Source organism: Budorcas taxicolor, chromosome 2 (assembly GCF_023091745.1).
Source record: "Budorcas taxicolor isolate Tak-1 chromosome 2, Takin1.1, whole genome shotgun sequence".
Classification (NCBI taxonomy): domain Eukaryota; kingdom Metazoa; phylum Chordata; class Mammalia; order Artiodactyla; family Bovidae; genus Budorcas; species Budorcas taxicolor.
In genome coordinates, this window is record NC_068911.1 from 45,486,798 (window position 1) to 45,558,886 (window position 72,089).

Consider the following 72,089-nt stretch of genomic DNA (forward strand, 5'->3'; position numbering starts at 1 on the left):
CCATCAAATTCCACATATAGGAGCAGGTAGTTTAATGTACATGAAAGCATTAACTTTCCCACACAACTCAAGAATCACCAGATGAGTGTAGCTGATGCACTGATGCACTTCCAGCAGACAGCTTCAGTGTTGCTCCTTGGGTAGCCTCAGCTGCAGAGATCATGCTTGCCCTAGGGTCACACAACAAATGACTGATGGAGATGGGGAACAGAAGCCAATTATCTCAGCCCAACATGGGACAACCAGCTGGGACAGCTTTTCTCTCTGGCCAGTCCATCTCCCTTTCCCTTTTCACTGGGTACTCTGTATTTTGGAGGCTACTTCCCAAAGAAATTGGTGACAGTTTGTAAAGTCTATCCTTCCCTCAATTTAAACTTTGCTAATCTTTCCGTGGAAACTCTAAAGTCAGGAGAAAAGAACAAATATAGTATAAAACCAGTCTGTGGCAACAAAAATTCTAAATACTCATTTTTTAAAGTGAAAACATTTCCTAAGTATCCTATAAATAAATGTATCTTCTATTCCAGGTTTAGTGACACAGACAATAAATCTAAGTCAGTTTATGAAAGAAGTTATGTTTTGGTATGTCTGATATGATTTTTGCTATGCATGAAGAACTTTACCAAAACAGCCAGGCCATCATTGTTTGGACCCTGACTCCATCATAACTGCTTTATATGGGCATGTGGTTCCATCAGTTTCCAGTTTTTACTTGCAGGATCAGATTAAGAAATACTTCTCACATTTTACAATTGTTAGGCTATACTGCAGTCTTTTCTTGAGACCTGAAAGTAATAACTTATTCATTGGTGGTATTTGAAGGCCTCCTCAGCAAACTGTTTCCAAGACTTCAGAGTAAAGTCTGAGACCTGGGCTGGTTTCCAGGAGGTCTGGTTAGCTGACTTTGCCACCTGCATGCTGTAAAACGATTGAAATTGTGTACAGGGTAGGGGCCCCTGATGCTCAGCTCAGAGGCTATTTGGACTTCAGTTCAGTTCAGTCGCTCAGTCGTGTCCGACTCTTTGCGACCCCATGAACTGCAGCACACCAGGCCACCCTGTCCATCACCAACTCCTGGAGTTTACTCAAATGCATGTCCATTGAGTTAGTGATGCCATCCAGCCATCTCATCCTGTCGTCCTCTTCTCCTCCTGCCCCCAACCCCCACCCCCCCAGCATCAGAGTCTTTTCCAATGAGTCAACTCTTCGCATGAGGTGGCCAAAGTATTGGCGTTTCAGCTTCAGCATCAGTCCTTCCAAAGAACACCCAGGACTGATCTCCTTTAGAATGGACTGTTTGGATGTCCATGCAGTCCAAGGGACTCTCAAAAGTCTTTTCCAACACCACAGTTGAAAAGCATCAATTCTTTGGTGCTCCGCTTTCTTCACAGTCCAGCTCTCACATCCATACATGACTGGTGGAAAAACCATAGCCTTGACTAGATGGACCTTTGTTGGCAAAGTAATGTCTCTGCTTTTGAATATGCCATCTAGGTTGGTCAAAACTTTCCTTCCAAGAAGTAAGCGTCTTTTAATTTCATGGCTGCAATCACCATCTGCAGTGATTTTGCAGCCCCCAAAATAGCTGTTTTCAAAAAATAAGTAGTAAATATAGTGCTGAGTCATAACTGCTAGAGAAATACAACTGTGCAAAGAAAATGTGGGAACACTGAACAGTAAATATAGTTTTAATCAATTATGGTTAGCTCACGAAAGCCATATAATAGGATTTTGTACCACAGCTGGCTTTTACATTTATTGACATTGGCTGAAGCTGTTTTCTATCTTGGAACTTTCTAAGCATATAAAAATAACATTTTTCAGACCACCAAATCTAAGACAACCTTTAGGGAAGATAGTATGTAAAACTATAAAAAACTTCTGTGACTAAGCAAAAGGGGAATAAAGTGCTGTATTTTTAATATTAACCACATTTTCAAAAATGATATATTTTACATTTAAAGGTACCAATATCATAAAGCTATTGCTTACAGTAGGAAATATAAGTGTAAACAGACTGTATTCACTTTGCACTGATAAAGTTTTATACACATAACTCGATATACCAACCAATAATCCCAAGAGAATACACATAAAACCCACTTGTTTAGACAGTAGACAACAGTTTAAAAATAAACCAAAATAAGAGTCCCATTTCTTAGCTCCATATGGTGGAAATGTATATGTATAAAGATTAAATCTGAGGTATTTACTATACTGAAGATATTTAACTTTGTTCCATGCCAGCCATGAGTGATAGTGCCAGAGATTCCACTGTAGGAAGAACAAAAATAGGTTAACAAGATAGATTTAAATGACAATGGCTGAATAAGCTTTAACCAATGTCCCAAAAAGTATTAGATATTTTCTATTTTTAATGAAAATACTAATTATCTTTAACATATACTAAAGACAATAATCTTCATTTATTAAATGCAAATTGAAAAACTATGATTTACTTCTATTTCATAACATTTTAGTTTTGAAAACAAACAAAAAAAACTCTGGGTTTTACACTAAACAAATCACATTTTTTGAAATATCATAAAACCTGGACTCATTTCATAACATAACACCATGTTCTAAGCTATGAATGGAATCTGTTTCAACACATTTTTAACACAGTACTTTTTTGGGGTTAATGGTATAAATGGGGGAGGCTGAGAGGTGTCAGTAGGGGTTTACAACATTAGTTTCTATATACCTGCATAACAGATGAAAGCCTCTTCATTGTAGAAGAGTCAACTCAACACAGGAAATTAGGGATCTGTGAGATTAGAATTGTCTTCCAGCCCTGCTGGCCCTCAGCTTCCACATCACTACTTATAGGGTAAGCTGTGAGTGGGGAAGACTGGCCCTCTGTGGGGGCATCTAGGATTCCAGTCTGCTACACCAACAATGGGTTTCTCTATTCCGTCAAAGTCTATGTGCCTCTAGTCAGTCACTGCCCCACCTACCTGCTCTGTGGGTATAGCAGATTAGCACTGAAAGGCTCATCTCACACCAGAACTTAATTTACTTAGATGTCCTTGCATTAACAACTTTTTGATGATATATTTTTGTTTATTGCCAGTGTTCTGTCTTGTTACTCTAATAGTGTTTTTAAAAATGTTCACCTACTCTTAATGAGCATATCACAATCTGAATATACAGAAATAGGAAAAAATTAGCCCAGCATACTTTTTCCAAAAAAGCTGTGTAAGAAATACCACTTTGTCCTTTGTGTCTATAAACACACAGCTCTTTTCTCCCTGTGACTCGCCACACAGACCTCTGTTTGCTTCACGCTGTTTTGAACTGTCAGGCTTGCATTTCTTTGTGTAAGAGGCAGCCTTGGGAGTTTTAAAATTGCTTAAAAAAACAAACAAACAAAAAAAAAACAAAGCAAACCGACCTCCAAGCCTATTTTTTGAAAGGAATACTTACAAAAGCTATGCATGATAGTGAAATGTGACTGAAACCTATTTTGCCATCTGCTTTACTTATGGTTTTAGAAATCTATTGGTGTTACACATGATATATTGGAAAGCAGTATCTTCAGTCTCAATATTTTACATTTGATTCACTCACCCCACTTACTTGGGAATCAACTGCTGAGGGCTTTCCAGGTTTGAAGAAGTGAAAAATTCTAAATCTTCATGAGATCAGTAACAAAACAGTAACAGACTGAGTTACCGGAAAATATAAAAGCAATATTTTAACGTAATACTCACAATGGGGAAAGGATCCTCTACAGACAGCTTTGTTTAAAATGGTTACAAGGAACATATGGCAGTTTTTAAAATCAGACTCCATTTTCTCTATAGATTCCATCCTAGGAAAGAGTAAATTTCAATTTAAGTAAGCATATAAGGAGTTACTAAGCAGGCTATAAAATACCTTTGGAGTAATTACAAATGTGCTTCAGCTTAATTTATTTAGATTCCTAAGTCTAAAGATTCTAAAATAAAATGTAAAATCTGCCAAACTTTCAAAGAGTCTGAAGGACAGTGTCATTAGGACACAAAACTGCTGCTTCAGCATGCTGCTGAGTTCCAAAGTGAGGGTCACTGGGGATAGTCCCCTTTTTTTGGTCACATGGCTTAGAAGATCTTAGTTCCCTGACACAGGATTGAACCTGGGCCCCCTGTAGTGGAGTTTTAACTACTGGACTCCCATGGAAGTCCCTCCCTTTTCTACTGCACAATTCTATATTTTTACTTTTCAAAAGCACACCTTCTTTTGAAATAAATAGCACATTAAAGATATAAAAATTTTATGTTTAAAAATTACTAAAAACTTGTTAATATGGGCAATAGCAAACACCCACATCCAGCTTCAGCAGTCACCCCTCAGTATTGATACACCCAGCCCCACATCTTCAGAAGCAAAGTTGACATCACAACATTTCAGGCATAAATATTTCAGTATCACACTAAACACAAAGACTCCTTTAAATCCATAGCCACAATACCACGTGTTTAAAAATTCTTAATGATTTAAAAAATATCATGAAATAATACTGTTCAAATTATACCGATCTTTAAAATTTTTTCACTTTTTTGCTCTAAATTTGACTCAGGATCAATTAGTTTCCACAAACTGTGATAGTTAATATGCTTAAGTCCTCCTCACATCCTGTTTTTTCTTACAATTTACTTGTTGAAGTTCTATTTTAGCCATGTGTGCACAGCAGTATTATTACCTTCTCCTCCATCTGACAGTGACATGGAGGGAGAAGCCTGCTTCACACACTGGAAACAGCAACAATAAAGCAAGTAAGACTCCTATTTTCACCCCTGCAATTAGGGATTTCACCTACCATCGGAGTTTCTTCATTGAAAGCACTTTGATAAAGCCCTATAGGTTAGGATTTTCAGTTCAGTTCAGTCACTCAGTCATGTCCGACTCTTTGTGACCCCATGAACTGCAGCACACCACAGGCCTCCCTGTCCATCACCAACTCCTGGAGTCCACCCAACCCCATGTCCACTGAGTAGGTGATGCCATCCAACCATCTCATCCTCTGTCGTCCCCTTCTCCTTCTGCCCTCAGTCTTTCCCAGCATCAGGGTCTTTTCAAATGAGTCAAGTCTTCACATCAGGTGGCCCAAAGTATTGGAATTTCAGCTTCAACATCAGTCCTTCCAATGGATATTCAGGACTGATTTCCTTTAGAATTGGACTAAGAGCCCTTGGACTGGTTGGATCCCCTTGCAGTCCAAGGGACTCTGAAGAGTCTTCTCCAACACCACAGTTCAAAAGCATCAATTCTTTGGTGCTCAGCTTTCTTTATATTCCAACTCTCACATTCACACATGACTACTCGGAAAACCATAGCCTTGACTAGACGGACTTTTGTTGGCAAAGGAATGTTTCTGCTTTTTAATATGCTGTGTAGGTTGGTCATAACTACAATTTTAGATTAGTGCTATAATGAACTTTCAGTTCCTTACTAATACCAATTAACTATAAACTATTAACTCTTATCTCAACAGTCTAGTCAACCAGACTTAACACTTTTATTTCAGGCTAGTAATACCAGCAGCATAACATTAATTTTATAAACAAGACAAGGACAAGCTGTTGAGCTACACTTTCAAGGTAACTGTAGAAGATGGTATTCTGGATAGTAAGAAAGAGCTCCTGGGTTTTCAAGTGTCCTCTGACTTTCTATGTGATAGGTGTGAACAATAAACACCCTAACAGTAAAATATACAATCATTCTTTTAGAGCTCTCTAAAATATGATTTTGGACTACAATCTAGCATAATGTCCCAAATTTGGTTTAAAATAACTGAGTGTGTGGGAGTGAGCAGTGAACACAAAGCAAAACTGGGTGTCACTGTCATCTGCTGAAGCGGAATAATGGACTCCAGGGTCTGTTATGCTTCCCCTCCACCACCCCCCTACCCACTTCTGAGTATATCTGGAGGCAACTGTAACAAAAACTTAGCAAACATATACAACAGGATGGAGAAGGAAATGACAACCCGCTCCAGTGTTCTTGCCTGGAGAATCCCATGGACAGAAGAGCCTGGCGGGCTCCAGCCCATGGGGTCGCAAAGAGTCAGACACAACTGAGCAACTAACACTGCTATACAACATGAATGTAATTTAAAGATATTTGCTTCTGCTAATTAAGACTTCAGATTTTTCTTACTGTTTCACCAGCAAGAAATTAACTGCATGATTTTTGATGCTGTCTATTCTTTAGACTAGACAATTTTTAGTTCTTTCCATAATTATAAGTGTATGTGATATGTTGTCATGATGAAAAAACAAGACTGCCAGATGAAGCCAGCTAAAAGCAAAACTGAAATGGTCACAGCATAGAGCTCCACAAGCTGCATACTTACTGCCATGCCCCCAGGCCAGCCTGCCACCCCTCTGCAAACATGAGAGCCAAGTTCAACACCTTCATGATGGCTTCCTTCACAAAGCTGACCTGGAGAGAAAGCCATGGAAGAACACAAACCTTGTGACCATGTTTGAACACAGACACCAACACTTTTACCTAATTTAAATGTCACAGAAAAAGTTCATTAATGCAATAACTGCCTTCCAGGTCTAAGGAGAAGGGAACAGCAGAGGACAAGATGGTTAGACAGCATCACTGACTGAACAGACACAAATTTGAGCACACTCTGGGAGACACTGGAGGACAGAGGAGCCTGGCATGCTACAGTCTGTAGGGTTGCAAAGAGTCAGACACAGCTTAACGACTGAACAACAACAACAACAAAGTATAAGGAAGGGTGCTAGGCTCTGAACACAATACAGGTGGAATTGGGCCCATGTCCACTGCACCCATGTAAAGGTGCATCAGCAGTGCAATCTGACCAGCAGAGCCAGTAAGCTACCATTTCCTGAGACAGGAGTTTAAATTCACCAGTGAATGGGGCAAGTCATTCCAGTGGCTGTATGATGACCTAATCCCATATATTCACATCAAACTGGATACACTTCTAAACAAAGTACTACTATTCCATAACAGCAGATAAAATTTTCTAATTGAATTCAAACACAGTGGTGAGTGAGTATAGACTGTCACAATAAAAATGTGAACTGTTTCTTTTAGACCTAATTTCTGGTAATATGGCACACACTTATAATCTCACTGGATCTGGTGCTTCCTTAAAAGAATATTCTGCATATCAGAAGCTTACTAAGCTTAAAACTCCAAAGGACACAGACAGTTCCCTTGGCTGGCTTCATTCCTGCCTCAACGGCCAAGTTCATGTACCTTTTCTCTCAGCAGACATCGATCATGGATGGTTGATAAGTATCTATAGTGAATTTTAATCAACTGATCTAAATCCTTGGCTTCTTCGACTTGATGTTGAAACTCCAGCCCTGTACTGTGAAGAATCTTCAAAGAGAAAGATGATAAATTTAATCAGCATATCTCTTCTGTGAGAATTTGTATATAATACACAAAACTTTTTTACCAACTTCTACATTCACTTGCACAGGGAGGGAATGCCTCACTCTGGACTAACAGATTGCTCCTGCACAGAGGGACAAGTATAGGAAACTGTATAGAAAACGCACTGATTTTTTAAAAGTCATCAGGTAAACTGAACTTCTACGTTTCAATAAATTGCACTACTTACATAATGGTCCTTCTTTAAAAGGAGCATAACTGTACTTTAAGTAGAAAACAAAACAAAAACAATCTCTTACCATTTACCCTCAACAATTAAGGGCTTAAAAAAAAGACGGCATATATATGTAGAACTGAGTCACTCTGGGGTACAGCAGAGATTGGCACAACACTTTGAATCATCTAAACTTCAAAAAAATAAATTGAGAAAAAAGACTGAACAATTAAGAGATTAAGGTTGCCCTCTGAAGGTCACTAGTGTACAGGAAACAGAGGGCACCTCTGCCATGTGGACCATGTCTAAAACAAAGGCTTCAAAGGCGCACTTCATCCACACACAAGTGGGCTCTAGAACCTATCTACCAGAGTGACTACAAATTTTTTTTAGCAACCATTTTAAACCCCAAGTGAATATTATCCTCTAATAACACTGCCACTGTTCAAACATCTGATTTTTCTCTTCAGAACTTCCTCTAGAACTGGTTTTAATATGTGTGAGAAAAGCAATTTTATTTACTCCGAGTTACTTCTTATATTTAAGAAAAAATTACATAATCTGGCTGCATTTTCCCTCTTACACTCCATACTAGCCTGACAAACTTTGTCTTAGGCTTCCATTACTAAAAATTGAAGCCATTTTCCAGGGATAGCCCTGTTACCACTGGTGAAATTTAAAGGAATACATGGCAAGTTCTGATGGCAATTCCAAAAGAGGAGCTCTGGGTGTGTCGTTCCAAGGGGTCACTAGACAAGAGAAAGAGCAGTCTCTGGATATACGTGCTCTGGCATGTTTATAAAAAAGAAAGAAAAGCAAACACTTAACCTGCTGCCATGTTATTTTATGATCAAGTTTTTAGTATCTGATATCTTCACATTTACAGCCTCTAAGTATTCTGCATGCTTCTTTGTATTTATAAATATATTATAATTCTCCATAAACATATGTATATACGGTGATAAAACTGAACGGACTGACAGACACAAACCCTGGTCATGATGTAGTTGTGTAAGCTGTTCACAAAGTGCATGAGCTTCACTCTTAAGAGGAACATACGATGAACCTGCAGTCTTACTGGCTCCTTCTGTGGGCCAAAATGAGCAGCTGTGTCTGGGTTACCTAAAAGTCCTTCTTTACGTTGTGATTTGTCAGCAGGATTAGCTAGTTCTGTAAAGGAACAAAGAGGAGAGGAGGTGGGAAAAGCATCTGCTCAGACCTCACCTACACTACTGCCCTAGGGCTTGTGATGGTGTGATCACTGGCCCTGTAAAGAGCACTTGTCTGGATGCACAGCAGGGACACTACCTTCCCCATCTGGAAGGTGAAGCAATAAAAGCTGTCATATCACTCTGATTATCAATGTCATCAAAAATGTAAAAACAAAGTCCCATTAACTTGTCATTAAAATTTTTTCATATGACCCCAAAATTTCATTTCTGGTTAAATTCTGGTTAATTTCCTAATTTAGTTATTGTATTTCAGATTAACTGTACTGATTCAAGGAAGTTAATTCTGATTATCTGTAAAACTATTATGCAATGCCATAAATTTATGTCATTCTGGTACCTGTGTATACATAAAAAATGACTTAAGACCACCAACCTCTCTGGAAAGAGAGCTAAAATTAAAGTATAATTTATCTGCTGAAAACAAATCTTACCACCAAATAATAAAACATCCAGGCTATATTTTGCCCATTTTATTTGCAGTAAGAGAAGGAACACCTGATTATAAATTTTTTGACATTCCAAACTTATAACAATGTCCACAGGCCATGGGACCTATGAAAGCAAAAACAGAATTTTCACCGTTTAGACTCAGAACAGAAAGTAACTTGTTACTTGTATGACTTAATTTTAACAGAAAATGTTATTACAAAGAATATCAGCACATACCTTATAGCTCAGGGTCAGACCATCTAAGATATGAACAGGGAGTTTCTTCTTAGCTGTGTCAACATTCTCAAAAGATATAGACAGACTAGATAAAGAGATATCAGTTTTAGCTATTTAGCATTTTAATTTAATTTATACATTACAAAAAGATATTTCATAAAAGGAACACAAATATTCCAATAACAGTATATTTTCTAAGCATATGTTGCCGAATAGAAATCAGGTTTTAGAATTAGGGAAAGGGGGCAAAATTTTAAAATAATGTGTTTAACTATAAAAAACGAGATAGAGTAAACCTACTTAGGAAAAAAGATGAAGTCAGGGAAGGTTAACCTGCCATGTGCTTAAACCTGGCAGAGTTCAGCAACAGGCTCAGGAGACAGACCCTCTGCTGAGGGTGGTGTGAGTGTGTGTGTGTCTTGGGGAGGGGCACTGTTCTCCTTACCCTGGAGAGCACACAGGCAATGTGTGAGCAAGCATGGAGGCTGCCTCTAAAGCAAAGGTGTCACAGACTGCTTTATCCACTTTCCTAATAAGCCTGAGTGTAACTCTCAATAAAATGCAGTAGGGCATGGAAACGTCCCTGAGCCAGGCACTTGTCCTCAGAACAGTTCTGTCAGTGGAGTGAGCAATGACAGGACTCTCTCATGATTACAAAGCACCTCTGACAATGCTCATATGCAGCCCACAAAAGATTAACTGTAAGGCCTTACAACCAGAAATATAAAGGGCAGTGTGTGCTTTATGAGTTTAGCCAATTCATTCCATGTCACAAGCTAGTTAGAACTTTTTAGTACACATGTGCATCCACTGAGTACTTAGTAGTCACCTACTGAATACCTTATTTGTCAAGTGCTGTACAAGCAGGTGATAAAGAAATCAATCCCTCCCCCTCTTCGAGAGGTTCATAGCCTAGAGCAAAGCTCAGTCACCCTCTTGTCACCAAGCAGGCACAGGGTGCTGCACCAAGCCAGATGGGCAGATCACTGCTGGCCATGCCCACGGGAAAGCAGGTAACTTAAGTAACTGGGGAGTACAGAAAAATGTGAAGGCTCCTGGGAGAGAGCGTATAGTTCTCAAGGAAACCAGAATATTCCTGAAATGGAAATCTCTGAATTTCCAAATCTCAGAAATGGAGGGTATGGTGGAGAAAGTACACAATATGTCTGTACCTTTGTGTGTATAAGAAACAAGGTGGGGAGCCAAACAGTGAAAAGTTTTCTCCCTCATGAAAAGCTCAGCCTATCTGCTCTGAGGCACAAAGGAGCCTGAGCATGAGTGGTAGTGGGGTGACTCACGTTCTGAGTGGCCCTACAGGGCCAAGTGGAAGGGAGAGACTCTGAGAGAGCTGGTTAGGAGGTGGCAGGGAGTACTGGAGTGAGCACTGAGATGGGGAATATTATCCAGGAGGCAGAACTGAGGAACTAGGGGTGTGTGAAGGCTGGCAGAGAGGAAGGAATCTAAGGTGAGCTTCACTGGGCACTGGGATGAACAGCAGTGTCCATCAAGGAGAAACAAAGGGCTCAGAAAACGATGAGCTCAATGATGCAAACATGACATTCGAGTGAAGTCACCTGGGCCAAAAATATAGATTTGCAGGTCATTAGGGGCTGCTGAAGCCATAAACATGGAATGAAGATGCCCAAGGCAGGAGAGCAGAAAGCTACACCAAGGGTGGGTGGAGGCCAAAGGATCCGCAGGGAAGTTGTAGGTGGAGCGCCAATGACATGGGAGAGCTGTGAGCAGGGCAGGGGAGCCTGGAACCAAGGGAACTCATGGGTTCAGACTCAGGAAGCTTGAGGGCACAGACAGGCACCTAGAACACACGGAAGCCACAGGAGAAGGGTCCCAAAGTGATGGCTCATCTGTCTTGAGTTAAATCTATGAAAGAGAAACTCAATAAAAATACCACCAAGGGTTTTGCTTTCATTTTTTCTGGGTAGAACTAGACAAAAAGATAAAATACATTTGGAAAAATAAATAAGCAAGAATAGCCAAGAAAACCTTATTGCTAAAACAGAATGCTACTAGCAATATGAATAAAAGAACAGTGAAACAGGACGAAAAATCTAGAGACCACAATGCATATAATGAGTGCATATGAAAATTTAATGACAAAGGGGTAATCAAATAAACAGGGAAAAGAAATTTTTTAAAAAAGAAATAAGCAATGGCAACCAGTCAGCCATCTGGAAAAAAATAAAACTGGATCTATTTCTCATGTTTTTTAGCTGAGTAAACGCTAAATGGATCAACATCTGAATGTTAAAAAAAATCCATTAAATCATTAAAAGAAAGCCTGGGTGGAATTTCTTTGTAACTAGGAAAGAGTAAAACTTTCTTAATTATGCTTCAAAGTCCAAAAGTAGTAAGAGAAAAGACTGATACATGGTAAATACACTATGATACGTGATAAAAACACTGAAAAATGACTGCACGACAAAATAAGAAACTGTTATACCATAAGCAGAACAAAAGGACAAATGTCAAACTGGGAAACCTACAGAAAGAGCTACTAAGGAACTCCCTGGTGGTCTTGTAGTAGTTGGGACTCTGTGCGTTCCATTGCAGGAGGCATGAGCTCAACAATCCCTGGTCAGGGAACTAAGATCCCACAAGCCTGACAGCATAGCCAAACAAAAAGAAAGAGAGAGCTTCTAAAAACAAAGAGGATAAAGACCAATAAATAACTTGATACTGACAGAAATAGTGGCAAAAAATATGGATAGTTCACTTTAAAACAAAGGCAAAAATAAACATATGAGAAGATGACTAAGAAAAATGTAAATTAAAACTATATTGAGACATCGTTTTTCATCATCAGACAAGCAAAAATCTGAAAGTCTGACAACATATTCTGTTAGTGAGGTTGTGGCGAAAGCTATGTTGGTGGGAGTCGGAGAAAAATACAGGCTTTCTAGGGACTTCCCTGGTGGTTTGGTGGCTGAGACTGAGTGCACTAGCAGCCAGACTAGAAGTGCCTTTGCATTAATGATCTTAACTTAAAAAATAGAGCTGTTTTATAAAATTAAATCAAGAAAAACAAAAACAAGGCAATTCCTAAAAGTAAAAGATAGAACAAATGAACCCAACCTTGTATCAGCGCTATAATCACATGGAGAATTAGTCCAAGTGACCTTGAAAGACAGGATTCTGATGACTTGAAAGTACAAAGAAGAGAATAAAGTCACAAGCATGTTCTAACTTCTCAGCGGGTTTGTTGCTGCTACTGTTAACTTTGGAACTATTATGATTTATTATAAAATAAATCCAGTAAATATTTATATTAATGTGTTGGTAATCACTCAAGGGGAAAGATACAAAAGAAAATCAAAGAGGTGAAATCTTGTAATCTTTAATAAATATAGGAGTTATCAATATGAGCATATGATTCATTTTCCTTTTTCTACATATTTCCTAGCTCCAACCACTGAGTAAGTCCAGAGTATTGATAATCCAGAACAGATGAACACTCTGGGACACTGAGCAAGGGCCTTTAAAGTCTCAGAAGAGACGGGACCGGTGCTCCTCGGGAGGTGTACTGCCTGGGCGGGAAGTGCACAGGACAAGCCCAGATATCCAGTCCTAAAAGCAAGGATGCTCTCCAAGATTACTAAGGTCAAGTGAAGGAGTTCCCTTTGAGTGAAAATGGGACAGTCAAAGCAAGAAAAAGGAATAACTGTAATAGATTGAAGCATTCTAAAAATAACAAAATTCACAAGTTTCTATTGGTAGTGGAAAATATAATAACCTTAACTTTCCCTGGCCCCCTCTGGGGACTACTAGGCATTAATTTTTTACTATGAAAACAATCTAGCAGTTACCCTGCTTATACTAAGCAAAGTTTTTGATGAAAATTCTGCTTTTGTACAAAAATCAAAGGTAATACATCACATAAAAATAAAAGAAATTCTTTTATGTACTACTAAGAAGTAGAATCTGGCATGGCTGTGGGGAAAACAATGTTCTAAGTGGCATGAAACAAATGTTAATTATTATCATTATAACTTTTCAAGGGCCAGTGAGGGTGCCAAGAAACGCAGCCAAGTAAGGACACAGAATGGGAAAAAGGACTACCAAATAGGAGGGAAGATGAGCCTCTGCCATTTAAGTATTTACTGGCACCACCCTGGCCAAGTTGCTTAGCAGGCAGGAGGAGGGACAAGGAGGAGGGACAAGGAGGAGGGAAGGTGAGCTCCCCGACTAAGGGAAAGCCAGTACAACACTCTGAAAACAGGCAACCCTGCCCATGAAGAGTGGTGAAATCTCTCTTCCTCTCCTAACTGGGCTGGACTCTGACTTGGTCTGTGGTGGAAGTGAGGGTCTGTGAGGCCTGGAGTTCAGGCCCTGGCAGTGCCAAAGGCCCTGCTCTCACTCTCTCAGAAAACTCCCTGTGACACCACCATGAATGCTGGAACAGCTGGCTGGAGAGGAAGAACCATGGGGCAGGAAGGCGGCCAGCGTGGACCCCAGCCACGTGAGCAAGGCCATCAGATCCTGAGAGGCCACACGCTCCCATCTCACATCTCCTCTCACTCAGCTGGCAAGTGGCTGCTGCCTTGGTTTTCTAATGTGCAAAATAACATTAATAAAACTCACAGGGATCAGTATGAGGATAAAATAAGATAGCATAAAGAAGTCATAGAAGAGTTTGGGGCATATGGGTTATTTTGTAACATTTAAAAGGTGCCTCCCATATTTTACCGTGAACTGTCTTCAGGATAACGTTGTCCTACTGCTTCTTGGAGCTGGACATTAAGAAAAGACACATTCTGCCAGGTTTCCTTTTCCCTTATTTTATCAAAAATTGATGTGTAGAAGTCATACATGGTATCTCCCCCTTCCATTAAGAAGAAATTCCTCATGGCCTGCAAGTATTCAACCAGCCTGAAAGAAGAGAAAAGTCACAGAAAGATCTCAGGCTCATAAAATAGGATTCTAGACCAGTACCAGGTTTTGTACATCATTTTTACTGAAACAGGTTTACATACTACATTTACTAAAATCAGAAATACTAAAACATTTTAAATACTTTCAAAAATAATAAAACAGCATATAGCTTACTTTTAATAATCAGAGAGGTATGTTACTTTCCTGTAACTGAAAAAATCTGGCGAACTTACTAAACTGTTACAAAAAAGGTTAATCCAAAATCATGATGAATTTCCACTGTTAATATTCAGGGCATTTTTTCCCCCCAGTCTTTTTAATCTATGCATTAAAAAAAAAAAGGTTCTTACCATTTTATACATCCTGGATTTTTTTTACAACTTAAGAAACTTTACATTATTTAAAACTCTATATAAATGTAATTCACATGAACTTTACAAAATTCATACATGGAGATGAATATGCCATATTTTAATATGGATATGCCATAATTTAAAATACAAGTTATCCATTATTAAGCAATTTCATGTTTTTCCCTCTGATAGCAAACATTGTGACAAGCCATTTTGTGTAACAAGCTTTTTCTGTGTTCATTTGGGATAAATTCTCAGAAACAAATTTCACATAAAGTTAAGAAAACACTGATGATTAATTGATCCTCTCAAAAGAAAAGTGTTCATTGCATATCCATTCCCTACTCTAACAAAGATCAGTTCGAAATCTAGGTTTAAAAATAATTTCAACTATTTTTCAAGTATAAAAAACTACCAACTACTTCCCAAACTTAACCATTCCTCATACCTATAATCTTTTTTTAGAGTTCGCATGAGGTTTCCACAGCAATCTAGATATTGTTTGTCAATATGGGGATAGAGGCAAGATCTCAGCGTTAATTCAAAAGTCTGGCAAGTCACAGATTCTGATGATCTATCCACACATACGTCTCCACCAGCAAACATCTCATGAAAGTCACTCTGTTCCAAATACAACCTTTAATATAAAAACATGAGTCTTCTTTTTAAGAGCTGCTGTCAACAGAATTCTCTCTTTAAAAAAAAAAACAAAACACTCAGTTCCTTTTTTCCTTTCAATGGAGGTATAGTTGATTTAGAATATTTTATTAATATAAGTTTCAGGTGTACAACACAGTGATTCACAATTTTTAAAGGTGATATTCCATTTATAGCTATTATAAAATATCAACATATTGTCTGAGCTGTACACTTATCTTTGTAGCTTATTTATGTTATAGATAGTAGTTTGTGCCTCTTAATTCCCTGCTCCTAAGTAGCACCTCCCCCACCCCGCTTTCCACTGGTAACCAATATTTTGTTCTTTATGAGTCTGTTTCTTATTATTTCATCAGTTTGTTGTATTTTTCAGATTTCCCATATAAGTGATATCATATATTATCTGTCTTTCCCTGACTTATTTCACTAAAGTATAATACCCTCTAACTCTGTCTATTCTGCTGCAAAATGAAAATTTTCATTCTTTTTAATACACCACACCTCGTCTATACATTCACCAGAATTCTCTTTAATCAAAACTCCAGAGTTTCATTTTTATCTTTAGTCTTAAAAATGCCAATTATTATAGAAATAGAAATCTTTCTCCTCAAAATATTCTTTGTGTGAAATAGTCCTTCACACGTTGCTTTTGCCCTAGAAGATCAAGTACAGAGGAGGCCTTTCTAGCCATTAGGCTGAAGACAGTGAATGATGGCCACTAGACAATAAACAGGGTATTTATTGTGTGGATATTAACAACTTACTGCCTCAGGCTAAGTACCTAAAAACACTTTCTAAAAAGCCAAGATACACAGGGAGGGTCTGACTCAGCATGTCCCAGGACTGCAACTTCTACGAGCCTCTTCTGTATGAGTGGCAGTGCTGCCCATGGGCTCAAGGCACAGGACAGGCTATGGACTTTCACAAATAACAAGGATGCCAAATTATGTATTTGAAACAAGTAAACACAATACATTCTCATATTTCATTCATCAAAAAGGAGAGAATAAAGGTTTCTACTTTAAAGGCTGGAAAACCCTACCTGGCAGAAATAAACAGATTCTGCCATTTTAAATATCAAAAATCCAGCAGGTATGTATCACACCTTGCAAAATTAATTGCCAGCAGTGGATCGTGAACATCATCCAATTCAAGATGCCTCTCGGCGATGGACTGCATCTTTATCAGGGTCTCTCTGGTGGCCTGCTGCTCAGTAAGGGCCTGTGCAGTGAAGTCTTCTCCGCGTCGAAGACGAGACTGTACAGACTCCAAAAAGAGGGTATACAGACTTTTCCTTTCTGCATCTGAAACAAAAATGTGTAGGGTGAACTATGTTTTAGTAAATAAGGAACTGTAAGAATTATTAAGTAAACTTTATATAAATATAGCCTGGTAGTTTTCCTTCAGCCTGTGAAGGTCTATCCCTGTTTTGTTATGTTAGCCTTACAGTATAGTACCTTTAGTACAACTAAACATTTTTATACCCTCTGTTAGACAACTGCAAAGTTCACGGTCAAACATTCAAAATACAAACTTGCTTTTTTCTGAACAGAGTAACAGACCAAACAGGATGCCTGAAAGTTAAGTTGCCACCGTACTAGACAGCACTATGATAACACTAACAGGAGTCATAATTCACTGGGAAAAACACTTCCAACAGTGGCCCTGTAAAGTTCTTTACATTTTATTACTCAGTAAGAAAGGAAATAGTCCACAAACTGAGAAAATATTAAAGCAGACATAAAATAATTCAAAATAATTAACACAGTATTAAGGTGATTTACAAACAAGTAAGGTCACACCTATACCTCTCAAGAGCCTTTTTAGTCAGATGATAAAACCTTCAGTATATTGCTTAAATTATATTGCTGAAAAAAGACCATATATAATATAAATTTTATATAATATAAAAAAGTATATCAAGATTTCCTCAAAATCTATGGTCAAGTCTGAACTGCTTACCAACAAATTCCTATCTGCCAGAGTTCATGTCCTCAGATGCCAAATGCTGCACTACATTAAGAAATGCCAGAGAATTACTATAAAGGACCAGTCCTGAAGCAACAAGAATAAGGAAGACGCACGTGGAACACATCATCACTGCCTTTCAAACACCATGCTCAAACGCTCCAATGAGGACAATCTGTTTTTAGCCAAGAGCAGCATGATCTATTAATTTGATCATGGTGATGATTTTCAAGAAAATAAAAGGCTTTGAGCATTTCCAAAGTGCAAAATAATGACGTATCTCAGGATGGCAAGTATGAAGAGGGAACTGCTGCCCCACCACTAAGGGGGTACCTCTGGCTGTGGCCTGGCACGTGGTGCTCTCTGTGCACTGCAGGTTCTTCAGCAGCTGCATTGACTTGCCAGCCATTATGATCTGCTTGAGGACAGGTTTCAGGAAGGACACCATGGTGTGCTGCCTGCTGGAGAGCCCTTGATCACTGCCAGAACTGGCACTAGCATTATCACTCATCTTTTCTTCATTTTCTGTCTTTTCAGATACACTGTATAGTGTATAGGTTGCATACCAGAAGTCTCTGTGATTTACTGGAACATTTTTGTTTCTACAGGGATTCAAAAGAATTTTAAACTTTAACCTTTCTTTCTTAAAAACAATGTATCTGCTCTAACTTATGCATGTTTTCCAGACATTCCAAAATACAGTAATATCAACTATTAGTAAAATGATGCAATCTTTAGGTAAAATGGGACTTACCTGACTTCAGTTTAACATAGAAAAATGGATTAATATTCTGAATGGCATTGGTAAAATCTAATAAGCAGAAAGTTTCCTGAATTGGAATTAAACAAAATTTGATTAATTTGGTTTTCTTTAAAGGTAGAATAAGTTACCTATTTTGCTATCTCCTATGAAAGTAAACTCCAGACTTCGACATCTTTTTTTCCACATAGTTTCCTAGCTGGACTGTTTTAACAATGAAACAAGGGTTACTCATTCCCCTCTAAGGAGATTAAGAATCCTGATTTTACAGTAATCCTCATGTGCAATAGAAGGAGCAGGACATTACGAGAGACTGAAGATTCAGATAAAAGAAACGCCAGTTCATTTGATATAATCACTGTGTAAACAGGGCTACCTTTCTGTAACTCTAAGAAAGCTATTCTCCCTGATGAGTTAAGTGGATAGCCATCAATTAAAACATCTGCTTCTACACAGTGCAGAATTTAAGACTGAGATAAGAGAGTGCAAACAGTTCTACATTGCAGCTTCTATGATTCTGTTCAGAAAAATCAATTAAGTGAAGGGGAATCATCACAAGTGGATTCGTGATGATTAAGATTTTCCTTAACTGTTTTATTAAATAATATACTAAAAAGGTTAAAAAAAAAGAGTAGCTAACTAGGAGAAATAAGTATATTAGAGGTATATTTGGTAATATTTTCACATTTTTTATCTCATCATTAATTTATTCTCCTTGATACCCATTAATGAAGCCATTTGACATCACCTAATTCACCATTTCATGGCAAATAGAAAGGGAAAAATTGAAAGCAGTGACAGGTTTTCTTCTTGTGGGCTCCAATATCACTGTGGATGGTGACTGCAGTCATGAAATTAAACGACATTGTGGATGGTGATTGCACTCATGAAATTAAAAGATGCTTGCTCCGTGGAAGAAAAGCTAGGGCCAAACTAGACAGCGTATTTAAAAGCAAAGACATCAAAAATAAAATAAAATAAAATAAAAGCAAAGACATCACTTTGCCTACAAAGGTCCATCTAGTCAAAGCTATGGTTTTTCCAGTAGTCATGTACAGATGTGAGAGTTGGACCATAAAGCAGGCTGAGTACCGAAAAATCGATGCTTTCTAACTGTGGTGCTGGAAAAGACTCTTGAGATTCCCTTAGACTGCAAGGAGATCAAACCAATAATTCTAAAGGAAATCAACCCTAAATTTTCACCAGATGGACTGATGCTGAAGCTGAAGCTCCAATACTCTGTTCACCTGATGTGAATAGCCAACTCATTGGAAAAGACTGATGCTGGGAAACATTGAAGGCAAAAGAAGAGGACGGCAGAGGATGAAATGGTTAGCTAGCATTACTGACTCAGTGGACATGAATTTGACCTAAGTCTCAGAGATAGTGAAGGACAAGGAGGCCTGGCGTTCTGCAGTCTATGGGGTGCAAAGTCACAACTTAGTGACTGAACAACAATTCATTTCAAAGGACTCGGTCTGCCTTTCACCATACCAACCATCCATAAACATATTATAATCCAAAAAATGCAATTTGCTAATACGGAAAGTTGTGAATTGACAAAACCTTGGAAAAAAATTTTTTGGCGGGTGGTACTTGATGTCTTCTATTTATATAAAAATGCAAGAGAACTTGCCTATGGTGACAACACAGCTCTATTACTGGAACTGTCCCCCACCCCCAGTACCATCTGAAGCTAATGGAAATATGGGGGAGAAGAGCCAATGTCTGGTGCACCTCCCTCACCTCTGGATGATGAACTCCCTGGCAGAGTCGCACAGGTGCCCATGCACGATCCACTCATCCACAGTCTGCAGGTAGGGCCGCACGGTCTCCACCCAGAGGGAGAACAGCAAAGAGACCTGAAGAGAGGCACATCCATTCTTAGAACTCCCTCATCCTTGGATAAGATGAGGCTCAAGCATTTCTGAAGCGCCTTTTAAAAAGTGATTCCTGTTTTTTTTTTTTTTTGCAACACTGGCCACGTGGGATCTTAGTTCCTCAACCTCGGATCAAACCACATCCCCTAAAGTGGAAGCACAGAGTCTTAACCACTGGATCACCAGGGAAATCCATCTACGTTTTTTGAAACAAAGTAAGAAATTAAAAACCCAAGATACATGCTATAAAATCCTTATGAAAAACCTCACCTAAATATAAGAAACCATATTGTTCATAACAGCACTTTCTTAGTAGTGAAAGTTACACAGGCACAACAGTTCTAAACTGGACAATCCAAACTCCATCCAAATAGTGCTATTAGCAAAATGTCCATTAACAACAAGGAAGTGATTTCATTCTACTATATATAGTTATTAATAAAAAAGAAAGTACAGAGATGAAAGAAATCAACTTCCTTTTAACTGAAATGCAGTACCAAAATGCTAAGGAAAAAAGGATCACATCAACAAACTAAAACACCTAAGTTATGTGCTGAAACAAACCTGGAGCTATCTACATCAAAGTCTCCAGTTAGATTTGCATTTTTAAATTATAGTAAAAAAAATATACTATCTTAACCAAAGTGCACAGATTGGCAGTTTTAAGTATACTCACACTGCTGTGAAATAGGCCTTTCTAATCTCTTGCATGACACCAAACTGAAACTATGTACCCATTAACTATCCTCTTTTCTCCTCTTCCCCAGCTCCTAGTAACCAACACTCTCATCCTCCTCTCTGTTTCTATGAGTTTGGCTGCTCTAGATACATCACATAATAAATTTGTATTTGTATTTAACAAAGGGTATGGTGAGTATCTATATCGAAGTCAGCTAGGTATTTTTCCCATCTTGCTTTTATGTTTTGCTCTATTTTTGCCACATTCATCTGGTGAGCTTGGCAATTATAGCTGAAAAGCTTGTTTTATGCAGCCTCAAATTTAGAAGCTAATTTAAAAACTCACAACTGTCTGACACACCAGTTTTACAAAGATCTACAACAGGCTATCCACCACTCTTATGCTGAGCAGAATGAGTCACACACAGTGGACTAGACGTGGGTCCCACTTACAGTTTGCTCAGAGGCTTCTCCAACATTGTCGTATTCAAGGATGGCTTTGTACAGGGTGTTGAGCAGATGAGATGCTCGGACAACATTTCGAGTGTCAGGTGGAACTTCTGCTACTCCAGTACTAAACACTTTGTGCAGAACTTTGAGTTGAGCCAATCGAGGTGACAACTTGTCCACCACTATTGCAAGAGTTACTGTAGTATCTGCAAATATCAAGAAATCAAACTCCTTAGCAAGGAAAAATATCTGCATCTGAAATGTGATATAAATGTTAAGCCACTTATGGAAAAGCATGGCACACTGGAGGATTTTTTTTTTTTAATTTACTTTTGGCTGCACTGGGTCTTTATTGCTGAATGCAACCTTCGTCTAGTTGCGCTAAACAAGGGGCTACTCTAGTTGTGGCTTCTCATTGGGTGTCTTCCCTTGTTGCAGAGCAATGGCTCTAGTGAGCACGAGCTTAGCTGCCCCACAGCGTGTGGGATCTTCCCAGACCAGCAACTGAACCTGTGTACACTGCACTGGCAAGCAGACTCTTAACCACTGGACCACGAGGTGAGTCCACGATGGTGGGTTTTAATCTCATGTTAGAAGGAGCTAATTTCCCCAAGAAAGAACTCCCTAAAAGAAGGAAAAGACAACTCAGCTGAAAAATAATTAAAGGAACCGACAATTCACAGAAGAGGAAATTCAAGCGATTCTCAAACATACAGAAAGATGTTCAACCTCACGAAAAAAAGACTGCAAAATAAAACTATACTGGGCAAATAAAACAGAGTATAGTGGGCTCCTGTTTCATTGAGGGGAGGCAGAAAAGGGTGATTAATAAGGGCAGCAAGAGCGAGTTCCCTGGTCAGGAACAGCTCTGAATCCTAAATATGGAGGTGGTAACACAAATCTACACATGTGGTAAAATACCAAAGAACTGAAGAAAGATTTACTTACCTCCTTGAAAAGCAAGCACCTGCAAAACTGGTGAAACCCATGTCAGGCCTGCAGACTAGTGATGGTACTGTGTCAACGTCAACTTCCTAGCTTTGATTACTCTATTTAAGTGTCAACACGAACGATGCTGGGTGAAGTGAACATGGAACCTCGATGTACTGTTTTTTACAATAGTCGCATATAAATATTAAGGGAGAAAAACTTGCACTGGGCTACCATTTTCACCTAACATACTGGTGAAGATCCAAAAGTTTGATAACACACTGCTGACAAGACTGAACAAATGCATACTCATATATATTGCCAGCAAGGGTGTAAAGTTATTTATCTACACTGCCACGGAGGACAATGTGACAGTAACTACTAAAGTCACATAAGCCATCACATACCTTCTGACTCAGCAATTTCACTCTAAGAATTTGTGCTATAGATAACTTGCTATACATGTGCACAATCACTGATATGTAAGTGGTTATCACTGAAGCTGGCAACAGGAAAGGATCAGACACAGCCCAGATGTCCGTGAAAAGGGTACTGGTCTATGATACATCCATACGACAAAATGCTCAGTTGGTTAAAAAAAAAAAAAAGGAATGAGGAGGCTCTTTAATTAAATACTTGTATGATTTAATTCTCAAAATTTAAATTGAAAACAATCTGAAGACAGTAGTGAAAAGACTACTAGGCCTGTGGATATGAATATGTATTGCTTTTATATGTTTAAATTATACCTGGAAGGATGCTCAAGAAATGGATCACTTGGTTGCCTCTGGACTGGGGAACCAGTATAGGAGGAAAAATTTTTGCTGTAAATCTTTCTATACTGTTTGGATTTTTAGAGATATGAATGGCTTAAAAATACAAATTTAAAATAATTTAAAAAAATGAGTGTATTCAGGACAATTACTTATTTGCCATGTAAATTTCAAATCTTCTATCAATTATTAAAGGAGGAATATTTAAATACCATTATTGATGATGCACTTCTCAATTTCTGCAAGTTCCTCTTTGAAATTAATGAAGTATTTGTATAGGGCCCACATGAAAGCCTGGTATGTTCTAAAAGGTGCTTCTGTTGACTTCTTAGGAACAGAACCATTTCCAGGTAACATGCTTTCAGAACTATGCCCCATGACTTCATCAATGAATTCCTGGAGTCGAAACACAACCTGGCCATATGCTGCGATTTGTTCTAGCACTGACCGTAAACAGCTCTACAACAGAAGCAAACCACAATGATTTATAGTCAGACTTCTACAGGAATTCTAATGAGTATTTTCCTCACTATAAAATATTTCTTTTGTGACTGCTTGAAACCGTATGCTTATCAAAAGACAAAGTAATAGAGTAAATATTTAGTTTTATATTCAGAGGAAACAGCATAAGTATTAAATTGTATATGATATAGAACTGTGGCTTACACTGTTTCAAAACACACAAACAAAAGGTATATGTACTACAGGCAAAAAGTTACAGTAGATAGCTTTCCCAATACGAAATGACAGAAAATACAAAGCTACATATGAATACCACAAACAATATTAAAGAATTCTCCAAGCATTCTAAAGATACAAACAATTTTGCCTTCTGAAACTCAAATACATTTAGTAGTTAATTTCAATATTGGAAAATGTTATAAAATTACATTACCATGGTTTATATAAATCTTAATTACAACAAGCACAAATAACTTACATGTGTCAAATGAGTTACTATAATATTGTTCCTCACAGTTACTTTTCCATCAGTCAACTGAAATATAAAGAGCTTTTTTACCCCTGAAAGTAACCTGAAATGAAATAAAAAGATGAATATAAGTCTAAAAAAATATTCACTACAGTAATGTCTAGGAAATTTAAATAAAGATTCTGAAGAGAAAGGTGAGGGAGGGCAAAGAGGTAAGATAATTAGAAAATAAAAGACACCAGTCTTTTTATCTATTTTAAGACTCAACATATTCCAATTTCGTCTTTAAAAAAGTCCAAAACAGTGTTGTTAAAACATTTCCTCACACAGGTGATGGTCAAAACACATCTTCCCACTTTTGAGAACCAGAATCTAGAAATCTCAGCAGGTAACAGCACTAGATTAGGTGCCTGAGGACCTGTTTTGGGTTCAAATCTAATGGCCTGTTTTTAATATGCATGTGAAATACCCTCAAACATCTTTCTTTGAAAAACCAAAATTCTGCTTCTTATTAATAAAGTCTTTAGACTATGAATTAGGTTAATGGATCTTACCATAGGGTTTCCCGAATAACCTGTGTTTCAGTAACAAAAACTCTGTCATCTGGAACATATAACGGGTCACTGCTGTACAAATGTTGGTCCCTATTAGATAACAAACATCAAATGCCAATGAAAAGATGTCTTATTAAGTAAAGTTAGAAGTCTCAAAGAATATAAGTAATTTATTAGCAATTTAACAAGTATTTGATAAGCTAATAAACATAACACGCTTTAATTTTCCTCCCATATTCATTTTCACAAGTTAACTGAAATACTCTCAGAGAAGCACTTTCAGAGTATTTCTGTTCTGTTTATTGCTGACTTAAGCAAATATTTAAAATTATGTATTGTTGTTTTGGGAAAAATTATTAACTATTTTTACAGTAAGTGCATGAAAATAGAAATCAAATAATATATACCAATCAATCCACTTTGAAAATAAGCAAATCAAAGACTATAGTTAAATAATAACTTCATTATGAAATTAAATTAAATAATAAAGTAATTACTTAAAAGCTAAATTTATCAATTCAATTAAAACTGACAAAAATTTCAAGAAAATTTGAGATCTGTTTTCCCTTCTCACTTGGCTGCCTTGGGAACAAACCCTTTTCTGCTGCAACCTTGGTGTTTCAGAATTTGGCATGCTGCTTGTTAAGCGAATAGACCTAGTCAGTCGAGGAAATGACCACAGGATAAGCGGCAAGTGTAAAGTGTTATGAAGAGTAAGTGACTCAGGAGAGTGGCCAAGATGGCAGAGTAGGACCTTAAGCTAATAATATCCTCTCATAAGCACATCAAAATGACACCTACTGCAGAAAGAAAGCCTGATGAAAAGCACTGGAACATACCAGTATTAAATAAATATTAAGTAAATATTACTTAACATTAAGTAAATATTAAATAAAGAACCACAAGACAGGTAGGAAAGGTAGATCTGCAGTATGATCAAATCCATTTAACCCCTAGGTAGGTGACCCACAAACTGGAGAATTATTACAGAGGTTCTCCCACACATGAGCCTTTGCTGGATGCCTGGCACCAGAAAGAAGAGAACATTTAGCTTCAAAGGCTAGTGGCTTCAAAGGCTACACGATCTCTGTAACCTTGAGGGAAACAGAGACTTCATTCTTAAAGACACACACAAAATCTCAAGCAGACCAAGACTGGGAACAAAAGTAGCAATATGATAGGAACCTGGGCCAGACCTACTTGCTGGTCGTGGAGGCGGGAGATGGTTGGTGGCTCACACTGGGGACAGACACTGGTGGTGGATATATAAGGGAGCATTCACCTGCATAAGCTCTCGTGGAGGCTGACATTTTGGCACCAGGACCTGGCCCTAGCCAACAGCCTATAGACTCCAGGGAGTGCAGGGACACCTCAAGCAAAATAACAAACAGAGCAGGGATACAGTCTCACCCACCAGGAGACAGGCTACCCAAAGACTTCCACTTCCTGAGCCCATAGCCACTTCTATACATGCTCTAAGATATGACCCTGCCAACAAGAGGGACAAGACCCAGTTCTACTCACCAGGGGGCAGGCACCAGCCCATCCTGCAGGAAGCTTGCACAAGCCTCTAGACCAGCCTCACCCACCAGGGGACAGACATCACAAGCAAGAAAACCACAGTCCTGCAGCCTGTAGACTGAGTCCACAAATGCAAGCCAGACAACACCCTGGGACCAGCTGGCCCCTGGCCCTTGTATGCTAAGAGGGGAGTGCACTATTGGGGCACACAGGACATTTCCTACACAGGGCCACTTCTACAAGGCTGAGAAATGTAACCAAGGTACCACATTCATAAAAATATAAATACCAATGTAAACAAAATGAGGTGACAGAGGGAATATGTTTCAGATGAAGGAATAAGATAAAACCCCATAAGAGTAAGTGACATAGAGATAGAAAATTCATCCTAGAAAGAGTTAAAAGTAATGACTGTAAAGATGATCAAAGGATGTGAAAGGAGAATGGATGTACAGAGAAAGAAATTAGAAGTTTTTAGGAAAAAAGTGAGAAAATATAAGGAACAACCAAAGAGAACTGAGAAATACAGTAACTGAAAACTACGCTAGAAGAAATCAACAGCAGACTATATGAGGCAGAAAAACAGATCAGTGAGCTGGAAGACAGAGTAGTAGAAATCACTGCTGCTGAACAGAAAAAAGAATAAAATGATAGGAGATCCGTTTTTAAGAGACCTTTGGGACAACATCAAGTGTGCTAATATTTACAGGATAGAGGCCCCAAAAAGAGATGAGAGTAAAGGGCTTGAAAAAAATATTTGAAAACTTTCCTACTTGGGAACGGAAACAGTCACCCAAGTCCAAGAAGCACAGTTTCCTATGGGATTAACTCACAGAGGAACACACCAAGATATATTATAATCAAAATGACAAAAAGTTAAAGATAGAGTATGAAAAGGAACACTCGAAAAGCAACAACAACATACAGGGAACTCCTATATGCTATCAGCTGATTTTTCAACAGAAAATCTGCAAGGCAGAAGGGAAGAGAATACAAAGGCACGGTATCTAAAATGCATTTGAAATTAACAGATTTTAAAACAAGCATGTATGTATACAGACTGCTATACAAAAACCTCATGGTAACTGCAAAACAAAAATCTATAATAGGCATACACAAAAAAAGGAAAAAGATATCCACACATAACATTAAAGACAGTCATCAAATCATAAGAGAACAAAAGAAAGGGGGAAAAAAAGACCTACAGAAACAAATCCAAAACAGTTAATAAACTGGCAATAGAAACATATATATTGATAATTACCTTAAACGTAAGCAGACTAAATGCTCCAACCAAAACACACAGTCTGAATGAACAGGTACAAAAACAGGACCTATATACATTCTGCCTACAAGAGACTTGCTTCAGATCTAGAGACACATACTAAAAGTGATGGGATGCAAAAAAGTATTCCATGAAAATGGAAATCAACACAAAGTTGATGTAGCAATACTTATATGAAACAAAACAGACTTTAAAATAAAGAGTTACAAGAGTCAAAATAGGACACTACACAATGACCAAAAGATCTATCCAATAAGATATAATGGCTGCGTAAACATATACGCAACCAACATAAAAGTATCTGAATGTACAACTAAAATGTTAACAAATCTAAAAGGAGAACTGGTAGCAACCCAATAATAATGGGAGCTATTAATACCCACTTATATTAATGGACAGAGCATCCTTACAGAAAATAAATAGGGAAACATAGGCCTTAAGTTACACATTACAGTAGATCACCTTACTGATATTTATAGAACATTCCATTTGAAAGCAGGAGAACACACATTCTTTTCAACTGCAAATGGAACATTCTCCAGGACAGATCACATGCTGGGCCACAAAGCAAGACTCGGTAAATTAAATCAAAATCATACCAAGCATTTTTTTCAACCACAATGCTATGAGGAAAAAAAAGCTGCAAAAAAAAAAAAAAAAAAAAAGTGGATCATGGGTCATTGATGAAATCAATGAGGAAATAAAAAAATACCTGGAGACAAATGAAAACACAAATATATTAATCCAAAGTCTATTTACTGGACATAGCAGTTCTAAGACAAATGTTTACAGTGATACAAACCTAACTCAGGAAGAAAGAAAAGTCTTGAACAACCTAACCTTGCACCCAAAGGAACTAGATTAAAAAGACAAGCAAATAAAACACAAAGTTAGTAGAAGGAAAGAAACCATAAAATAAATGTTAACAGATCTAAAAGAAGATACTGACAGTAACACAATAATGATGGGAGACTTTAAATAAATGAAATAGAGACAAAGAAATAAAAAAGACCAATGAAACTAAGAGCTAGTTCCTTGAAAAGATAAACAAATTTGACACGCCTCTATTTAATCACTCAGTGGAGGAAAAACACACACACACACAACCACAACAAAACAGAGAGAAGGCCCAAATCAATAAAGTCAGAAATGAAAAAGGAGAAGTTAAAACTGACACCATAGAAATATGAAGGGTAATGAGAAAATACTATGAGCAACTATATGCCAACAAAACAAACAGCCTAGCAGGAATGGACAAGTTCCTGGGAATGTACGATCTCCCAAGACTGAATCACGAAGAAACAGAAAGCATGAACGAACAAACATCCAGTAATTAAGCTGAATCAGTACTCAGAAAAAGTCCCAACAAACAAAAGACCAGGACCAGATGGCTTCACAGGTGCGTTCCATCAAACACTTAGAGAAGAGTTAACATCTATCCTTCCGAAACTATACCAACAAAATTGCAGAGGAAGCAACGTTTCTGACCTCACTCTATGAAGCCACCATCACCCTAATACGACAAAGATATCACACAAAAAAAGAAAATTACAGGCTATCATCTGATGAACACAGCTTATTAATACAAAAGTCCTCAACAAAATACTAGCAAACCGACTTGAACAATGCATTTAAAGGATCATATATCATGATTAAGTAGTATTTATTCCAGGGATACAAGAGATTTCTCAGTATCTGCAGATCAGTCAATGTGATACACCACATTAAAAAACTGAAAAATAAAAACCATATGATCATCTCAATAGATGAAGAAAAAATCTTTGATAAAGTTCAACATCAAAATATGATAAAAACTCTTCAGAAAGTGGGCATAAAAGGAACACACCTTAACATAATAAAAGTCATATTATAACATCATACTCAAAGATGAAAAATTGAAAGCATTCCTCTAGGATAAGGAAAAAGACAAGGATGTTCACTCTTGCCACTTTTATTCAACATAGTTTTGAAGTCCTAGCTATGGCATTCAGAGAAGAAAAAAATAAAAGGAATCAAAATTGGAGAAGAAGTAAAACTGTCACTGTTTGCAGATGACATGATGCTATATATAGAAACTCCAAAAGATGCCCCCAGAAAACTACTAGAGCTTATCAATAAATTCAGTAAAGTTGCTGGATACAAAATTAATATACAGAAATATGTTGCATTTCTATACACTAGCAACAAAATGTCAGAAAGAGAAAGTAAGGCAACAATCCCATTTACCATTGCATCAAAAAGACTAAAATATTTAGGAATAAACCCAGTTAAGGAGGCAAAAGATCCGTACTCTGAAAACTATAAAGATGTTGATGAAAGAAATTTAAAACAACTCAAACAGCTGGAAAGATATACAGTGTTCTTGGATTGGAAGAATCAATATTGTTAAAATGACCATACTACCCAAAGCAATCTACAGGTTCTATGCAATCCCTATCAAATCACCCATGGCATTTTTCACAGAACAAAAGTCTTAAAATTTGTATGGGAAGACAAAAAGACCCAAAATAGCCAAAACAATCTTGAGAAAGAAAAATGGAGCTGGAGGACTTCAGACTATACTACAAAGCTACAGTAATCAAAACAGTATGATACTGACATAAAAATGTACATACAGATCAATGGAACAGGATAGAAAGCCAAGAAATATAACCACACATTCATGGTCAATTAATCTACAACAAAGGAGATAAGAATAAACAATGCAGAAAACCAGTCTTTTCAATAAGTGGTGCTTGGAAAACTGGATAGCTGATGTAAAAAAATGAAATTAGAACATTCTGTAACACCATATACACAAAGAAACTTAAAATGGATAAAAGACCTGAGTATAAGATATGACATCATAAACTCATAGAAGACAACATATTGAAATATTCTCAGACATAAATCCCAGCAATATTTTGTTGTATCTGTCTCCTACAGTAAAATAAAAACAGAAACCAACAAATGATACATAATTAAATTTAAAACCTTTTGCACAGCAAAGGAATGCATAAACAAAACTAAAAGACAACTGAGCAAATGGGAGGAAACATTTGCAAATAAAGCAATTGACTGGGGGTTGATTTCCAAAATCTATAATCAGCTCCTACAGCTTAGTATAAAAAAATGAACAAAACATCAAAAAATGGGAAGAAAACCTAAACAGATATTTCTCCAAAGAAGATACATGGTTGGGCAACAGACATATGAAAAGATGCCCAATACTACTAATTATTAGAGAAATGCAAAACAAAACTACAATGAGGCATCAGATCATACCATTTAGAATGGCCATCATTAAAAATTCTACAAATAATAAATGTTGGAGAGGGTGCAGAGAAAAAGAACCCTCTTCCACTGGTGGTGGGAATGCAAACTGCTGCAGCCACTAAAGAGAGCTGTATAGAGGTTCCTTATAAATTAACAACAGAGTTACCATATGATCCTGCATTCCACTCCTGGGCATATATCCACAGAAAACTCTAATTTGAAAAGATACATGTACTCCAATGTTCATAGCAGTAGACTATTTACAATAGTACAAGACATGGAATAGTCTAAGACATGGAATCAACCTACATATCCATTGACAAATGAATGGATAGAGATGTGGTACACACATACACACTAACTGGAATATTATTCGACCATAAAAAAAAAATCATCATCTGCAGCAGCATGGATAGACCTAGAGATTAACATACTAAGTGAAGTAAGTAAGAAAGCCAAATGCAAATATCATATGATATCACTTATATATGGAATATAAACAAAAAAAGATGCAAATGAACTTATTTATAAAACAGAAATGTACTCATAAGCATAGAAAACAAACTTACAGTAACCAAAGGGGATAGCAGGGGGGAGGGCGGAGATACATCAGGAATTTAGGATTAATATATATACAGGTAAACAAGAACCTACTATATAGGACAGGGAACTATATTCAACATCTTGTAACAACTCAGTGGAAAAGACTCTGAAAAAAATATATACATACACACATGTAATGTCTGTATGAATAACTGTATACCTGAAACTAATACAACACTGTAAATTAAGTATACTTCAATTTTTAAAAAGTTTAAGGAACTACTTGATTTAAATCACAACTCAAAACCAAATTTAAAACATAAAGTTTCTTCTATCAACACATGAAATGAAAACTAACTTCTTACCAGACAGTAGCTAGATTGGAATGCAAATGTAAACTATGAGGAAATCTTGAGGACCTGACTGTCCAATACTGATGGACTACATGCTGTTCCAACCAGCTTCGGACATCTGGCTCATCTAGTGGAAAGAAATTTAGTTACATTTAAGTTATAAGAGTTAAGAAAAGAATACTCGATCAACTTTGCTATGATAGCCAGACTTAGGATTCCATTCAAATATTCAATTGAAAAAAGCTCTTTAAAATAACAGATATCTGACATTTATATATATATATATATATAAAAGCAGTTAAAACTATAAAGAGACATATATATAATTTAATTAATGTCATTGCTACAAATTAAAAAAGTTACTCAATCTTAAAATGACCCCATGAATAAAAAAACACAAACAGTATATTTGAATAGTTTAATAATCATGAAAGACATTGAAATGGTAACTAAAGATATTTCCAAGCACCCCCAAAGCCTCAGGACTAGTACTAAGCTTTGAAGGATTAGCCATCTTATACAGATTGGTGCAGAAAACAGAAAAAGGAAAAGCTACCTAACATTATGAGGCTAATATAACCTTGCTTCTAAAACCAAATGAAAACATAATATGAGAAAGTAACTCATCAAAGAATAAAGATTAAAAATTTCCATTTAAAAAAAGCTAACAAATAAAATAAATAAATAAATTAAAAAAGCTAACAACCCAATCCCACGACGTAGTCAAAAGAAGTTTAGCTTAGGAATACAATAATGATTCACTATCAAAAAAATCTATCAGTAAAGTAGTAGAGGAAAATAGATGAATTATAGAATTACCTCACAGATAAAGAACTGCATTTGATAAAGTTTAATATTTATTGATGATTAAAGACTCCCAGAAAAACGGGAATAATAGTCTTAATTTTGCAAAGGCCACATATCCAGAACCTATGCCAAAACCATCACACTTAACTACAGAATTTCATGGGCAACCTTCTTGGGATAAAAACCACGCCAGGAAATCCAGGCCCATTGCTACTGCTTCCTCTGCAGACTAGAGGGCTGGCCAGAAAAGAGACATGGTTAACATTTCATTAATAGGAATATTAAGAACTAGTAGTGGATAAAACTGTCAATATTTGCAAAGAATACGGATCATCTATTAAAAAAACAATATTTTGTGAATTAACAATATATAATTAATACAAGAGTTCAGCAAGAATGCTGGGAAAAAAAACAATTTACAAAAACCAAGTGTCCCCTTATGTCAGCAATAAATAAAACAAAAAAAGACACTATTAACCATAACAACTATTAACACACATAGAAATCAACAAATAACTTAAGATATTGACAAAGAAAATTTCTAAAATCTAGTAAGACATAAAAGAATTAGAATACAGATATTTCCACAGAAAAGATGTCAAATCTCCCCAAGCTAAAATACATAAATTCAATGCAATCCCAATAAAAATCACAGGTGGATTTTTTTTTCCAGCTGGATTTTTATAAAAGAACTTACCAAACTGCTCCCAAAATGTCTACAGAAGAATGACGTCTACAAATAGCTAAGCCAATTTTGAAAAAGAGTAAAGGAGGTGAAGGGAAAACCTGCCTTCTGTGTGCTGAAACACATTATAAAGACATAAACAGTCTGTGCTTCCACAACTCACACTCAGGACAAAGAACTGAATGTTCAGAAATAAGTGTATCAATATACAATAATTTTAGAACCACAAAGCAATGTGGAAAGAATGGACTCTTCACTAGACACTGCTGAGAAATTTGCTCCTGACAGTGGAGAAAAGTAAGCTGTTCTTCATTTCATATATAAGAGAAGATCTGGTGGTCACTGAAGAGCTACACAAAAGCTATAAAAAAGCAAAGAGAAGGAAAATACAGGGGAATGTTTTCATAAAGAAAAATATCAAGGTCTAAATTCTAACCATATCATGAAAAATTCACAGATTTAAGTACAATAAAATATTTTAAAAAATCAGATTCTGTTTGAAGGATACCATGAAAATGTTAACAGGTGACTAAGGGAAGAAAATAGCAATGTATAAAACCTTGGAATTACTATCTGTATATAAAGAACTCTGATTGGAGGGGATGGGCAGGAAGGACATGAAACTCCAAAGAAAAGCAAGGAAAGGACATCAATGGACACATCATATAAGGGGCAAGCCTGAGGGAACAAGGGATCCAAAGTACTTATCCTGAGTAGTTAGACAAACACAAATGAAAACAGCAAACTAAATCAAAGTGGGTGATCTAATCAAGTAGGGATGAAACTGTGGGCCATGGCCATAAAATGGGCATGGCACCAGGAAGAAGGGGAGAAGGTAGCTCAGGCCTATCAACAAGAGAAGCAGTAATACAAGTGTGGTGTTGCAAACTGCAGTATCCTATGTAGCCATTAGAGCAACAGAAAAAATGTTCACAGAGCAACGTGGACAGATTAAAACAGTTAAATTTAAAAAAAAAAAAAAAAAAAAAAGATTCTACAAATTGGAAAAAAAAAAAAATAAAAAAAATAAAACAGTTAAATGGAGTGAAAGAACAGAGGCTACACACAGCGCATTATCAGCATGTAATTTAAAAATAAAATACAACCAATCGACACAATGTACTTTAGAAGACCTCAACATGTTTGAGAACAGATATCAAATACATTAGAAGAGGTTGTCACTAGGCTGGCAGAGAAAGCGGAGTGAGAATCAGAAAGAGCAGATGAGCAGAAATAAGCTAAACCAAAAGGCCCTGCACAGGCTGCTTGTTCATGACACTGAGCTGATTAATCCACATTCTGCCCTAAAGGTCCAATTCAATAATGAAAAAGAAAGGTAAGAGAAAAGAAACCAGAAAATTGTTAGCATGCTAAACCAGTTTTAACTACTTTATGTGCATTTGGCAAGATTCAGGTACAATGAACAGGGCCAGGTCAGAGGTCCCAGCTTCTGGAGTTAGCTTCACAGCTGTGTACACGAGAAAACCATTATAATCACATCTTTGTTTTTTATCTATAAAATGAGAAGTAGGAGTAGTTGTTCTAATCTCTAAGGTTGTTTCTAGCTCTTTCTAGATTCTACCAAATCAAACTTTTTCACTAAAAACTGAAAAAGCATTAAAATTTAAATTGTGTAAGATATTTTTCTTTTATTTAGTCACTAACTTTAGAACCTTTTGATGAAGGTGAAAGACAGTGAAAAAGCTGGCTTAAAACTCAATGTTCAAAAAACTAGGATCATGGCATCTGGCCCCATCACTTCATGGCAAATAGGTGGGGAAACAATGGAAACAGTGACAGACTTTATTTTCTGGGGCTCCAAAATCACTGCTGGAGGGTGACTGCAGCCATGAAATTAAAAGACGCTTGCTCCTTGGAAGAAAAGCTATGACCAACCTAGACAGCATATTAAAAAGCAGAGACATCATCTGTCTAGTTAAAGCTATGGTTTTTCCAATAGTCATGTATGGATGTGAGAGTTGGATCATAAAGAAGGCTGAGAGCTGAAGAATTGATGCTTTCAAACTGTAGTCCTGGAGAAGACTCTTGAGAGTTCCTTGGACTGCAAGGTGATCAGACCAGTCAATCATAAAGGAAATCAATCCTGAAAATTCATTGGAAGGACTGATGCTGAAGCTGAAGCTCCAATACTCTGGCTACCTGATGCGAAGAGCAAACTCACTGGAAAAGACCCTGATGTTGGGAAAGAGTGTAGGCAAGAGGAGAATGGGATGATAGAGGATGAGATGGTTAGATGGCATGACTGACTCAATGGACATGAGTTTGAGCAAACTCCGGGAGACAGTGAAGGACAGGGAAGCCTGGCGTGCTGCAGTCCATGGAGTCGCAAAGAGTTGGACACGACTGAGCAACTGAATAACAACTTTATCAAAGCCAATCTTTCTTCAGTATAAATATAAACAAACCATTTAAGACTAACAAAGTTCTCAGACCTATTAAAAAAAGACCAAAACTGCACTGTAAATGCCTTTTCAACATTAATTCTATAGAGCTATAATACTTATAATGCATTACAGAAGATCTGCCAATGGTTTAAAAAGGTTTGTTTTATTAGGAAGGCAGAGCTTACCAATGTTATAAATCACATGGGACTGATTCTCAAAGCCTGCCTTTCCTTTCAGAGAATTCTATTAGAGAGATGCCAGCATTCGAGAACACAGAGTACCTTTCCAGATGACTCGAGGTCCCAGTTTTCTGTTTTGATCTTGTTCTTCTAAGGGTGTCCTGTCCACCTGAATCCCAGAGTCCTCTCGGCTTAAGGACTGTTGATCATTTTCATCTTCACTTTCTTCAGACCAATTCTGATTAAAAGAAGGAAATAAACCTTAACCTTAGAGCACCTAACAAATGGACCTATTCAGATTATGAAAATTTCAGAAAGAAAAGCAAAAACTGTATCAAGTGAAACTTTTAATACATGTTGAAAGTTACTATTACAGGATGGAATTATTTCTGGTGGCAAAAATCCCTAGATTTACAGCTGCTTCAGGGATACATATATTCATTCTGATCAACTTTCCAGTCCCAGTTTTTTGGTGCAAAATCTTAATAAAAATTCCATAATAAACTACTCTAATTTAGTGGAGTGTTCCTAGTTTAGATATGTTACTATAAGGCAGAAGGACCCATAAAAATAATCTAAATAACCTGGGATGTATTTATACAGCAAAACTACTGCCACTCACCGGTGTGTTTACATTTGGGCCAAGGTCAATCTCTTCACCTTCCATCAAGTATTTTCCCCAGTCAAAATCATCCTTCTTTTCTAAAATATAACAGAAGAATCTCATCAGTTTTATCAGAAATATATGGCAAAGAAACTCCAAATTATAGTAAAAAGTTTAGTAAACTCAAAATAAAACACACTTGAGAAATTAAAGTTCAAAAATACTGACAATAAATTGACATTCTAATATATTTAAAATTTTAATTTTTTATCTTCAGTTCTGATTTTTCTCTTTATATAACTGAAAGTAGTTTAACTTACAAAGTCATAGTTTATATTTTATATGAAAATTTACAATTACAATTGCACTTAAAGACAATAGAAATATTTATTTCATACATTTATTGACAGCTTTTTATAAACTCTCAATGTCTAGTAATTATATCATAAAACAATATCTCTCTTATTTGGTAACATACCCATTTCTTTATCTCTTGGTGTTTCCACATAATTGCTGTTCGAAGGAGAATCAGACAGACAGAGAAGAAGTGACAGTATGGAATAATGTACATCTGTCTTTAAAACAAGAAATGAAAAATATGAATCACTGAGGTTGGTAAGAGCTTTCTAAACCAGTTTGAGTAAGTAAAACTTCACCCTGGGACTTCCCTGGACATCCAGTAGTTAAGACTTGGAACTTCCACTGCTGGGGGAATGGGTTTGATCCCTGGGTGAGGAACTAAGATCCTGTATGCCAATTTGGTGCAGGCCCCTCCCTCAAAAAAAGAACAGATTACCTCATGACAGTTCTGTCCTCAATTTTTTTGTGTGCATCAAGAAAACAATCATACCTAAATAAATCTCAATCTCTAAACTTGCTTTTATAGTTCAAACATGTACAGATAGAGGAACCTGTGAAATAATGCACTACGTGAATCATAATGAGGAACTGTCAGACAAACCTAAACTGAAGGACAAGCTACCGAATAATTAGCCTGCTCTCTTCAATAATGTCAAGGTCAGAAAAAAAATGGTGAGGAATGTTCTGGATCAAAGGATACCAACTGGTGAACCTGAACAAAAAGTAGACAGATGTTCCTTTTACTATTTTTCAACTTCTATACTTTTTTAAAATTTAAATTGTATTTATAAAAATCACATTTAAAAAGGTGTCAAAGTTAAAAACACTCCAAATAAGCAAACTATGCATGGAAACTATGCACTATAAACTATGCATGGAAAGGAGAGAGGAAATGAATTAAATTCAAGGAATGGAAGGGAAGTTTCAGGTGACCTCTCCCTATTATATAATGTGTGGTACTTCATGTATATCTTCATAGGGTTTACCATAATTATAACTAAATAGCTATTCAATAACTACTTGAGTAGTGATGATCATGCATTGCTTATTCTGTATTCCTACAACCCAGTGACACCAGGGACACAGAAGGCACTTGGTAAACTTCCCTAGGTATAAGGCAATGTATGGCTAATAAGACTACAAGAGCTGCCTCTTTTTAGATAATTTCTCTGCTTGGAAATGCCTTAACTTCCTTTAACCAAAAAAAGAAAAACAAAAAATGAAACTTTAATTCCGTAGAGAAAAGTGGTCTAAAATGTAAATACTTGAAGAAAATAACTCCCAATATATAAATCTATTATTTTGTGGTAATCACTTACGTCAGATTGCTTATTCTGAAAGAACTCTGTACACCTGAAACTACAGTTTCATGTATTAGTAATAACATACTGATGATATTAAGGAAAAAAGAATGCTGCTAAGTTAGGACTCTGGAAGTTAACATTTAGATGACACAGGAGACTGTCTAAGATGGTGGATCGGGAAGCTCATCTCCTACAGGCACACCAAAATTGCACCTATTTACAGAGCAACTTATAGTGAGAATGATGGCTCAGTGGTGAAGAATCTGCCTACCAACACAGGAGATGCAGGTTCAATCCCCGGGTCAGGATGATCCCCTGGAGAAGAAAATGGCAACCCACTCCAGTATACTTGCCTGGGAGATTCCACGGACAGAAGAGCCTGGTGGGCTACAGTCCATGGGGTTGCAGAAGAGTCAGACATGACTTAGCAACTAAACAACAACAATTGGTGAGAATGTCCCTGCAGGCTAGCAGAAAAGATCTTCTACAACTAAAAAAACAAAGAAGGAATCACAATGAGATGGGTAAGAGAGGTGGGGACATGGCATAGTCAAGATCCATGCACCCAGTTAAAATTATCCTCCCACGAATGGGAGTTCTCCCCAAGGAGTGAGGGGTCTGAGCCACACATCTGGCTCTACAGCCTTGGAGCTCTGCACCGGGAAGATGAGCCTCTAGAACTTTTGGCTTTGAAGGTCAGTAAAGCTTATATTCACGGGCAGCTGTGACGGTGCACAAGTGCAGCCGAGAGGAGTAACCCCATGTCCGAGGCCAGGGGCAGAAGCCGGGAGGACCCCATGCCCAAGGGGTGGTGGCCAAGAGGAGCTACCCCACGTCCGAAGTCAGGGGCCATGGCCCAGAGTGCCAGGCTACGACGGCGCAGGAATGGCTGAGGGGAGCTATCCCATGTCTGAGGTCGGGGCGGCTATTGAGAGGAGCTACCCCCCGCCCCTGGGCGGTGGCCAGGAGGAGCTACCTCACACCTAAGGAGCAGTGGCTGCACGGGCGCAGGAGGGCCTAGAGGAGCTACTCCATGTTCAAGGTCAGGAGGGGTGGCTGTGAGGAGATACCCCTCCTCCAAGGTAAGGAGCAGTGGCTGTGCTTTGCTGGAGCAGCCGTGAAGAGACACCCCATGCCCAAGGTAAGAGAAACCCAAGTAAGAAGGTAGGTGTTGCAAGAGGGCATCCGAGGGCAGACACACTGAAACCATACTCACAGAAAACTAGTCAAGTCAATCTAATCACACTAGGACCACAGCCTCCTCTAACTCAATGAAACTAAGCCATGCCCTGGGGCGTCACCCAAGACAGGCGGGTCATGGTGGAGAGGTCTGACAGAATGTGGTCCACTGGAGAAGGGAATGGCAAACCACTTCAGTATTCTTGCCTTGAGAACCCCATGAACAGTATGAAAAGGCAAAATGATAGGATACCAAAAGAGGAACTCCCCAGGTCAGTAGGTGCCCAATATGCTACTGGAGATCAGTGGAGAAATCAGTGGAGAAACTCCAGAAAGAATGAAGGGATGGAGCCAAAGCAAAAACACCACCCAGTTGTGGATGTGACTGGTGATAGAAGCCAGGTCCGATGCTGTAAAGAGCAATATTGCATAGGGACCTGGAATGTTAGGTCCATGAATCAAGGCAAATTGGAAGTGGTCAAACAGGAGATGGCAAGAGTGAACATCAACATTCTAGGAATCAGCAAACTAAAATGGACTGGAATGGGTGAATTTAACTCAGATGACCATTGTATCTACTACTGCGGGCAGGAATCCCTTAGAAGAAATGGAGTAGCCATCATGGTCAACAAGAGTCTGAAATGCAGTACTTGGATGCAATCTCAAAAATGACAAAATGATCTCTGTTCGTTTTCAAGGCAAAACATTCAATATCACAGTAATTCAAGTCTATGACCCAACCAGTAATGCTGAAGTAGCTGAAGTTGAACGGTTCTATGAAGACCTACAAGACCTTTTAGAACTAACACCCAAAAAAGATGTCCTTTTCATTATAGGGGACTGGAATGCAAAACTAGGAAGTCAATAAACACCTGGAGTAACAGGCAAATTTGGCCTTGGAATGCGGAATGAAGCAGGGCAAAGACTAATAGAGTTTTGCCAAGAGAACGCACTGGTCATAGCAAACACCCTCTTCCCACAACACAAGAGAAGACTCTACACATGGACATCACCAGATGGTCAACACCAAAATCAGACTGATTATATTCTTTGCAGCCAAAGATGGAGAAGCTCTATAGAGTCAGCAAAAACAAGACCGGTAGCTGACTGTGGCTCAGATCATGAGCTCTTTTTTGCCAAATTCAGACTGAAATTGAAGAAAGTAGGGAAAACCACTAGACCATTCAGTTATGACCTAAATCAAATCCCTTATGATTATACAGTGGAAGTGAGAAATAGATTTAAGGGACTATATCTGATAGGGTGCCAGATGAACTATGGACTGAGGTTCGTGACATTGTACAGGAGACAGGGATCAAGACCATCTCCATGGAAAAGAAATACAAAAAAGCAAAATGGCTGTCTGGGGAAGCCTTACAAATAGCTGTGAAAAGAAGAGAAGCAAAAAGCAAAGGAGAAAAGGAAAGATATAAGCATCTGAATGCAGAGTTCCAAAGAATAGCAAGAAGAGATAAGAAAGCCTTCCTCAGCGATCAATGCAAACAAATAGAGGAAAAGAACAGAATGGGAAAGACTAGAGATCTCTTCAAGAAAATTAGAGATACCAAGGGAACATTTCATGCAAAGATGGGCTCGATAAAGGACAGAAACGGTATGGACCTAACCGAAGCAGAAGGTATTAAGAGGTGGCAAGAATACACAGAAGAACTGTACAAAAAAGATCTTCACCACCCAGACAATCACAATGGTGTGACCACTCACCTAGAGCCAGACATCCTGGAATGTGAAGTCAAGTGGGCCTTAGAAAGCAACTCTATGAACAAAGCTAGTAGAGGTGATGGAATTCCAGTGGAGCTATTTCAAATCCTGAAAGATGATGCTGTGAAAATGCTGCACTCAATATGCCAGCAAATTTGGAAAACTCAGCAGTGGCCACAGGACTGGAAAAGGTCAGTTTTCATTCCAATCTCAAAGAAAAGCAATGCCAAAGAATGCTCAAACTACCACACAATTGCACGCATCTCACATGCTAGTAAAGTAATGCTTAAAATTCTCCAAGCCAGGCTTCAGTAATACGTGAACCGTGAACTTCCAGATGTTCAAGCTGGTTTTAGAAAAGGCAGAGGAACCAGAAATCAAATTGCCAACATCCGCTGGATCATGGAACAAGCAAGAAAGTTCCAGAAAAACATCTATTTCTGCTTTATTGGCTATGCCAAAGGCTTTGACTGTGTGGATCACAATAAACTGTGGAAAATTCTGAGAAATGGGAATACCAGACCACCTGACCTGCCTCTTGAGAAATCTGTATGCAGGCCAGGAAACAACAGAACTGGACATGGAACAACAGACTGGTTCCAAATAGGAAAAGGAGTACGTCAAGGCTGTATGTTGTCACCCTGCTTATTTAACTTCTATGCAGAGTACATCATGAGAAATGCTGGGCTGGAAGAAGTACAACCTGGAATCAAGATTGATGGGAGAAAAATCAATAACCTCAGATATGCAGATGGCACCACCCTTATGGCAGAAAGTGAAGAGGAACTAAAAAGCCTCTTGATAAAAGTGAGAGGAGAGCGAAAAGGTTGGCTTAAAGCTCAACATTCAGAAAACAAAGATCATGGCATCCTGTCCCATCACTTCATGGGAAATAGATGGGGAAACAGTGGAAACAGTGTCAGACTTTATGTTTTGGGGCTCCAAAATCACTGCAGATGGTGACTGCATCCATGAAATTAAAAGATGCCTACTCCTTGGAAGGAAAGTTATGACCAACCTAGACAGCATATAGCAAAGCAGACACATTACTTTGCCTGCAAAGGTCCGTCTAGTCAAGGCTATGGTTTTTCCTGTGGTCATGTATGGATGTGAGAGTTGGACTGTGAAGAAAGCTGAGCGCCGAAGAATTGATGCTTTTGAACTGTGGTGTTGGAGAAGACTCTTGAGAGTCCCTTGGACTGCAAGGAGATCCAACCAGTCCATTCTGAAGGAGATCAGCCCTGGGATTTCTTTGGAAGGAATGATGCTAAAGCTGAAACTCGAGTACTTTGGCTACCTCTTGTGAAGAGTTGACTCATTGGAAAAGACTCTGATGCTGGGAGGGGTTGCGAGCAGGAGGAGAAGGGGACGACAGAGGATGAGATGACTGGATGGCATCACCAACTCGATGGACGTTAGGTTTGAGTGAACTCTGGGAGTTGGTGATGGACAGGGAGGCCTGGCGTGCTGCGATTCATGGAGTCACAAAGAGTTGGACATGACTGAGTGACTGAATTGAACTGAAAGCTTATATTCAAGTGACTCAGAAGGCTATGGAAAATAGACTTCACTCTCAAAGGGTGAACACACAAATCTCACATGTTCTAGGACCCAGGGCATAAGCAGCAATTTGAAAGGAGCCTCAGTCAAACCCACCTGCTGATCTTGGACAGCACCCTGAGGACACAGATGCTGGTGGTAGCCATCTTGGAGAGCTTGTTCTATGAGGACATGAGTGCAAGCAAGCACTATCTTGGAGTATTTCTCCAGCCTATTAGCACATGGGGCTTACCTGCCCAACAGCCAATCAGCAACAATCCTAGGACCCCTAGGCAAGCTGCCAGCCATGTGGAGACCAAGGCCCAACTACCAGTGTGTTCAGGACCCAGCCTCACCCACTGGGTGAGCATAGGGACTTCCTGGGTCCTGAAGCCAGCTGTGCCAGGCGCCTACACTGCCCACCAGCAGCTGGCAGACCTAGATGAGGCCAGCTCGTGCAGCCAACCATGCTGAGGATCAGCCCTATGTACTACTGTGCCTACAACAGTTAGCTCACAACACATGTGTCCATGTAGCCCAGAGAGGGGATACGCATAGAGCAAACAGCTCTGGTGACCAGACGGCAGTACTTTGCCAGGGGCCCAAAGACATCTCTTACACAAAGTCACTTTTCCAAGACTGGGAAATATGAGCATTCTACTAATTCTGTTCTAATGAACAGAAATAAAAACAGAGGATTAGGGAAAATGAGGTGACAGAAAAATATGTTCCAAATGATGGAACAAGATAAGATGCCAAAAAAAAAAAAAAAAAGAAGCAATGTGGAGATAAGCAATCTACCTGGTAGAGTTTCCCACACTGTGGAGAAGAAAGAATGAACACAATGAGAAGCATGACAAAAGTTAGAAAACACAAAGAAAAACCAAACGCAGGTAACGAATACAATAATTGAAATTAAAAATACACTAGAAGTAATTCACAGTAGATGAGATGATATAGAGGAATGAATGGATTGATGAAGTATAAGATGGAGTACTGGAAATCATGCAAGCTGAACAACAACAAAAAATTAAAACAAGGATGGTTTAAGAGAGTTCTGGGACAATGTCAAGAATACGAACATTCATATTATAGGGGGAGGTCCCTGAAGAAGAAAGAGAAATGGGCAGAAAACTTATTTGAAGGGATAACAGCTGAAAAATTCTTTAACATGAGAAAGGAAACAGACATCGAGCTCAGAAACACAGAGTTCTAAACAAGATTAACCCAAAGAGATCCACCCGAAGGTACACTGTAATTAAAATACAAAAAATTAAAGCTAAAGAGACAATCTTAAAGTCAATAAAGGAAAAGCAATGTTATTTATGAAGAAATTCTCTTAAGGCTATCAACTGGCTTTTTTGTGGAAACTTTCCAGCCCAGAATGGAGTAGCATGATACATTTAAAGTGATGGAATTTAAAAAAAAAAAACAAAAACCCTACAACCAAGAATACTCTACCCAGCAAGGCTACATTCAGATTTAAAGGAGAGATCAAAAGTTTTACAAATAAGCAAAAGCTTAAAGTGTTCAGCAACACCAAACCAGCTTTTCAAGAATTGTTAAAGGGACTTCTCTTTAAATGGAAAAGATCACAACTAGAGATAGAAAATTACAAAAGGAAAAGTCTCACTGGTAAAGATGAATATACATTAAAGGTAGTAGATCAACCACTTATATAGCTAGTAGGAAGGTTAAAAGATAAAAATAATAAAATGGTCTATATCTACAATTAGTAATTAGTATTAGTCGTTCAGTTGTGTCCAAATCTTTGTGACCCCATGGAATGTAGCTCTTCAGGCTCCTCTGATAAATGATCCATATCCACAATAAGTAATTAAAGGGACACACAAAGCAAAAAGATTTTAAAATATTAAAATGTCAAAAACATTAAATGTTGGGGGATAACACAGGGTTGTGAAATATGTTCCAACTTAAGAGATCAGAAACTTAAAATAATCATGAATATATAAAGTCTGCTATATAAAAATCTCATGGTTATCACACATCAAAACCCTATAATACACACACACAGGAAGAAATTCAAATATTAACACTAAAGATAGTCATCAAATCACAAGAAAAGAAGAAATGAATGACAACCAAAAAAAAAAAAAAAAACCCAGAACAATTACCAAAATGGCAATGAGAACACACCTATATAACTTATTTATTTGTGGCTGTGCTGTGCAGCTTGCCAGATCGTAGTTCTCTGGCCAGGGACTGAACCCATGCTCCTGGCAGTGAAAGCAAAACCACTGGACCAACAGGGAATTCCCTCAGTAATTACTTTAAATATAAATAGACAACAAAGGCTCCAATCTAATGACAAAGTGTGGCTGAATGGATACAAAAACAAAACCTATATAGATGTTGCTCATAAGCGTCTCACTTCAGATCTACAGATGAAACATGTAGATGGAAAGTGAGGAAATGGAGAGAGGATTTCCATACAAATGGAAATTAAAGCTGTGGTAGTACAATTTAAACAAGACAAAAGAGACCTTAAAACAAAGATTGCAAAAGGAGACAAAGGACATTACATAATGACCAAAAGATTAATCCAAGAAGATACAACATCTGTAAATACATAAGAAACCAACTTAGGAAGACCTAAATACAGAAATCAAATAACAAATATAGAAAAAAATGACAGTAACACAATAATAGTAGGGGACATCTTTCCATACATAATGGACAGATCATCTAGACAGAAATAAACTAGGAAACACTGGCCTTAAGTGATACATTAGGTCAGATGGACTTAACAGATATATGTAGGGCATTTCATTCAAAAAAAGCAGAATACACATTCTCCAGGAAAGATCACATACTAGGCCACAAAATAAGACTCAGTAAATTTAAGAAGACTAAAAATCAGTGCAGGCATCTTTTCTGACCACAATGCTATGAGACTAGAAATCAACTACAAAAAAAAAAAATTGCAAAAAAACCCAAAAACAAAACTATGGGAGACTAAATAATATGCTACTAAAGAACCAATGGGTCACTGAGGAAATCAAAGAGGAAATCAAACATATCTAGAGACAAATGAAAAAAGGATATGATTCAAAAATCTATGCAACACAGCAAACACAGTTCTAAGAGGGATGTTTTCAGCAGTACAATCTTACTTCAGAAAAAAGAAAAATATCTAGTAAAGAACATAACCTCACACCTTATGGGAAGTAGAAAAAAAAGAACAAACAAAACCCAAAGTTAGTAAAAGGAAAGAAATTATAAAGATTTACAGCAAAAATAAGTGAAATAGAGACAAAAAAATATAGAAAAGACCAGTGAAACTAAGAGTTGGTTCCTTGAAAAAATAAACAAATTTAATAATTTATCAGACTCATCAAAAAAAGAAAGACCCATGTCAATACAATCAGAAATGGAGAAGCTATAAACCATACCACAGAAATACAAAGGGTAATAAGACACTACACAATGAAGTATACGCCAATAAAATGAACAATCTAGAAGAAATGGACAAATTCCTGGGAATGCACAGTCTCCCAAGACTGAATCAGGAAGAAATAGAAAATACGAACAGACAAATTTCCAGTAATTAAATTCAACTGGTAACCAAAAAGTTTCCAACAAACAAAAGTCTAGGACTAGATGGGTTTACCGGTGAACTCTACCAAATGTTTAAGAAGAGTCAAAATCTATCCTTCTGAAACTATTTCAAAATACTACAAAGGAAGGAACACTTTTGACATCATTCTAGGAGGCCACCATCACCCTGATACCAAAATAAGAGAAAAATATCACACGCAAAAAGAAAATTACAGGCCGATATCACTCATGAACACAGATGTAAAAATGCTCAACAAAATATTCAAATGATACATTAAAAGGGTCATATATCATGATCAACTGGAGTTTATCCCAGGGATTAAGGATGATTCAAATCTGCAAATTGATATGATACATCACATTAATAAACTGGAAAATAAAATTATATGATCATTTCAACAGAAGAAGAAAAAAGCTTTTGACAGAATTTGACATCCATTTATGAGAAAAACTTGTGAAAAAAACATGTATAGACAGAATATACTTCAACATAATAAAGGCCATATATGATATGCCCACATCTAATATCATATTCAAAGGTGACAGCATATTCTCTTAACATCAGACAAAAGACAAGGATGACCAATTTTGTCACTTCTATGCAACATAGTCTTAGCCACAGCAATCAGACAAGGCGAAGAAATAAAAGGAATCCAAACTGGAAAGGAAGAAGTAAAACTGTTACTGCAGATTACATGATAATATATATAAATCCTAAAGATGCCATAATAACACTACTAGAACTATTTCACGAATTCACTAAAGATGCAGTACACAAAATTGATATACAGATAGCTGGTGAATTTCTATACACTAACAACAAACTATGAGAAGGAAAAGTTAGGTAACAATCCCATTTACAATTGCATCAAGAATAAAATACTTAGGAATGAATCTAACTAAGAATGTATAACACCTATACTTGGAAAAAACCCACTGTTGAATGAAACTGAAGATGACACAAAGAAATGAAAAGATCTACAGTTGTTACATATTGGAAGAATTCATACTGTTAAAATGACAACACTAGTCAGCAATCTACAGATTCAATGTATCCCTATCAAAATACCAATGGTACTTTTCACAGAACTACCACAAATAATTCTGAAATTTGTATGGAATCACAAATAAATGTGATTAAATAGCCAAAACAATTTTGTAAAGGAAAAACAAAGCTTGAGGTATCACACTCCCTTATTTCAAACTACACTATAAAGTTACAGTAACCAAAACAGCACGATAATGACAGAGAAATACACACACTGATCAATGGGACAGTGAGCCCAGAGCTGAGCCCAAATGTACGCGGTCTATTATTCTATGACCAAGAAGACGAGAATATACAACGGGGAAAAGACAGCTTCTTCAACAAATGGTGTTGGGAAAACTGCACAGCTACATGCAAAAGAACCAAGGCAGACAACGTTCTTACATTATGCACAAAAAGTAAATGAAAACTGGATTAAAAATCAAATAGAAGACCTGAAACCATAAAACCCTGAAAAAGAAACAGGGAGTACATTGCTTGACATCAGCCTTAGCAATATTTTGGGGGATGCTTCTTAGGCAAGGGAAACAAAGGGAAAAATAAACAACTGGGACTACATCAAACTTAAACACTTTTAAACAACAAAGGAAAATAACAAACTGAAAAGGCCATCTACTGAATGTGAGAAGATATTTACAAACAATATACCTGAAATAGGTTTATATCCAAAATACACAAAGAACTCATATAGCTCAACATAAAAAAAAAAAAAATCAGATTAAAAAAATGGGCAAAGGATCTGAATATACATTTTACCAAAGAAGACATACAAAGGGCCAGACACAGGAAAACATGCTCAACATCAGTCAACATATGGGAAATACAAATTAAAATCACAATGAGATATTGCCTCACACTTGTCAGAATGGTCATATGAAAAAGAAAATTAGAAGTGCTGGAAAAGATGTGGAAAAAAAAGAAGTCTTGTACACTGGTGGTGGGAGTGAAAATTGGTACAGTCACTATGGAAAACAGTATAGCATCCTAAAAAAATAAAAATAGGGAGTTCTGTGGTGGATTCAGTAGTTGGGATTCTGGGCGTCTACGGCCATGGCCCAAGTTCAATCCTTAGTTGGAGAGCCTAACATCTTGCAAGCCAGGTGGTGTAGCCAAAACAAACAAAAAACCCCATAAGATCCAACAACTCCACTGCTTTTGGTATTCATGTGGAGAAAACAAAAACGCTAAATTGAAAGAATAGATGCATCTTCCCTATGCTCATTGTAGTATATTACAACAGCCAAGACATGGAAGAAACTCAGATGTTCACAGATACATGAGTGAGTAAAAAAGAAGTGGCATATAAATACAATGGATATTATTCAGCCATTTAAAAGAATGAAATCTTGACCTTTTTGACAGTAGGGATGAACCTAGAGGATAACATGCTTAAGTGAAATAAGTCAGAGAGACAAAGACAAAGACTGTATCATTTCACTTATAAGTGGAATCTAAAAAGCAAAACACATGAACAAAACCAAATCAAATATAAAAAAAACAGCAACAAAGTCAAAGATACAGAGAATAGCAGCTAACCAAAGAGGAGAGGGATGGGGGATGAGTGAAATAGGTGAGGGAGAGTAAGAGGAACAAACTTTCACTTACACAATAAATGAGTCGTCATGGGGAAGACATGAATAATAGCGGGAACAGTCAATAATATGACAATAACTTTGTATGGTGACACATGGTAACTAGAAATACCAAATCACTGTGTTCTGCACCTGGAACTAACACAGTATTGTAGGTTAACTGCACTTCAATTCATTATAACATGGGCTAATTGTTCTTTTATGCTCCTTCTTACTGAAGCCATTAGTAACCCTTCTGCTCTTCTCCAGTAACATACTGGATACCTTCCAACCTGGGGGGCTCATTTTCTGGTGTCATATCTCTTAAGCTTTTCATACTGACCATGAAGTTCGCCAGCCAAGAATGCTGGAGTAGGTTGCCATTTCCTTCTCCAGGGGATGCCATTTTGTCAGAACTCTTCAGTATGACCCTTCCGTCTTAGGTAGCCTTGCATAGCATGGCTCATAGCTTCATTGAGTTATACAAGTCACTCCAACATGACACGGCTGTGATCCATGAAGGGGAAGAGCGGAGGGTAAATACTAGTAGCTCTAGTAAGAGTGAAGCAAGTAGCTGGGTCAAAGTGGGAATGACACTCAGCTGTGGATGTGTCTGGTGGTGAAATTAAAGTCTGATGCTGTAAGGAACAATACTGCACAGGAACCTGGAATGCTAGGTCCGTGCATCAAGGTAAACTAGATGTGGACAAGCAGGGAACGGCAAAACTGAACACTGACATCTTAGGAATCACTGAACTAAAATGGATGGGAACTATAATTCAGATGACCGTTATATCGACTTTTGTTGTTTAGTTGCTAAGTCATGTCAGATTCTTTGCAACCTCATGGGATGTAGCCCATCAGGCTCCTCTGTCCTTGGGATTTCCCAGGCAGCAATACTGGAGCTGTTTGCCATTTTCTTCTCTGTGGGATCTTCCTGACCCAGGGATCAAACCCACATCACCTGCTTGGGAGGCAGATTATTTACCACTGAGCCACTTGGGAATCTCATCTTTATCTACTACTGTGGGCAAGAATCCCTTTACAGAAATGCAGTAGCTCTCACAGTCAACAAAAAGAGTCAAAAATGCAGTACGTGGGTTCAATCTCAAAAACAACAGAATAACTTCAGTTCATTTCCAAGGCAAACCATTCAACATCACAGTAATCGAAGTCTATGTCCCAACCACTGATGACAAGGAAGCTGAAGTTGATCAGTTCTATGAAGACCTATTGGGGCTTCCCTGGTGGCCCAGTTAGTAAAGAATCTGTCTGTAATGCAGGAGACCCCAGTTCAATCCCTGGGTTGGGAAGATCCCCTGAAAAAGGGAATGTCTATCCACTCCAGTATTCTTGCCTGGAGAATTCCACACATAGAGGAGACTGGCAGGCTACAGTCCATGGAGCTGTGAGGAGGTGGACACGACTGAGCAAATAGGACTACTACTACACTATGAAGACCTACAACACCTTCTAGAACTAACAACAAAAAAGATCTCCTTTTCATCATAGGAGATTTGAATGCAAAAGAAGGAAGGCAAGGGATACCCAGAATAACAGGCAAGTTTGACCTTGGAGTACAAAATGAAGCAAGGCAAAGACTAACAGTAGAACAAAGGAAATACCCTCTTCCAACAACCCAAGAGATGACTCTATACATGGACATCACCAGATGGTCAATACCAAAATCAGAATGATTATGTTCTTTGCAGGCAAAAATGGAGAAGCTCTATACAGTCAGCCAAAACAAGACCTGGAGCTAACTGTGGCTCACATCATGAATTCCTTATTGCAAAATTCAGGCTAAAATTGAAGAAAGTAGGGAAAACCATTCAGGTATGACCTAAATCAAATCCTTCATGATTATACAGTGGAAGTGACAAATAGATTCAAGATGAGATCTGGTAGACAGAGGGCCTGAAGAACTATACAGAAGGAGGTACATAACACTGTACAGGAGGCAGTGACCAAAAAAAACCACCCCAAAGAAAAAGAAATGCAAGGAAGTAAAGTGACTGTCTGAGGAGGCTTTACAAACAGCTGAAGAAAGAAGAGAAATGAGAGGCAAAGGAGAAAGGGAAAGATATACCCAATGGAATACACAGTTTCAGAGAACAGCAAGGAGAGATAAGACGGCCTCCTTCAACGAACAATGCAAAGAGATAGTGGAAAACAAAAGAAGGAGAAAGACCAGTGATCTCTTAAGAAAACAGGAGATATCAATGGAACACTTCACACAAGCATGGGCATGAAAAAGGAGAGAGACTGTTAAGAACCTAGCAGAAACAAAAGAGATTAAAAAGAGGTGGCAAGATTACAAAGAATCATAGAAAAAGGTCTTCAGTTCAGTTCAGTTCAGTTCAGTCACTCGGTCGTGTCTGACTCTTTGCGACCCCATGAATCGCAGCACGCCAAGGCCTCCCTGTCCATCACCAACTCCCGGAGTTCACTCAAACTCACGTCCATCAAGTCGGTGATGCCATCCTGCCATCTCATCCTCTGTCGTCCCCTCCTCCTCCTGCCCCCAATCCCTCAGCATCAGTCTTTTCCAATGAGTCAACTCTTCGCATGAGGTGGCCAAAGTACTGGAGTTTCAGCTTTAGCATCATTCCTTCCAAAGAACACCCAGGGCTGATCTCCTTTAGAATGGACTGGTTATGACTTGGATTACCACGCCGATGTGGTCACTCATTGAGAGCCAGAAATCCTGGAGTATGAAGTCAGGTGGGCCTTAAGAACATCACTACGAACAAAGCTAGTGGAGGTGATGGAATTCCAGCTGAGCTATCATAAAAGATGATGCTGTGAAAGTGCTACACTCAGTATGTCAGCAAATTTAGAAAACTCAGTAGTGGACACAGGACTGGAAAAGGTCAGTTTTCATTCCAATGCCAAAGAAGGGCAATGCCAAAGACTGTTGCATCTACCATACAATTGTGCTCATTTCATATGCTAGCAAGGTTATGCTCAAAATTCTTCACATGAGGCTTCAGCAGTACATGAACCAAGAACTTCCACATGTATAAGCTGGGTTTAGAAAAGGCAGAGAACCAGAGATCAAATTGCCAACATCTTTTGGATCACAGAAAAAGCAAGAGAATTTCAGAAAAACATCTACTTCTGATTCACTGACTACACTAAAGCCTTCAACTATGTGGATCACAACAAACTGTGGAAAATTCTTAAGGAGATGGAAGTCCCAGACCACCTTACCTGTCTTTTGAGAAACCTGTATGAAGGTCAGGAAGCAACAGTTAGAACTGGACATGGAACAACGGGCTGGTTCCAAATTGGGAAAGGAGTACAACAAGCCTGTATACTGTCACCCTGCTTATTTAACTTATATGCAGAGTACATCATGCGAAATGCTGGGCTGGATGAATCACAAGCTGGAATCAAGACTGCTGGCAGAATTATCAACAACCTCAGATATGCAGATGACACCACTCTAATGGCAGAAAGTGAAGAGGAACTAAAGAGCTTTTTGATGAGAGTGAAAGAGGATAGTGAAAAAGCTGTCTTGAAACTCAAAAGATTCAAAAGACTAAGATTATGGCATCTGGTATCATCACTTCACGGCAAATATGAAGATCCCCTGGAGAAGGAAATGGCAACCTACTCTAGTATTCTTGCCTGGAAAATCCCATGGACAGAAGAGCCTGACAGGCTACAGTTATGGGGTCTCAAAGAGTAGGACATGACTGAGCGACTTCACTTCAAACTTCTTCAATATCCCCTTCAATTTATGTGCTGAAACTAACTCCTAATGCAATGGTACTTGGAGACGGGCCTTTGGGAAGTAATCAGCTCCTGAGGGTGGAGCACTGGTCCAACGGGCTAAAAGCAGAGAGCTCCTGTCTTCACATGAGGACACAGAGAGAAGGCAGCCACTGACAAGCTGGGAACAGTCCTTACCAGCAATCCCAAAGTGGCCAGCACCTTGCTCTTAATTTCCAGTCTCCAAAAGTATAAGGAAATAAATTTCTGTTTTTAAGTCACTGAAAGATCAGTGTGTGGTAATTCTGTTATGGTAGTCTGAGCTTACTAAGGCATATGGACAGAATTCAAGGCAAAAAACATAGGAATATCTCAAAGACACAGAAAAAGATTTGACAATTCACAATTAAAAAAAAACCTTGCGGTCGATTAAAAATAAAAAGGAATATCCTCTTTCTGATAAAGAACACCTGTAAAAAACCTGAAACTAAAGCTTTTCCTTTAAAATTGGGAACAAGGCAAATATGCAGACTTTGTCTTCTGTGCAGCATTGTATTGGACCACCTGCAATAAGACAAAAAACAAAAAAAAATCTCCCACTGGAATGGAAGAAGTCAAACTGTCTTTATTCAGAGATGACACAATCCTATATGTAGAAAATACTAAGGAATTCAGAAGAAAATTACTAGAATAAATGAGTTTAGCAAGGCTAGGTATATAATAAACAAACTGCAAATGAATTTAAGAAGAAAAGTTCCACTCATAATAGCACCAAATAGAATAAAATATTTAGAAATATATATAAAAGAAATGCAAGATTTGTACATGAAAAAATAAAAATGATGAAAAACATTTTAAATGATCTAAGTAAATGAAGAGTCCATATTCACAGATTAACAGATATAATATTGGTAAGATTGTGTATTAGTTTCCTAAGCGTTCCTTACCAAATTTTACAAATCATGTGGCTTAAAACAAAGAGATTTACTCTCTCTCAGTTCTGGAGGCTGGACGTCTTAGTCAACATGCTGGCAGTCCAAGCTCCCTATGAAGGCTCAAGGGAAGACTTCTTCCTTGACTCTTCCTAGCTTCTCATGGTTGCTAGGAATCTTTGGCTTTCCTTGACTTGTAGCCACATTGTTCCAGTCTCTGCCTCTTTCACTGCATAGTGTAACACTATGTGCATCTCTGTGTTAAAATTCCTATTTTCTTATGAGAATATCAATCACTGAATTAATCCAGTTTAACTTCATTTCAACTTGCTGACACTGTCAAAGACCCTATAGTAAGATTATCAGGGGCTAAGACTTGAACACATCTTTCTGGGGGACACAACTCAACCTAACAAATGACAATACTTTCCGAATTGATCTATGGATTCAATGCAATCCCTGACAAAATCCACCTGGCTTTTGCAGAAATTTAGTTGACCCTACAATGTGTATGGAAATTCAAAGGCTCTAAAATAGACAAAACAGTTTTGAAAAAGAAAAAAACTGGAGGACTTTTATAATCTAATTCCAAAGCTTAAAAGCCACAGTAACAAAGACAGTATGGTATTTACGTAAGGATAGGCATACAGATTAATCAAACGATTGAGAACTTGTAAATCCTTACACATATGGTCAATTTGTTTTTGACAAAGTTGCCAAGACAATTCAAAAGGAAAAGAATAGTTTTTTCAACAAATGGTAATAGGATGGATAAATATATTCAAGCAAAAACCAAAAAACTGTAAATCCCATCCTCACAACATATACAACAATTTACTCAAAATGGACCATGAATCTAAATGCAAGTGCTAAAACTACTAGAAGAAAACCTCAAAGAAAAGTCTTTGGGTTAGGCAAAGATATGACATCAAAAGCATGATAAGTAAAATGGACTTCATTAAAATGAGAAACTTTTGAGTTTCAAAAACAACCACCCATAAAATGAAAAAAAAAAAAAACCACTCATAGAATGAAAAGATAAGGTAGGGCCTAGAAGAAAATACCTGTAAGTCACTTTCCTGATGAAGAACTTGCATGAGAACCACATAAACAACTCTGACAATTAATAAGACAAGCAATCCGACTTTAGAATGGTTAGAAGAACTGAGTGAACATCACAGAGGCAGATAAATGGTACATGAAAAAATCATTAGGTCAGTACTTGTCTGGGGTTGGGTGCAGGCACTGATTGCAAAAAAAATAAAAAACTGATTTAAGAAGAACTTCTGGGGTGATGGAAATGTTTTAAAACTGGACTGTGGTTGCATAACTTTATTTATTAAAAATAAATTCCTCCATGGTAAGCTGTGTATCAGTAAAGCTGAAAAAAAATATGAAGTTATTGCTGCACCCCAACATCCATGTCAGAGATGCCACAGCAAAGGAGAAAAGGGCAACCAACTGTCTGTGAAAGTGGGGCAGGAGCCAAGGACAGAGATGAATAGCAAGGCCAAAAAGAACACAGAGATTATTCCTGCAGTATCTATTGTCTACTCTCGTCTAGGTGCTGAGAACAAATCAGAAGCAAAGCCCCACGCCTGTAAAACTCTATTGAGGAGAAAGGAAATAAACAATAACAAACACAATAAAAAGTTAAATATATAGAATCTATAGATGGTATTTGAATTTTGATAATCAATGATGAGATTCCTCAGGCAGAAAAGGAAGGTCAGGTACAGGACATAGGATGTGCCACAGAAGAATTAGGGAATATGGTCCCACTGTATTCAGTGAGCCCTAAGGTGGGGGTGTACAGAAAAATAACCAGAGATGGCCAATGAAAAAGTCAAAATAGGAATCAGAAGTAACACTCATCTTTTCATTTAATTATTCTGCACCACTCTGGTATTTTCACTGGTACAGATGAAACTTAGATTTGCCTGGCAAAAAAATGACAGAAACCAGTAAGTACTGATCATGGTCTTATGGGACTAACATAACAGTACTTGGCACGTAGTAAATGCACTAAAAATGCTTGCCATTATGTTTATTATTAATATGGTGTCACAGTGCCTAAGCTATATACTTCACTTAGTTTATTTAACTTAAACGCAGAGTACATCATGGGAAATGCTGGGCTAGATGAATCACAAGCTGGAATCAAGACTGTCAGGAGAAATATCAACAATCTCAGATACACAGATGATACCATTCTAATGACAGAAAGTGAAGAGGAACTAAAGAGCCTTTTAATGAAGGTGAAAGAACAAAGTGAAAAAAAGCTAGCCTGAAACGCAACATTCAAAAAACACTAAGATCATGGCATCTGGTCCAAATACTTTATGGCAAACAGAAGGGAAAAAAGTGGAAACAATGACAGATTTTCTTTTCTTGGGCTCCAAAATCACTGTGGATGGTAACTGCAGCCATGAAATTAAAAGACGCTTGCTCCTTGGAAGAAAAGCTATGACCAAACTAGACAGTGTATTAAAATCAGAGACATTACTTTGCCAACCAAGATCCATACAGTCAAAGATATGGTTTTTTTCGGTAGTCATATATTGATGTAAGAACTGGATGATAAAGGCGGCTGAGCACCAAAGAACTGATGCTTTTGAACTGTGGTGTTGGAGAAGACTCTTGAGAGTCCCTTGGACTGTAAGGTGATCAAACCAGTCAATCTTAAAGGAAATCAATTCTGAATATTCACTGGAAGGACTTACGCTGAAGTTGAAGCTCCAATACTTTGGCCACCTGATGTGAAGAGCCAACTCATTGGGAAAGACCCTGATGCTGGGAAAGATTGAAGGCACAAGGAGAAGGGGATGACTGAGGACAAGATGGTTGGATGGCATTACTGACTCAATGGACATGAATTTGAGCAAGCTCCAGCAGATGAAGGACAGGGAAGCCAAGTGTGCTGCAGTCCATGGGGCTACAGAGTGAGACAGGACTTAGTGACTGAAGAACAAGAAGTGCCTAAATTATTAAGCTCTACAGTCCACTCAGAAAGCTACACAAAGTGAATCAAGAAGAGACATAAAAAAAGATTTGTCTCCTTTTTTAAAACGGTCCTTGCAGGAACAATACATGGAAGTGCTTACTAATCTTTAGGGCATGGATTCACAGCACTGCAGTTCTCTCTCTTCCAGAAATACCTTTATAGGCCTTCCTAAAATTGATGGACAGTTTTAAAAATTATCTAAAGCTCTTTCTCAGGTCACCAATTCAGTGTAAAGAGAGGGAAAGCCTATCAGTAACAGACTATTCCACAAGGACTGTGAAGACTGACTTGATATATGTAGGCACAAAGAGTTAATTTGGGAGGACTGGGTTGTCCAAACCCTGCACATCTCAAAGATCTTTAGGACTGATCCTTGACTGGCTCCTGAGATATTCTCCTAGCCCTTGGAATACCCTGTTAGTACAGTGTATTTATATGGCAGTCTTTGGGCCACACTATATCAGTCTGACCAGACAGTTTATGCTAACAATGTGACTTATGGTGAATAATTTTGCAGGCCTGAAGTCCTTGGTTTGACCTCTGGGGAGATTGAGTAGCTAAGCATATTCATGTGACTGACCCCCAAAAAAACCCTGAACACCAAGACTCAGGAGAGTTTCCCTGGTTTGCAACATTTTGTCATTGAGAAAATTAGGTGCATCCCTCTGCAACTGCACTGGGAAGGGACATCTGGAAGCTTGTACCTGGTTTCTCCTGGACTTTGCCCTATACCTTTCTCCTTTGCTTATCTGTATTCTTTCACTACAATAAGCCATACAATAAGGATAGCAGTTTTCTTTCTGGAGTTCTGTGAGTTATTCTAGTGAATCATTGAGCCTAAGGGGTGGTTTTAGGGACACATGACTGAATATGGAAGAGCTTAGAACAGCACCTAGCATCTAGTGAGCAATATACCAATAATTATATTGCAAAGTGCTCAGAAGTCATTGAAAAGTTTTAAGAAAGCTAGAAGTGCTATTATTTCTTCCAATCTTTGATCTCAATTTCCACAGTAGATTGGGGCCAACATGATTAAACATGAATATACTTCTTTAATCACAAGCCTGAGACACAGTGGATTTTATGTCAATTTCCAGCAGATGGTGATTCTAGTCGGTGGACAATAGTAAAATAGAATGAATGTCTAAATGTTAATAGAATCAGGCTGACAATAATCAGATTAGAAACAGTAAAATACAGCAGAGATTTCACAATATAGCATACCTTGAATTCCTTTATGCTTGGAAGCGATGCATTTAGAAATTCTTCAGTTAATCTCTTCCAACTAGCAGCTTTGCTTAGATCGGAATGAATGATGAATTTTTCATAAATCCTAGAATGTTAAAAAAAATCAACTAACAACTAAAAAGCTGTATTAATAAAAAGGTCTGTAAGATACATAGATATCTGAACATGCACATATATATACATATAAACTGACTTACCCTTCTATTGTCTTTTGTACTTTGTGGCTATTGACATCTAAGAAACGATGAAATCTAAAAGAGAAAATGTGATTCTTATATCAATCGTGTCATAAAGCTAAGTTGACTAGTCTCACGGTCCAACACATTGCCCCCCAAACACACTATACTCAGTTATGTGTTTCCAGTGAGTGCACCTCTCTCCCTGTATCACCTCTGTCATTCATGCAAACAACCAGTCAACCTAAGACTGCTCAAGCATCCTTTCCTTATGACACAGATTGTCTTGAGTTTCCCAACTCTGTCCTCTGGCTCCTCTCTCTTTCCATAATGCCCTGTGTGTAAGTCCAGCACAGCACATCCCTGTTAGCAGGGTTTCCTAATCTTTTTATGCCATTGTGAAGGCCCATGAATCCTAGGGATCCCGTCTCAGGATAAAATGAAACAGAAAGGAAGCCAAGCATACTGAAATACACTTTTGAAATATTTTTTGAAGTCTGTGATATAGTGAGACATATTTCTTTGTTAAAACATTAAATAACAAGATCTAGAAGTGGGTTCATAACTACATAACAGTAAATAAGATTTATTAGAAATATCTGCAGTAATTACAATATGACAGTGAAATATGTGATTTCTACTGGTGACACAGTACATAAGCTATTACTTCTTGTTGCTTTCACTCATAATTGAAGGAAATGCTACTTTTTAGCTAGAGGTTAGTATAATTTTCTTCTTGTCCAAATCTGTTATATCTGAATTCTACTATTAATATATTCAGACCCTCAGGTTAAGAAGTTCTGTTCTACATCATATGTAATAATTTTTGTCTGTCTTATTTAAGAATAGAAGCTGTATTGCACCTGTCTGTGAATTTCTAAGGCCTAGAATGTGGCCTCAATTTTTAAAAATATAAATATGAATTGTTCATTTTTCTGATGGATTAAAGCATCACAAAACTACAATATAGCTCACTCAACTCTTGTTTTCCATCTTTTAGTGGAAGCCACACAACCTGTACTTAAAAGAAGTAAATTACACTACTAATTAAAATATCTAATTCTAACCTAGCAAATGGCTGAATGAAATACTATTTTACCTATAAATTTAGTTTCTCAATGTGTAAAAGGCATTAGTAACTGCTAAGCTCTCCTAACTCTAAAATGATGTCTGCTTACCTACTGTCATTTAGATATACTAACAGAAAAATTATTTGGGATAGGACATTTAAGTTTCTCTTAATATGACCTATTCTCTGAATATCACCTATTAAGGAATTGTTATATTTATGTTACACTTAAGAATTGAGTATTTTATTTCAAAAACGGGGCCGTTTAGACTCATCTATTCTTATTATAAACCAAGTGGGCACTTTATGTGTGATCATTAAGGTTGATAAAAAGATTACCGATTTCGAAAAACTGTTTACCATTCAAGAAGACTTCTTTCGACATTAAACAGGCAGAAGATTAACAATGACTACCATTCTTCTAATAATAATTTCATTACAGGTAATGATCATAATTGATTTACATGTCCCATAAGGGAAAATGATAGCTCTGATTTCACCTAAGTACCTAATCTGAATAAATCTTTTAAAATTAATTACATAAAAAACCGTATTAAAAGTTGCATTGGACCTCGAATACTCTATGCCAAGAACTGTTTTAGGCGCTGGGATAAGAAACGAACAAAATAAACGAAGATCCCTACTTTGGTGGAGCTTATATTCTGCATGACGGTGGGGGTGGAGACAAACAATAACAACAAATGAGTTATCCAATGTGTTATGCTTCGCGTTTTGGAAAAAAAGAGCAGGGTAAGAAATACGGAGTGGTCCGAGCAGAGAGGGAGTCAGTGAGAATAGGGTGTGACCATTACTTTGCTCTAAAATTTTACTCAACCAACCACTCAAAAAATTGATGGGCAGGGGCCCGCGCTAAGCGCAGTGGGCGGAGCAGGGAACCGGACTGTCAGAACTCTTCACTAGGAGAATGATCGGAGGACGACCCCCAGCAACCCACAACCCACTGTTTGAGCTAAGCCTGGCGTGTCCCAGTCCACGGAATAGCAAAGAGTCGAACACGACTGAGCGACTGAACTGATCACCGCCTCGGGCATCCAGAATGCACGAAGGCATTAAGCTGCTGGAGCGGCAAAGCGCGCCGGGACTCTGCCGGTCGTGCAACAAAACTCGCCAGACCCCTTCCCTTCCCCGGCTGCGATGCCGCGTCCACACCTGAAGTTTGACCAGGCGAAGTGCAAAGCGAGCTGGAAGTTGGGGTCCGCTTCGTCCTGGACGCCCGCCACAAGGCGAACGAGCTCGCGCACGTCGCGCTCTTGTCGTCTATCCAGCCGACTCCAGGACGGCGGCAGCGACGCCATACCTCCCGCGCTCCCGCCGTCCTTCGCGAGGTTGCGCCAGCTCTCGCGCGAGTTCGAGCTGCGGCCGCGTTGCGCGTTTCCCTCGCGAGAGTTCGCGCTGCAGTCACGTTGAGCCTTGGGTCTGGTTCTGGTCGGTGGCAGGGTTGTGAGTGTCGTCAAAGGAGAAGCAGTTATTATTAATTTACTGATAATAGTCTTTGACTGACTTTGGTTGATGGTCTAACGCCTGGTGTTTCAAGAACAGCCACTTCTCATTCAGTGTATCGGTTTGCACAGTTTTTAGCTACCACCCATCGTCAGTTGTCCATCATTCAGTTTCTCCTAGAGGTGATATCCAGTGGTCTTTGGATTCCGCTCTGCCTACATGGGCCGCACTACGTGGCACGCACTACAGCAGGTGTAAAGAAAGCGCGTTGTCCCGCACATAGACTGAGCGCCTTGCCTCCTGCGACTCCCAGTGGGCCAAGGAGGACTTATTAAACAACACTGGCCGAAAGTGGAGTAGTGCTTTTGTTGTTGTTCGTAATTAAAACTGTACTTTTAAACTGTTTATGTAAAGAATTGCTCATAACCATTACAAGACTTGTTGCATAAAACGTTTAACTTTTTTTTCTTTTAGGGATCTACTAGGTTTTCATGTGGTTTGTTACATTGCATTGCTCTAGCTGTTTGGGCTGTCATAACAAAATACCATAGACTGGATGGCTTGAAAACAACAGAAATTTATTTCTCATAGTTCTGCAGGCAGCAATTTGAGATCCACGTGCCGGCATGATTGGGTGAGGGCCCTCTTCCTCGAATCAGAATTCTGGTTGTGTTTTCACATGATGAAACGGGCAAGGGAACTCGCTGGGGTCTCTTATTAGGGCACTCATTCCATTCTCAAGATCTCCACCATCCTTTTCTAAACACCTCTCAAATACCATCATGTTGGGCATTAAGATGTCAAATTATTAATTTTGAGGGTGCACAAACACCCAGACTATAGCAACTACCTAAAACATAGACTGCACACAACTGAATAAATCCCATAAGAAGGGGGAAATCATAGAAGTAGAAATGATTCCGTGAAGAAATTTGTACCTTCTCCCTGGGGCAATCTTTTCTACTCCAGTCTCAACTATCATCTGTGTGTTTATAACTCTCAGATTTGCGTGTGCAACCCACATTTTTCTTAGCACTCCAAATCTAAAATTGCTTATTGTACACTTCCAGAAATGAACATACACACTTGGCATGTGTCTCTCCTGACTCCCTATCGAGCCAGTTGGTCTTGACCTCTGGAGGGAGACCTAGAAAACTTTCCATAGTGTGCTCCCAATGACAGACCCAGTAGGGACTGAGCTACTCTCACACACCTCCCTGGCTGGCGTAGGCCAATGTTCCCTTTCAAGGAAAGGAGTTGGAGCCTCATTCAGAATACCACTGGGCCCCAGGTGTCCTCTGTGGGCCTCTAAGGCTGGGGACATGGAAATACTTTTGGAAAGAATATGCGAAGCAAGAACAGCAAACAGGCTGGGTGCACTACCACATGTCATTTACTGGTCTAGGCCAACGCAGTCCTCCAGAGTGGCCTCTATATAAATTTTCTGAACGTGTACTCAAAGACCTTGCTTATTTAACTTATATGCAGAGTACATCATGCAAAATGCCAGGCTGGATGAAGCACAAGCTGGAATAAAGATTGCTGGAAGAAATATCAGTAACCTCAGATATGCAGATGACACCATCGTTATGGCAGAAAGCAAAGAAGAACTTAAGAGCCTCAATGAAAGTGAAAGAGGAGAGTGAAGAAGCTGGCTTAAAACTCAACATTCAAAACAACAAAGATCATGGCATCTGGTCCCATCACTTCATGGCAAATAGATGGGGAAACAATGGAAACAGTGACAGACTTCATTTTCTTGGGCTCTAAAATCACTGCAGATAGTGACTGAAGTCAGGTTAAAGCATCTGCCTGCAATGCAGGAGACCTGGGTTTGATCCCTGGGTCGGGAAGATCCCCTGGAGAAGGAAATGGCAACCCACTCCAGTATTCTTGCCCGGAGAATCCCATGGGCGGAGGAACCTGGTGGGCTACAATCCACAGGGTCACAAAGAGTCGGACACGACTGAGTGACTTCACTTTCACTTTCATTTTGCTCCTTGGAAGAAAAACTATGACAAACCTAGATAGCATATTAAAAAGCAGAGACATTACTTTGCCAATAAAGATCCACCTAGTCAAAGCTATGGTTTTTTCAGTAGTCATGTATGAATGTGAGAGTTGGACTATAAAGAAAGCAAAGCACCAAAGAATTGATGCTTTTGAACTGTGGTGTTGGAAAACACCCTTGAGAGTCCCTTGGACTGCAAGGAGATCAAACCAGTCAATCTCGAAGGAAATTAGTCCTGAATATTCATTGGAAGGAGTGATGCTAAAGCTGAAACTCCAATACTTGGCCGCCTGATGCAAAGAACTTTCTCATCTGAAAAGACCCTGATGCTGGGAAGGATTGAAGGCAGGAGGAGAAGGGGATGAAAGAGGATGAGATGGTTGGATGGCATCACAGACTCCATGGACATAAGTTTGAGCAAGTTCTGGAGATGGTGATGGACAGGGAAGCCTGGCACGCCAGTCCATGGGGTCGCAAAGAGATGGACAAAACTGAGCAACTGAACTGAACCGACTGATGCAAAGACCAGGCCCCAGGCACTATTGTAGCCTGGCTAAGGGTGCCATCCCCATCTTCCTTGTCTAGCTTGTCCCAATAACCTCTTTGGCGGGACTTAGAGATATTTAAGGGGTATCTCTGGGAATGTGCCACATATGGGACAGTGCCAGGTCTAGAGAGGCCTACTGTAGATCTACATGCCCAGCCAAGTTTGTCCTGGCCTTTAGAGGGAACTTTCAAAAATTGAGAATAGGGGTATGTGTGTGCAATGCTCATCCCTTTATTCATGTCAAGCACAAAGTGATGCCCACCTCTGGGACGGGGGAATTGGAAATGTTTGAGGGAAATATAGCCAATAAACAGGACTGACGCAGGATTGTGGCCAGTGAGAGTACCTTCCTTGGGCCTGTTGTACCCTCCCTTGGGCCTGTTGGAGGAGGCATTAGAAACTTTGGGGGTGGGGCTCCCAATACCAGGACCTAACCAGACTCCACTTCTAGGTCTTTCTGTCCTTCCCATGTCTTTCTACATCAGAGAGAGGCTTAGGAATGTTTTGGGGTGTCTCCAAAGACCAGTCCTCAGGCAGGAGGACAGCCAAGTTCAAGGTGCCTCCACAGTCTCCAGACTGATGTTGATGATGACCCCCTCGAGAGGGAGACATCAATATCTTCAGAATGTACATCCACCTTTTAGTATCTAAGTGGGACCATGGCCAGAACTGAGGTGCCCTCGGGACCTGGTACAGGGCTAGCATCTGACTCTAAAGGAAAAGGTGCCTTCGCAAAATGTTTCTCAGTCCCCCTCCAGTGACTGAGAAGTAAACAGCCTGCCAGGGAGGCCTGGGGAGGGCTCTGGGCTCTACCACAGTCCCATGAAAGCATGGCAGTCAGCAGCACCCACTTGAATGTTCATAGTCCCAAGCCAAATTGGAAGCAGGGGTAGGTAGAGTGGACACAGCTATGGCCCTGCATGTGCCCAAGTCATTAGTGTGCCTCCAAAAACATTTCTAAGGTCCCCTCAAGGGGAGGGACATGCCACCATGAACCTGCCAGGGAGGCCTGAGAAGACACTGAGGGCCAGGCCCTGATCCTGTGTGGGTCTGTACATTGGATGGCTTCTAGAAGTTCATCCTATGTGGGCCCTCAACTGTGTGAGGTCATTTTTGATGTGCCCCCAGAAACTGTTTATGTCCCATTTTGGTGGTGGACACCAGCCTGTGACTGATATGGAGGCTCTAGGAGGGTGCCTTAGTCTCAGCCGTAGTTGCTGGATCCCCCTTACAAATGGGGATTGGACTGAGCTGGCCAGAGAGGTCCCTGGAAAGGCTCCTTGTGGGACCCAGTCATAGAAGTCCCTTCTAAAATATTCTTAAGTCCCCTTCCAATGAATGGGAACCACTGAGAATCAAGAAGGGCACACGCAGGCCTGGTTGTATCCCATGTGGGCCTGGTCATTGTGTGCAGCCCCTCCAAATGTTTTCCTGTCCCCAACCAGAGGAGGCGCTGCAGGCGGGTTGGATGCAGCCTGAAATCACACCCAGGGCAGGTCATCAAGGGCCTGGTCACTGGAGGCAGCACCCAGCAACTTTCTTAAGCTCTCACAGATGGTGAAGACTGGCCTGAAATGGCCAGGGAGCCTCATGAGGTGTCCCAACCATGGTCAGACATGGGCCCTGGTCATGTGTGGGAGATGTTTCCAAGTTGTCTCTGTGCATAGCGCTGGGTAGGGATGCCATGAAGTGGTTCTGGGGCCCGGACACAGTCTGGCCTGTTTATCATATGTGTCTGTTGAAATTTTTTCTAAGCTCCTTTTGGAGACAGAGACTGACCTAGGATGGACAGGGAGGCCCAGTGATGGCACTGTCCTAGCCACAGTCCTAGGTATGGCTCAGTGGCCAGACGTGCGTCTGAAAAGTTTTTCCATATCTGTAGAATGGCTGGCCAGAGATGCCCGTGGAGGGGCAGATGGTTCAGTCACAGTCCCACATGGGCCCCTGTCATCACATGCCCCTTTAGAAAACGTTTCCATGTCCACTTCTGGACCCAGGGAGGCATGGAGAGGGTGTCTGGGACTGGCTTCCTACTCCCAGAGTTGAAGCACCTCACACAAGGTTTCCTACAGTCCTGAAGTGATGCAGTCAGAGAGGGATGACTGTGGAAGCTGTCCATGCCCACCCACACTGCTGCATGGGGCCTGCCTCCTGTGTTGGTGGGAACTGGTCGTCCTGGGAGGCCCAGAGGGTAAGAATGGTAAGAACTCCTGGCACAGAACACTTTCACTGAAAGACCTGATGGAGCTGTAGCTTGTCTTTTGGCAGCATGTGTCTCTAGGATGACCCCTGATCCTCCCCAACCCCCACCCCACATAAAATACCTGCTTGATAAAGCTCAATGCTGACAGGAATTGTACTATTCATTCCAGCCAACACCTGATGATTGGCCCCTGCCCTCCCTTTCCAGAGTCCTTACTAAAACAGGCTTGTAATTGTTTGTACAGTATCACTTGCAACTCAGAAGCATCTCTGTCAATGACCTGAGAGCCATTCCTTGGAAATGTAATTGCTGAGGATAAGGTCTTTGTCTTCCAGTCTTTGTCGTAACATCTCTAACTGCCAGTGAACTACTTTGCGTGTAGAACAGATTGCATCTGTACTGAAGAACCCTGTGTACTTCTTCGGCTCTCTGCCCAGCAACCACATTCCCCTCCTTTGTACTCCCCTAAAACACACTCACCGGAACAGAGTTTAGCTGTATTCCTGTATTCCTATACAGCTTAGTGGTATACTGTCAAAAGTTACTAGTAAAACCTGTTTTCATGGCTTTAACTAATGTCTGGCTCTTTTACAGGGGGTACCTGGGCCTGGCTGACTCTGCTTGGTCAGTGTGTCTCCCAATGTTTTCTAGGCATCTGTGGTGGTGGCGACAACCCAGGATAGGCAGGCAGGCCCTGCGAGCAGCAAGTCTGGTCACAGTCATGTTAGGCAGCAGCAGGGCATAGTAATTGTATGACTCTCCCTTACCATTTCCAATTCACCCCCTGGAGTGGGTCCAGCAGTCTAGGTTGAGCAGGGGGCCATAGGTTGCACACCTGGTCATGCCTCAGTCATGTGGGTTCTCAGCAATGGTTTCAGTTCAGTTCAGTTCAGTCGCTCACTTGTGTCTGACTCTTTGCAACCCCATGAATCGCAGCACGCCAGGCCTCCCTGTCCATCACCAACTCCCGGAGTTTACCCAAACTCATGTCCATCAAGTCAGTGATGCCATCCAGCCATCTCATCCTCTGTCATCCCCTTCTCCTCCTGCCCCCAATCCCTCCCAGCATCAGGGTCTTTTCCAATGAGTCTCAACTCTTTGCATGGGGTGGCCAAAGTAATGGGTAGCCCCCACCAAAAAATGTCTAAATGTGGGGAATGGGGCAAGGACTGTTTGGTTTGCACCATTAGGCCAGTGGAGGTGCCACAGTCCCACCACAACCCTTCATGGGGTGCAAGAGGCTGCACCCCATGAAGATGTTTCTGTCTCCCTCTGGAACAGGGTCCAGGAAGTTCTGTGGAAAGCACTAGGACTTCACCAAAGTAAGCCTGGGTTGGTTATAGGAGGCACAGGACTCTGTTGCAGAATGCACCTTCAAAAGGTTTTTTGTGTCACTTTGGAGGGGAAATGAAGCTAGCCAAGGTGTGGAGGGGCATCAAGGAAGGACCACGTGGCCCTTGGTTTTGAACCACCTTTACAAGATATTTCTAACTCATTTGCAGAAATGGACATTGGCAGGACCATCTTTCCCTGGGAAAAGAAACTACATGCTTCCTAGAACATTTCTGGAGTAGTCCTCTGGGGGAAATGCTGGTTCAGTTCTCTGGAGAAGAATTTTAAAAGATTTTTCAAGGTGTTTATATAGGATGAGGCTCAGGCAGGTTCTGTATGTCAGAGAACACTTCGAAAGTATTTTCAGGAGGTGCTTCCATGATTGAGTATCAAAAGCAATCTCATCCGGCTGGACCAGATTAACCTAGGCCAGACCCACTTGGCCAGAGGTGGTGGAAAGGTTTTGGGAAGTGCATGCAATGACCAGGGCAGCCCAAGACATCCTCCTTAAGACTCTCCAGCCTGGTGGACATTACCTCCATGGGGAGGCTTAAGCAATTTCTCAGGAGGCACATCCTGTGACTGCCCCGCCTCTCCCCACCCCACAGCCTCCCCCCACCTTCTTCTGGCCGCCACTGGAGAGGAGACATAAGAATGTTTTCCGGTGGCACTAAGACCTGCAGCAACGACACGCCTTGCATATCCACTGTACTCCAGCCAGCTTTTGTTTGACAAGCCCCCTCTGTGCTATTCACCTGACAGCTGCTGCACAATCAGGCTGTTCTCTCCATTTCCACACTTTTCACACAGACTGTGCAATTCAATTACAGCTCCTTGCAGAGAAATAATAGTTCTTTGCTCACCCATTCCACGTTATCCTAACATGACTCCTTGCACATCTGGGTGTTTCATGCACCTACTAGACTACACACCAACCAAGTCATCTGGCTTATATGACTCTCACACCCACTGTGAGCCTCCTCCCTTCCAGCTGTTATACACGATTTTTCAGCTCTTTGATCATCCACTTCCACTCCTTGGACACCCACTCTCACTTTCAGCATCTGTGCTGTGTTGATTCAAAACCACTGTCTGAACACTACAGTGCATCAATCTAAGACTGCATCTTGCCCGCCTGCTTTGTCATCCAGATGTCACTTTTGCACACTTACTCTGTGTGGTTCAGTGGCCACCTCTTACTCATCCACCTGTACCATTCAACATACACTTCATGAACACCCACATGGGTGCCATTCAACTTTCTCTCCTTGTAAACTATTGACTTGAAAAAAATCAGATATACTGTGGGAAACTGTGCCAAAGAGGTAGGGAAGGAGCCTGTATATAAATGAGGTGTTTTTTTTTTTTTCCTGGCTAGGGAAATACATGTATTCAAGCATATATCTTTGTTAAAAGGTTACTGCTAGTCACGAAGAGATGCATGCATGCTCAGTTGCTTCAGTTGTGTCTGACTTTTTGCGCCCCTATGGACCGTAGCTCACCAGGCTCCTCTGTCCAAGGGATTCTCCAGGCAAGAATACTGGAGTTGGCTGTTGTGCCTTCCTCCAGGGGATCTCCTGACCCAGAGATTGAACCTGCATCTTTTATGTCTCCTGCATTGGCAGGCAGGTTGTTTATCACTAGCATTACCTGGGAAGCTCAAATGCTTAGTAGATACCTTCTAAATAACTAAAATGTTTAAACTTGGAAATCTTTCTGGTTCACAGAGATTAAAGCTTTAATAAGACCTCTTGCAAACTGGGGATCCTCTTTTCTCTCTCTCAAGTACACATGTTACCCTATTAAGAGAGAGTTTTTGTCCTTGATGGAAATCAAATAGTTTACTATCAACCTTGTCTAATAAGCTCTTCAAAAAAGATCTGCTATTTTATGTGACTGTTTTTCCAATTTTGATTCAAAACATGAACCAGACCATCATCCCCAGGGCCTGACAATTTGTATCCCATTTGGGCATCTGCTAGCAAATATCCATTAAACCCAGCACTACCCCAGGTACAGAACAGACAGGGGAACTTCCTTTTGGCTGTATCAGAAGTAAGAAGAGGAATGCCTAGATGGCTACCCTCTGGATGGGAGCAACAGGCTCTGACCCAAGAGGGGCCAATTAACAGGCTGATCAGGAACTGCTGAGGCCAGGCTCTGCCCAGAAAGGACAAGAGCAGCTACTCAAGTCAGTCAGACAGGTTTCCTCTGGAATTTGGACTAGAGATATACAGAGGATGGGCCAAAGGAAGGAGGAATAGGGAGAAGTTCTGCAGACAGGCAGAGCTGCTTTGAGAAAGCAGCAGAGAGCAGAGAGCAGCCTGGCCCCAGCACCGGGCCTATTCCAGCCCAAGGGTCCCTAACTACACACTACCTGTCCCAGGGTGGCCAGCGGTGTCTCTGGGTTCCTAACTGAAGGAGAACAGGACACAAGACCAGTCAATTAGCAGAAAACATGGATCAAAATTTCAAAATACATGATAATGATACTTGGTACTTCAAGGACAGGAGAGGAAGTTTCATTAATACTTAGTCTGCAGTACCTGGCACAAAGGAAGCTCTCAATATAAGGTCAGTGACTGAACAAATATTGGAAGCAGAAATAGCGAAACTTTGAGGTAGAAACTTGATATTTGAGTTCATTTGCTCAGTGTGTGGGTGACACTAAGCTAATTATAATGCACCAAAAGCTTGCCTACAGTTTGAAGCAATAGTGAGAATAATATCTAAATAGAATAATAAAAATAAAGGACCCCTCAAAATTAAAAGTGGAATCATCATGTGATTCAGCAATTTCACTTAGGGGGATATACCTAAAAGAATTAAAAGCAGAGACTTGAGGACTTACTGTATAGCACAGGGAACTATACTCAATATTTCATAATAACCTATAAGAGAAAAGAGTCTAAAAAGAACACAGGCACACATATATGTGTTATATATATTTATATAATATGCATACAACTGAATCACTGTGCTATACACTTGAAACACAACAATGTAAAATCAACTATACTTTAATTTTTAAAAATTAAAAAAGCAGACTTCTATAGATATTTGTACATCAGTGTTCATAGCAGCATTATTCGTAACTGTCAAAGGGTGGAAGTAACACATGTATCCATCAACATATAAATGGGTAAACAAAATATGCATACAACAGAATATTATTTATTTTTACAGAGGAAATTTTGACACATGCTACAATAAGATGGACCTTGAGGATATGATGCTAAATAAAATAACCTGGTTATAAAAGGACAAATACTGTTTGTATCCACTTATATGAGGTATTTAAGAATAGCCAAACTCACAGAGACACAAAGTAGAATGATGGTTGTCAGGGGCCGAAAGGAGGGTGGAATTGGGGAGTTACTATTCAATGGCTTGAGAGTTTCAGTTTTGCAAGATGAAAAAGGTTCTGCAGATGATGGAAATGACTGTAGCACAATAATGAGAATGCACTTAATGTCACTGAACTGTACACTTAAAAAATGGTTAAAATGATAAATTTTATGTCATGTGTATTTTATCACAACTAAAAAGAATTTTTTTTAAAGAAAGCACTTTATTAATTTCAACAAATTGTTCAGAAGCTAGAAAGTTCAACACTTTAAGATACTCATGTCATCTTACAACTTCAAAACATTTCTCCTGGTCATCCATTAACTAACATTACCAAATGCATCAAAGGCAAGCTGCAATAATTTAGAGATCAGAAACTGAGGCATTCTGCAGTTAAAAATATAAGTTAAAAGGAAGACAAGAGACAAATATATAAGAATCAATAGCCAGAGTGCAAGGACCTAAGGGATCTTCCTTCTGTTGTTGAAGAATTAAAAGAAAGAAAAAGGGCAGAAATAGAGGACCAAAGAAGACATAATCATGACTACCACAAGAAAATGTTGGAAAATAAAGAACAATTCTCTTTGATTGTAAAAATTCTGTGCTATGCAATTTAAAATCATTAATTATGAAACTATTTAGACCTAAATAAAAATCCAACTCAAGTTCAACCTAGCTCAAATGCCAACTGGCCAAATTACATTAAAGGAAAGAGCTTAAATATTCCTTCTGACAACCAAGTCACTAGCTTTGGTTTGCTAAAAGAAAACAAACGAAATTCCCAAAACAAGTAGCAAAGAATTTAACATTCCCAAAAAGTGGACCTTGCTACCCAAAGTGTGGTTAAAAGATTACTGCTAGTCACAAAGAGAGTTCAAGGTAATGATTTTGGTGCTTTCCCATGTATGGGAACATGCAAGAATCTGGCTCATTGAAATTCTTTCTTAAAGACTTTTAAAAAATATTTATTTATTTATTTTTGACCTGCTGGATCATTGTTGCAGCACATAGGCTTCTCATCGCAGTGGCTTCTCTTATCGGGGAGCATGGGCTCTGGAGGCTGTGGGCCTCAGTAGTTGTGGCACTCATTTTTAGTTGCCCTAAGGCGTGTGTTGGAAGGAAAGTGATGACCAACCTAGACAGCATATTGAAAAGCAGAGACATTACTTAGTCAAAAAAGGTCCGTCTAGTCAAGGCTATGGTTTTCCCAGTGGTCATGTATGGATGTGAGAGTTGCACTATAAAGAAAGCTGAGTGCCGAAGAATTGATGCTTTTGAACTGTGGTGCTGGAGAAGACTCAAGTGTCCCTTGGACTTCAAGGAGATCCAACCAGTCCATTCTAAAGGAGATCAGTCTTGGGTGTTCATTGGAAGGACTGATGTTGAAACTGAAACTCCAATACTTTGGCTACCTGATGTGAAGAGCTGACTCATTTGAAAAGACCCTGATGCTGGGAAAGATTGAGGGCAGCAGGAGAAGGGGACGACAGAGGATGAGGTGGTTGGATGGCATCACCGACTCAGTGGACATGAGTTAGGGTAATTTTCAGGAGTTGGTGATGGCCAGGGAGGCCTGGCGTGCTGTGGTTCATGGGGATGCAGAGTTGGACACGACTGAACGACTGAACTGAACTGAACTGAACTGAACTGAAGGCATGTGGGATCTTCATGGACAGGGATGGAACCTGTGTCCCCTGCATTGGAAGGAGTATTCTTAACCACTGGAAAAACCAGGGAAGTCCTGAAATTCTTTCAGAGATATGCATCTAACTATCTAACTATCAGGATGAGTGCCTCATCCTTTTTTTTTTTTCATCCTGAACTCTCTTGCAGGCTCAACAGGTGATGTTCCAGCTAATTCCTCACATAGCCAGTGGGGCCCATTTATCCTCTGTGCTATTCAACTTACATCTATTGCACAACAGAGCTATCCTATAGTGTTAGTCTCTCAGTCATGTCCGACTCTTTGTGACCCCATGGACTGTAACCCACCAGGCTCTTCTGTCTGTGGAATTCGCCTGGTAAGGATACTGGAGATTCCCTTCTTCAGGGGATCTTCCCAACCCAAGAATCGAACCTGGGTATCCTGCACTACAGGCAAATTCTTTAACAACTGAGCCACCAGGGAAACTGTACTATACAATCATACCAATAATATACATGTTGTACAATTGTACATCCAAACAATGGGTCTGTAATTATAGCCATTGGACAACAGTGAGATGCGAGTATAGTGGGGGATGCGTGTGAGACTGTTTCATGTGAGTATGTGCACGTGAAGTATGTTTGCCATGTGTGTGAGACAGTGTTTTGAATGGTGGTGTGTTACTGTGTTTAGCCGTGTGTGTCTGTAAGAGAGCTAATGTGTTTAGTAGTGCTTTGCTTATTTGTGAGACACTGTTTCTTAGGTTTGTGTGAGACAGTCTGGTGTGAGTCTATGAAACACTGTTTAGAGACACATGTATATGAGGCTGTGTTTAGTGCCGTGCATTTGTGGCGGACACTGGTGGGTGGGCTTTGTGTGTGAAACACTGTGAATGAATGAGGGCACTAAGTTTATGGGGTGGGAGGTGTGTGTGAAAAAGAGAGAGAGACACACTGTATTGAGTGGTTTGTGTATTTGTACTTATTATGTTTTGACTCCAGGGGTTCTCTTTCAGCTGTCTCCACTCTGCTTTGGGTGGTCAGTGGGCAGGGCAATAGTTTATTCCTTGCCCTTAATTAAGAGAGTGATTGTTTTTAAGGGTCCTTGGCTACTTCTCTGGGTGCTGGGTAAAGAAAAGGATCCCCTACGCTCAGCTGCG

The 72,089-nt window shown here is 39.3% G+C and overlaps 1 protein-coding gene across 1 annotated transcript; it reads right to left on the minus strand.

Moving 5' to 3' along the window:
- Positions 1-2,150: 2,150 nt before the first annotated feature.
- Positions 2,151-59,699, minus strand: TUBGCP5 (tubulin gamma complex associated protein 5). Its single transcript, XM_052663481.1, has 23 exons — positions 59,554-59,699; positions 57,336-57,389; positions 57,115-57,223; positions 36,417-36,513; positions 35,957-36,036; positions 35,437-35,572; positions 31,271-31,385; positions 24,302-24,391; positions 23,757-23,850; positions 23,029-23,275; positions 21,117-21,319; positions 19,852-19,967; positions 17,679-17,947; positions 16,483-16,681; positions 15,169-15,357; positions 14,182-14,364; positions 9,478-9,562; positions 9,243-9,363; positions 8,571-8,749; positions 7,225-7,350; positions 6,338-6,426; positions 3,714-3,814; positions 2,151-2,274 (listed from the first exon to the last, which is right to left on the minus strand). Exons 1-23 carry the CDS (start codon positions 59,697-59,699, stop codon positions 2,228-2,230), a joined length of 3,075 nt encoding a protein of 1,024 aa, XP_052519441.1. The 3' UTR covers positions 2,151-2,227.
- Positions 59,700-72,089: the final 12,390 nt, after the last annotated feature.

Bases quoted from the DNA above. Each gene is read 5' to 3' on its own strand.
- TUBGCP5 (XM_052663481.1), bottom strand. From the start codon at position 59,699: ATGGCGTCGCTGCCGCCGTCCTGGAGTCGGCTGGATAGACGACAAGAG. The intron at 36,037-36,416 runs GTATGTTACCAA...GTTATATTTTAG, and splicing joins ACCAAGAGATAAAGAAATGG to AAAAGAAGGATGATTTTGAC. The intron at 19,968-21,116 runs GTAAGTGGGACC...GCCTCTCTTCAG, and splicing joins GAGAAGCCTCTGAGCAAACT to GTCTCTTTGCTGTTCTCCCT.